The following is a 69,319-nucleotide window of genomic DNA, read 5'->3' on the forward strand; positions in this document are numbered from 1 at the left end:
ACTAAAGCAGACTCTTTTTATTTTCTTTAAAACACTGAGCTTTATTTTTGTTAATACATCTGCCAAGGTTTTGATTAATTTTAGAAGTTCTGATCTCTAATTTGCCTAGTTCTTCAAGCTAAAGAGAACAAGCTTAATCTATGAATATTTACCTTCTGCAACGTGGTAATGCTTTCTACGTCAGCTTTTATGGTATGCAATTTAATTATGGAACAGCTGCATAACAGCTTGACTTAAGATCAGTTTTACAGAAACAGGACAACTTTAGGAATACAGATACGTAGAGCGTATCAATGATGGTTTACTAACTGAAGGGGACATGCAAGAGCATGCTGTGAAATATCATTCACAAAGATATTTCTAAGTGTACTAAGGTGAAATCGTACTGTACTCGGTGAGCAACCTCAAGTAGGATCCATGGTTGTAGTGCGAGGCAGAGGGGCATATGTGTAAAAGCGATGAAATCATACCCCAAGAAGTTATAAATAATAGGGAAGTTTGGTTAATGGGTGTAAACGGTGAATATTGGCAAACATAACTGCAATACTCTTTCTTGGGAAACGGAGAATGAAAGTAGCTCTGCTGCTATTTCGTTGCGAGTTTCTTTGACCTGTGAATCAGCCTGTTGAGCCACAAGACAGCTCTGGAGTAAATTATTGGAATTAATTTTTTTCAGTTTTTCCCTGGTGCTGTTCAGAGCAGAAGGGATGAGATATATACATAGGTATGTATGTTCCAGTTTTGATAAAATGCATTTAAATCTTGAGTGTGTTAAAACTTTGGTCTCGTGGGGAGCAAAGCTTGGGTCAGTTAATGGGTTCTTGGGTTAGATGATGTCTGTCTGGCATTTGATAGCATTACTTGAAAACCAAATGCATGATTTATTTATCCGCTTTAGAGAAGCAGACCTATAGGAACATAGGAAGGCCGAGAATTACATGGACTGCGAAGTATTTTATTTGGGCTTTTGTCCAAAAAACCCCTGCCTTTTCAGTAAACTGGTAAGATGTAAGGGCTCAAAAAATCATCGAGAGAGTGAGTCACCCAGACGGAGTGGAATTCTACCAACGATGCGTTCTGTGGTAACTCTAGTAATATGAGAGGTAGTTGTACCCATTTAGCAGTGCTATTTTTATTTCTTTAAAAAGATGCTGTTGCCTCGTACTGGGAGGAATCCAAGTCCCATAATGGCCCAACATTCCGAAAGTCGACGTGGGGAAGATCAGCTAGTGCAAGTAATTAATCAACAGGCAATACCTGGTGAGGGTGTGTTGGTACGGCTGGTGGAAAGCGCTCTCTCTGTGTGCAGTGGACAGTCTCAGCAGTAGCCCGCTTCTTTGGAGGCAGAGAATGACACTGTCGCTCTTGGCATCTGTTTTGTCTGGGATGTTTTTAGAGGAAACGCGTTTGAAAGTGTACTGGCCTGCTTGCACGTGCTGGAGAGGTAGCTTATGGCTGTTGCTTCCTTGGTCAGGAGAAGGAGGCAGCAGTGCTGTGCGTGGGGTAGGTGTGTAAGCAGGGGGTGAGCTGGCAGCAGGGCTCCTGCCTGCGTACTCCAGCCCCAAGTGTAGCCCTGGCCACAGGTGTCCAGATGTAAGTGTGGGGGCACAGCACGGAGGGAAAGGCCTTGCCCCTGTTGCCCCGAGCTCCTGATGCACCACTGCCTCGGCAGCCTCTGCTGCTCGCTCAGAGCCCTTCCGCAAACCCCACGTGTCCCCCACGTCCTGTCCCAGACTGCTTCCCACAGGGAGAATCTTCCCGCCCCGCTCCTTCCAGAAGGTGGAAGGGGAGTGATTTCGGAGACTATAGTCGCTAATACAGACTTGCCCAGCGAGTCGTCATCGCAGGCGTCTTTGCGCCTCGCCCTGTTTGGCAGCCCCTCACTGCAGAGCCCCTCGCTCTGCTGCAGAGCCCCTCTTCTGCCCCCTCCCAGGCTCCCGCGCCTTCCAGCTCAAAAATCCTGTCTTCTCTTCCAGCCTCAGCTCCTGGCACCGATTTCCAACACTCATCTACCAGCTGTACTTAGAAAAATGTCATTCAGACAAGAGCCCCGCAGCTTAAAAAAAGAGGACAAGGCTGAGAAAGATGGACCCCTTGTAGACTTTGTCAGGCCCTTTATTCATCCTGTGATTAAGGTTGGGGTGACAGAGGTGTCGAACTCTGCAGAAGAACATTGCTGCTGTGGCAGAAGGTGCTTCCGAGGTAGGAGACATCTGGAGCCCGCACGAGCGCTGTTTGGAGGGGGGGCCAAGGGAAAAGGTGTTGGAGAAAGAAGGATGTGTTTCTGCATCTGGTGACCTCTGTGGGATTGTGCTTGTTGTCACAGGGTCATTTACTGTGTTGTTTCAAGGATGAGGTCTTCGTGCTTTTAGTCGGTTAGGAAAGCAGCGGTACTTTGGCTTACACTTCACCTCTTGTTTTTTCTTTCATACTATCTGCGCAGAGAAGGCACAGGCTGGATTTAAACTGGGGCTGCTGTTTTCTCCTGGAGATTGGTGAAACTTTCCTTGAACAGAAAGCAAAAGGAATTTGTTGGAGCTTTTGCAATAGCAGTGATGTGTCAAGGTTAGAAAAAGTCTAACTGCGAGCGGCAGAGGAATGCACTGAAGACGACTCAATATGAGCGATAGAAGTGATTCACTTTATTTGCACAGATAGGTCATATTTATACAGCTTACGATAATTATGCCTACTAGTCCTAATATGATTGGTACATTGCTAATGTTTATTCGTTACTAAAACACACCTACTTGTGGTTTGCAGCTATGTAGGTTCCGCAATTTTCTCATGGGAACTTTCTCAAAGTTGTCTATGAAACCTTGCCAAGGTCACAGTGGATGCAGTTACTTATCTCATTCTTCAGCATCCAGGTGTTGCTTGTCAGGACAGGCTCTTCTTATCTTCTTTTTTCCCAGCGCACAAGGACACAGTATTTTGTAAACTTATGCTTCGTTCCCACATAGCGGCTGGATTGCTCACATGCCTTTGCCCAGCCAAGAAATCCTCAACATCTAACTATGCATCAGGCTCCAGGGTCTGGTGGTACAGGAGAAAAAAGTTTGCCTGAAAATCAAAAATGTTGTCTCTAGAGTGCAGGAATGCGTTTTCCTTTTGACTGTCATGGGAAATGCAAAGCCAGGAACTGGCCCAGCAGTTAACTGATTTGGGGCTTGATTCTTCACCCTTATGCTGAGCACCTTATTTCAGAGGGCCTATTCGTGAAAGCAGCAGTAGTGCTCACAGAGGAGGATGCTGTTCTGTTCAGTAGAGTGGGCAGAACCATCCCTTCTGAGGCTGCCTGAGCTACTGCTTGCTTTGGAAAGCAGCACAGCAACCTTCCTTCCCCTCTGCTATTTTCTTTGTGGGATTTATTTATTAAAAGTGAACCGAAGGATGTGCTGTGAACAGCAGATTAACATGGCTATGCAAATGAAGGCCTCTGGTGTTTGATAACTTACTGAGTGAGTGTGATTGCCTGGTCACCAGCTGTTAGAGTGAATCCTGGCTGAGAACAGGCAAAGGGGAAAGTCATCACTAGATTAAATAAGAAAAAAGCAAATAAACCCATCGATAACTCGCCAACAAAATACTTACCTCCCTGTCATCCTCAGGAATCCATTTCTTGTAGTTCTGCAATTCACTGTTTTCTCTAGCTGAAGAAATGGTGTCATTATATTGAAAAAAAAAATGCTGAAAGGATATATCCATTAAATAAAATTTACATAGAATGTCTTTGTATATAATGTTTTTTTTACCCAGGAATATGAAAGGTACCTTCTTCTAAAACAGCATGGTTGTAGATTAGTTCATGTATTCCTAAATACAGCTAAGTAAGCTGTCAACTTAAAGATTTGTCTAAGTTAGTAGCATTTCTCTTAAATACAGCCTGTTAATGTTAGCATAAATGAACGGAAGGAAGGAGATAAAGAACGCTGTGCGCAACTGTGACACAAGCTATGTTCAAGTGAGACTACTAAAAGAATTAGTAGCCTCAAACAGAAAGGGGGGAACTGATAGCATATTTCCATACATTCTGTATGGTATGTCTAAATATTTTGATGGTTTGAATATTTTGTACCAGCCGTGGAAACTGGTTTGCTGCTAGGTGACTGTAAAAGTGAGATTTGGTAAATAATTGAAGTTTGATTTCACCGGAGCTCTGATTGTTAAAGTCGCTTTCCTTCGCCGTTTTTTTAAATGATGGCTGCATCAGCCGGACAGATGGCACTGTCGAGGGGCTGCAGCTGAGCACCCCTGGTGCTGCTCCAAGCCTGGATGTCTCACCTCTCCAAGGAAGCTGCACCCAGGAGCACTCTGCCACCTGCTCTTCCAGACCCGGTGTTTCTCATTCAAACTGAGATGACCCGTCGCGTTGAGCCGCGTGCAAGTAATTTCTATAGGATTGGCTTAACATGCAGTAGTGCTGTCTGCCTGCGCACGGTTGTCTTCCACCGCTGGTCAATGGGAGTCTCTGCTGACAACTAAAAATGGAATTGAATGGAAGGGAATTGCAAGTCAAAAGGGCCCTGTAATAATTTTAGAGTGCCTGAGGCACCATGCTGAAGCCCTGGCATTATAAATAAGGGTAATGTACTAGAGACTGAATTGCAATCAAAGCAGCTGTAAGAACGTGGAGTGTGCGCTGAGCTTCTTTAAGGTGTGTGGAGTTAGATTATGATCTGTAGGCAGTGCAGGCAAATCCATATTTGCTCACGGACGTATGTAGGGACCCTAAAGCCTGTGATTAGAAAGGCCGAAGGGATGTGGGGAATGTGAGATGAAGGCTCCAGAGCCAGGAGTGAGAGAGCTGTATTGGAGCAGCCCGACCCTCTGGTTGTCTCAAAGTGTTTCCAGGGGCTGAACGGTGGAAGGGGCTGACTCTGTCCTCCCGGCTCACCGCGTCTCATCTCCTGGACCGTCTGTGTGATGATGCAGTCTGCTGACCTCTTGCTGCATTTCACGGTAATTACATCTACCTAAAATACTCTGTTTAAAAAAAAACCAAACCAACCGCTGTTTATGAATAAGGTTGGTGGGAGGATGGGAAGAATCCGAATGTCCTGGGTGAGCTCACTGTTCCTGACATAAACTGGAGTAAATCCAGTACTGTCAGTGGGCCCGTGAGTGTTAACAGCAGCTCATGGCAAATTGCACAGGCTGCCCCAGAAGGGCTGGAGCTGAGTCGGAGGGTCAGGCAGGGGAAGCGTAAGGGTTGGCCTTGGTGCCTGCTGAAGCTGGGCAGATGCTGTGGGCCACCCTTGGGACAGCTGGTACAATGGCACGGCTTGAATAGCTCGATGGTGAGGCGTGATGGCAGGGAGGAGAGCGAGCGCTTCTTGAGTTGGGACTCACTGTCTGATTTCAAGTGCTGGTGGCTGAATTTACCAGCTCAGTGCCTTTATTCCCTTATAACCCTCTCAGCCACCATGGGCTGTGTGTGTCCTGCTTTGTGCCATGTGCAGGATGACAATCCCTTTTTCTGCAAAGGTGAATGGGCTTGGGAAGAACACCAGTTAAAGGGTGCCACGTACTGCTGCGTTTTGGGTGCAGACATACCCACAAATCTTGCTCCCACCAAATTGCATCCTGCAGGGAGAGTTTTGCTGGTAAATGGGTGTAAATGGGTGCAGGCAGACAAGGGGAGGAGGGTCCCTGCCTGGCCCGCAGCTCCCTCCCTCGCCATTCTTGGGGTGATTTGGGGTTATTTTGCTGTGTCAGTGAGGCAAAGCTGGGCTCTCTGGGGCTGAGGTCAGTGGGACCTGAGGAAGGCTGTGATGGTCTTGAGGCTTTGAAGGGCTCTGCAGCGAGCCCCGTCCCCACTGGAGGGGACGCTGGTGGGGTTCAAGATGAAGGCGTTGGAGCCCTTGCTGTCGTGTGTGCCTGTGTCCCCCCCGGCCCCCAAGGTCTGTCGTTGTCGCAGGGGCTGCGTGCTGCTTTCTGTGTGGGGCCGTGCCCGTGAGTCCTGCAGGGACCTGTCTGTCCTGGCTTCCCCACCAAAGGGCTGCTCCCCCTGGGGAAGGGGAGAGGGGAGTCGTCCGTGTGCCGCCCCACCGTTGCCTGCCCCGCTGGTGGTGACTCGGCCCTGGGGGTGGCTCGGTTCCCCTCGGGGCTTTCCCCGGCTCGGATCTGGGGCTCAGCAGGGCTTTTGCACCTCTCGGGTGCTGTTTTTTGGTGCCCCCTGCTCTCCCTCCCCCTCCCACACAGGCAGGGAGCGGTTCTGGAGAATGAGCTTTTAGTTGAAAAGACAAGAGAAAAGGTCCCATCCAAGCTGGTCTAACCCCTCCCTACCCCCCTCCCCGACCTCCCCTTCAACAAATACCCACGCCTCCTCTCCCACCCCCCACTCCCCCCATCTCCATCCCTCTCACCCCTGTCTAATCCCCACCCCCCACACACACACCCACGTTGGCTGCAAGAGCCCTGCGCTTGCTGGGTGGCGTTGGCAAGGAGCTCTGCGCCTGCCTCTTCCTCCGCTTGCCTGCCGTGGCAGGTGGGGATGGTGGCAGGTCCATCCCGGCATCCTCTCACAGCTCCTGGGGCTCCATCCTGATGATGTTGAATATTTCTAGGCTCAGCATGATGTTGCTGAGCTCGGGGATGCAGTAGTCAGGGGTGAGCAGCTCCTCAGGCAGCGAGAGCGAGCTGAAGTCGCGGTTGGGGGTGGCTGCTCCGGTGCCACCAGTGTCCCCGGGCATAGAGCTCCTGCTGGGAGCATCCTGGTTGACCCCCACTCCATCCGGGGAGCAACCAAAGAGCACTAGGGCCTCTTGGAGAGGCACTTTCTCAGACGCTGCAAGTTCACCTACAGGCTCCCCAAGGGCTTGATTGTGGGGGTCAGCGCAGGGGCTGGGGGGGACGTCACTGCCTGGGGGTGCCCCCACATGGGTGGCCATGCCACAGGTGTTGATCTTGGCCAACGGCCCCTCGATGTCCTTGTGGCCGGGGATGGGTGTTGGCATCGCTGGGGGGGCTGGGGCCATCCCTCTCCCCTCTCCGCTGGTGCCAGCAGGGTCCCCAGGCATGGGGCCGCTGCTGGGACCATCCTGGCTGACCCCCACTCCATCCAGGGAGCAATCGAAGAGCCTTAGGGCCTCTTCCAGGAGCATCTCCTCGGACACTGCAAGGTCGCCTGCGGTGTCCCCAGTGGCTTGATTGTGGGTGGCAGCGCAGGGGCTGGGGGAGACATCGCTGCCCAGGGGTGCCCCCACAGGGGTGGCCGTGCTGGGGATGTTGATCTGTGCCAACTGCCCCTCGATGTGCTGGTAGCCGGGGATGGACACTGGCAGCTCCAGAGGGGCTGGGGCCACCCCACTCCTCTGATTTTTGTAGGGTGCGAGGTATTGTGGTTGGCCCTGGGGGGTCCCTGGGGCTGTCCAGGCCAGGGGGGCCCCGCAGCCCCCGGGACCCCACAGGGCAGCACCCAGCAGAGAAGCGGCGCCTTGGCCGAGCGTGGCGGTGGCCGGTGGAGGCAGGTGGGTGGTTGTCCACTGGATGCCAAAGACCCGGGGATCGAAGAGGCAGCCACATGGAGCCCTCTGCAGACCTGTGTGGGTGAGGGGGAGCCGTGCTGGGCCGGGGGGACTCTCCAGGGGCACCCGCCGAGCCGGCCCCCGATGGCCGACATCCCCCAGCTCTGGGCCAGGGGCGTGGGGAGCTTGTGGCTGGGGCGATCCCCATGGGGTGAGCTGCTGTGCCGGTGGGACGGGGTTGCAAATCAGGGAGGAGGCTCGCGTCTAGGAGGTGAAATGGGAGAGGTGGCCCCAAATATTTGGGGAATTCTCTGCAGATGAGCTTTCCTGGGCACGCACCGCCCAGGCGAGGGCAAGGATGCTCACCGGGGCTTGCTGAACCCCCATGCGAAAAGTGCCGGGGGAACGGGTGTGATGGGGATGGCGAAGGTGCCAGAACAGACTGGGGTGCCATACCTGCTGGTGGTGCCTGGGGGGCCTGGGGTGCCTGGGCTGCAGGGAAGGGCTGCTCCCACGCGGGCAGGCGGCACAGGTTGGCTGAGCCTAAAAGAGAGAGACAGGAGCGATGGCCGGCGGTCACCTCCGCTCTTGGTCCCCAAAAGCATCCCTGGCCTGCAGGGGTTGTGGTCGGTCCCTACCTTGAGGGTAGAAGGTTTTGGGGAGCACGAAGGGCTGGAAAAGCTGGGGCGCCGGGGGGCCCCAGGGCCCACGCGGTGGGAGCTGCACTGGTGGCCGCGCCATGGTCCCTTCTGGCCGTTGGCTGCCAAGGACTCTTTGGCGTCTCCCCGGAAGGAATGCGGGGGCTCCCTGTGTTCCGCCCCACCCCCAAGAGCCTCCCCAGCTCGTCCTGGGGAGGGAAAGGGTTAAGGGAGGCTGGGGTGCCCCTGGGGCCTACAGGCGGCTCCCGGGGTCTGCGGGTGCAAATCCTCTTTGCTTTCAACAGTATTTTTCCGGTGGGGGAAGAAGAGCAAGTTGATGCAGCCGAGCCGAGCGGGGACCAAGCTGCAGCCGCAGCCTCCTTGCGCCAGATGGCAAATGCATTTGTGACTGTTGCCCGTGCTTCTGTTCGCTGCGTTGACCGGAGCGAGGCAGAAATAGGAAAAAGGACCTCGAGGGCGCAAAGGAAGGTCACGCGGTGTCGCTCGGTGGCACGCTTTCCCCCAGCCCTTGCTCCAGTAGTGCTGTCAGGTCTTTTAGTCTCCTGATGGGAAAAGCAGCAGCTCTGGATCCCCCTCGGAGGGGGCGGCGCTTTCCCTGGGTGCGTGACACCCAGGAGGAGACGGTACCCACCGCCGCGTGCTCCCAGAAAAGCACTGGATTCTGCCCAACGTCCGGTGTCGGGGTGCTGGGGCTGTTTGCGCTCTACGGGACCCCAGGGATGGGGCTAGTACATCCCCTCCTCGTGCTTGGAGGATTCGGCACTAGCAAGGACACCCTGGTACCAAGGACACAGGCCTCTCGCTCCCGCTGTGCGAACAGTGTGTGGCCTGGGGAGTCGGGACAACTGCCGTGAACCGGAGGCCAAAGATCTCTCCTGGCCTGTATCCTGTTAATCAAAGAGATTGCACTCTGTTTGTGAGGCACCTCTGGCTGCAAGATTGTGCAAGGCCATCTGCTGCGTAACTTGTGGCAGGGACCGATGCTGGGGGTGTGAAGGCAAGCGCGCTTCTAAAACCATAAAACTCCGTTTCATTTCAGAGCGCAGCTGAGCCGCCCCGCTCCTCAACACTCTGCCATCTGCACCGCTGTGGCTGGGACCGGGCGGTGCTGCACATCCCAAAGGCCACCAAGTCACACCCGCGTCCCTGCTGCTTTGCCGGGAGCTTCTGCGATGCGAGCGATGTTCTGGGGGCTGATCTCTTGGACTGCAGCTACGCCATCCCTGACGGGCAGCTGGTCAGGAGGGTTGTGTCCCAGGTGGAATTCCAGCTCTCTGACGAGAACCTGGCCAAGGATGCTTTCCTCCTGAAACATGTCCAGAAGAACAAGATGGGCTTCGTCAGCATCAAACTGCTGACGTCCTTGAAGAAGGTAGGCAGCCCGTCGCGTTGGCCAGCCGGGGTGGGAAGTGGCCTCCACGTGGAGGATGCCTGGGTGTCTGGGTGTGCTCTGGCTGTCTGCGGTGAGGTGGACGGGGAGGTCCAGGCTCTGCTCAGGCTGCCTGTGTCCCGGCAAAGCGCTGGTGGTGCAGAGCTGGGCCCTGCTCTCTGCCTTCAACGTGCTGCAGCAGTTTGCCACCCAGGGAGGGTGGCTGGGGAAGCGGTGAGCAGTCCTCAAACCCCAAGCCCAGGGCTGGCTTCACCTCTTCTGCCCGTGGTTCCCCCAGGCTGCTGTGAGAGAGGAGAGCTCGTCCTCCGGCGGTGAGGCTCCTTTACGTTTGGGTTTGGGGCTTTCTCTTTTCTTTTGTTTTTCATCACGACTAGATGAATGAGCAGCGCAGTTTATTAAAGCAACGGTACAGGTGCTTTTGGATTGCCCGTGATAAATAGACTGTCTGCAAAGCACGTGCAGGTGGCAATACAGTTGCCTACAAGCGCATGAAATGATGAAAGAAAAGAGCTCTAAAGAATTCTAAGTTTCCCGGGGAAGCACTCGGTACAGCCGAGTGTTTGAATCTCATGCAATAGGCATCCCTGTGGCGGGGGGGGAGAGAGGCTCAGCTCATCGACTGATCCCAGAAGTCAGCGATGTCCTCCCGACTTGTCTGTGATGGTGTCTTCCCTGACATTTCTCCTCTCTTAAGCCCTTTTATGTTTTCTGAGTTTTTCGGTGGAGCTTGAGTGACTCTAGTCATACATACCTTTCCTTTGATTGGTATAAAGTTCTCTCGGTTTGCTTTTAAAGGTATACGCTGGAGAAAATTCAGAGCATGTGCTCAGTGGGGGGGTGGTCGCACCTTGGAGGTGGGTACCTTTGGGGGTGGAGGTGTGTTTTGGTATTATAATGAGCAGAGTTCACCCAAAAGACCTGCTGTTGTGTGTGAGTACCCCAGAAGTGGGCACGTGTGATAGAAACCAGAAGTGTAGGGCGTTAGCTCGACAGAACCGCCGTTATTTTACCTCCTTGCTTCAGTGGATTCAATGCAGGGACCAAGCGCTCTCATTCCGATCGTTCCGGTTGCCTACCCCTGCGATCACAGAGCCTGGCCGCGGGGTCTCGGCTCCGCTCCACCCTCCGTGTTACTTTTCAGAGTCAGCGTACCAAGCTTCCCCGGTGTTGCTGACGTCCAAAGTTGCAGGTCACGTTGCTTAGGGAGCCACCATGGAACCGATCCTTTATGTGTGCACTGCGTTCCTCCCCGGAGGTTCACCTTCCCTTGAGGGGCGGCGGGGGGCGTGCGTCGTACCGACAAGTCACCTCCAGCAATCATTGCACGGGCTGTCGCTGTGCCCAGGAGGCCCGGGGGTCTCTCCCTGCCCTTGGCGGCCATGCCCTGGGCCCAGCTGCTGGGTGTCCCTGGCGCCTCCTCTGCCACTCGGCTCGCAAGGAGACGCCTGGTGCTGTTCCTCTTCTGTCGGGTCATGGCAGGAACCAAGCGTGCAGCGCAGAGACCGCCCTTATTCGCTGTCCCCTCTCTGCGCCAGAGCTACAGCCTATGTGGCCCCGCAGCCAGGAGGAGCAGGGACTTGATGTGGCTGGACACAACCCCTTTTCGTGGGGCGTAAGGGGGGTGATTTCGGCAGCCGCAGCCTGGTGGCAAGCCAAAGCGTAACCAGAGCCATAGGTTGGGATGGTGGGTGCCAACAGCCCGCCACGGAAGTAAGTCAGGCTTTGAGAAACAAGTGCGCGGAGGTGACCCCGGTGTGGTGGAAGGAAAGGTTGGTGGTATTCAGACGTGGACCATTTGGATCCGTGACCAAAGGCCAGCCAGGCAAAGGACAGACAGCTCTTCCAAACTGTCAAAATAGCCCATTGCTGCTATTGCCATCACAACCCCTTGTCCCACTGAAACCCAGCTGTGCAGCCTTTCTATTAAACACACCCGTTGGCCGTGTTTATAGGGGATACCAAAGGCGCTTCAGCCATGGGTGAAACTTCCACAGCTCACCTGTGACTTGAACCTTTCCGAGAGTTCTTTGCCTACCTCGGTTTGTGGGAAGATGTTCAGATCTTATCTGAAACCCTGGCAAGTCTCCTTTTCCTTTAGGATTTAGTATTTTGAGTACTGAGAGATTAAGAGAGGTACTCTCCTTGCCATTTTGTGCGTTGGTGCCAAAATGGATCTGTACCTTCAGACTCTGTAAATGAGGGCATCTAGGCCACAGACGTTCCTTTGGTTGTGGTGCTGCCAGAGGTGAAAGACAGGGGTTTGGTTCCCTCTGCAGGAACTCTGCAGAGATGTAGAGAGCATGCACGGTTTCCTCACCGTTCCTTACCAAGGCACCAAGGGACATTTGCTACCACACTGTCAGGGGAGGTTTGGACTTGACGTGAGGAGACATTTCTTTCCCAAGAGGGTGGTCACACCCTGAAACAGGCTTCCTGGAGAGGTGGTGGGTGCCCCATGCCTGTCAGTGTTGAAGAGGCTTTTGGACAATGCCCTTAATACCATGCTTGAACTTTTGGTCAGCCATGAAGCGGTCAGGCAGGAGGACTAGTAGGGACTTGTAGGTCCCTTCCAGCTGAACTATGTTACTCTCACTCAGAATGTGAAAAGAGAAAAAGAAACAGGTTTTTCCCACTGTGTTGGAATTTGACAGAAAGTAAATTAAAGATGCCTTGTCCAAAGTTGCACAGCAGTTTAGCAATTGCATTTCAAACCCGTGTTTTGGTAGTTGAAGAAATTACACTGCCAATAGAGCTGTTTAGGAAGAAAAAGGAGTAGTTTTGCGGAGGATGTGTGAAGGGCTCTAGAAAAATATCTTTAAAGAGTCTGTGGGTGTTTCCCATGGAAAGCACTGATTTTGTTTGAAAGCTAAGGCTCTTTCAGCTTGGGCATCTTTTAGTTTTAGAGCAAAACCTTAGTATTTCTCAGAGGAAACAGGAACTTGTACAAATTGAGTCGAATCCTCAGCTTCCTATTTAAAAATGTCTTTAAGGGAAATGTACTATCAGGCCACAACTGTGCAATGGCATTAGTCCCTAAATTAATCCCAGATGCATACCAGTTCACAAGGAAGCCATCTACTTGGTTGTCTGCTTTATGAAATCTCCCCTGGCCTGTAAGGCTCACATTGAATCCCATCCTACCATCACCTTTAACACACTTGTTTTACCCATGATTTATGCTTCATAAAATGACCTTCCATAAGTGTTAGCAACTCCAAGTCAGCACCAATTCTTTTGATAAAAATAACCTGCTACGATTGTCTGAGCAATCATAGTTAAATTATACCACCACTTCCATACAGTTCTGTAACAATATTCCTCTAGTGGTTCTGATACAACAGAGCTTCTTTATCTAAACAGTTAATGGCAACACCCATCGATAAGTAAGGAACACATAGATCAATATACTTTTCCAGGGGAAAATATTTTAAAGACTGTCCATTAGTAGAAATCAAAAGGCAAAACCCCTCAAAGTCTGGAGGAAGATGCAAAAGTGCTTCTTTGCAAGAGGGTTTTCGTCCACTCTTACTGAAGTCAACTGAAGGGAAGATCTGAATAAAGCCACGGTGCCTTCTCCCACCCGACTCTGACCATTCACCGAGATCCAGTGCTTAGCGCTGTTCCCAAACAGTTTCCACTGAGACTGGATGAACTGTCAGATGCTACCAAGATTTATAAGCTTAAGCTCCCAGTCTCTCCTGCCCTTTCCACATCCACTTCTTCCCTTTCTGATAAGGCATGAATCATCATCAGAAATCACTCTCCAGCCCATTAACAAACTAAACATTGCACAGGCTCGTAGAAGTACACGGGTGACTATTGTTACATCTGCCTCCATATTAGAGGGATCAGCACTGTAAAAATACCTGCAGTCAGCAAATATTCACGTTGCATTTATGAGCATCTTCATTCCAGTACACCCATTATGAAACAATATTATCGTGGTAGGAAGGCTAGGTAGGTATTCCAGCAAGGAAGACTGCTTTGCTGCTATATTAATACCTTATATTATAGTGCAATAATCCTGTGCTCTACAGAGTCTCAGACTGGTTCATTGGAGCGGGGCGGGGGGGAAGTGTATGGCTTTAAACAGCTTGCAGTATTGGGTCAAAAAAGGCACAGATGTTGCAGCAAATCCTTGAAACAACATAAACTCACTGTGCTCATCTGAGCCTATCCAAAAAAGTATTCACCGTGGCCAGACCAAGGGTTCTGTGCTGTGCCTGGCTAATTCAACAGCAGGGCACCCTGTTTGGGAGAACCACTAATCCTCAAACGTAGCATTAAAGAAGATGAGACCAAGGCTACAGAGACTTTTGTGAAACTGAGCATAAGAAAAGAATCATACCTTCCTGAGCCTCAAAAGAATTTCTGCGAAATCTTAGATATTTCTGCGATGACTTCAGGAGATAATCTTACAGCAAGTGACTCCTAACAGAGTTTTCAGATGCCTTTAGGAATAAGGAAGGACTTTAGTAATCTCTCACCCTCATATGCAGTCTCGAGAAAGCATATGCCTGAGAAACAGAGGAAAACCAGAGTGAGGAGATGGGGAAGTCGAGAACGTTATTCGCAGTAGCTGCTCTCATTTGACCGGATCAAGACTGGCAGAGTGTTAGCAGAGGTATGGAACAGATGTGAAAGCCTCAGACGTTTCTGCCCAGCGGGTAACACTGTGGGATGTAAACGGTAAGGCTGCGTGCATTTTTTTCGCAACACAGTAAAAAGTGAAGTTAAAAATACCAAATCCACCAGACCGAAAAGATTTCCATCCTACTCAGGTGATGAGAGGAAAAAATCCTCTCAGGAGATTGAAAGAGAGGTACTCCATAAACACGCGCATCTGTGGTTCCCAAGCCCATCGTTCAAAACTTCTGTCATCAGTTTATTTTCTCCCATGGGTCTTCTCCAATTCAGTAGCTGTCACTCCAGTGAAAACCGCAACGCAAAGCTGACATTTATTGAAGGTGGGCAGGGCCCTGTGAAGTCTACTGTGGCACTGCAGACAAATCTAAACATCATCTTTACTCACAAATTTCCATTCAGATCAGTGAAAGCAGAATTGCCTCTGAGGTGTGGGAATAATAAAGAGAAAATTCTCCTTTCGGTTGCACTTAAGAACAGGCTTGCAGAGGCACTGGTGGGAAGCCTGCTGGAAACCGAGGGGCCATGTGGAAGTCAAGGAAAGCAGAATATGCTTTCCACCACCTAGAGAAGGAGCATCTGGATGGGGGAGGAGGAGCAAGCAAGAGAGGAGGAGCTGAGACTTTGCCAGAAGAAATAGGAGGCCCCTGTGGTGCTGACCGCCCAGGAGTGCTCCGGGATGTCACGGGGAGGCTGGCACGCTGGTTCGAAGCACAGACCGCTTTCCCCTGCTCCTTTTCCACGCGGGCACCAGGACACGGTAAAGCAAAACCCGGGCAAGGTCAAGCAGGACTCGAGTGGCACGAGTGAAAGGGACAGGTGCCCGAGTGATCTTCTCTTCTGTCCTGCCAGTCAGAGGTAGGGGTGTGTAACCGAAAAAGCCAGTCGAAGAAACTCTCTGAGGCTCAATTTTGGAGTTTTAGAAAGCAGGCATTCTTTATTGCAGCGCTGGATGCATGGGAGATCGTTCTGCCTATCGTGCATATCGTTACCTACAGCAAGGCAAGCTTATATTGTTCTAATCGTATACTTATTTATGTTATCCTTGACATAGTGTCCGCCCTTTGGGCATGCGCAGTGTGGCTCATCTCTTTTTCCTAGTTAGCTGACCTCGGCAGGTTTTAATGGCTGGATGCACCAATGTCTGTCCCAACGGCAGGTGGGGGACAGGGCTCTGCCCTTCGTGAGACCCCCAGCCCCTGGAGTGGTGGCTGGAAGATGGGTAGGTCAAAGGACCCTGATGGGAGCCCTGCAGGGCCTCATCCATTGGACCGACGGGCACCTTCCCTTGTCACACAGAGCATCTCATGGGCTGGAAAAGGGATGCTCTGGAGAGTTTCTGGCAAATCTCTGGAGAAAAGCTTCTTCCCGCCCCTCTCCCAGGGGCTTTCTTGGTTCTGGTGCCCTTCCCAAGGACAGCCCCACAGGTGGGTGCAGCCAGCATGGCAGGAAAGAACAGGCAGCAGCCACAGCGGTCAGCACGGCGGGAAAGCCAAGGATAAAGCCTTATCACCCAAGTGTGATAAAGCCTTAATAACCAAGCGTGCTGCTCCTTGGACAGGAGTATTCCTGCCTAAGCTCACCACACATTGCATTTCCCTGTGGCTTTCGGCAGGATATGAATGGCTCTTCAGTGCCGGTGGTCGCTCCCCTCTTTCAGTGAAAATTGCAGATTTTCTTCCTGTTGGACCCGCCTCAGTTCCAGTCTCTTGGGGGTTGAAAGCTGGCACAGCATGGGTGCCAGAGACGTTCCCACAGCTTGGCTGGCGTCCACAAGGAGGAGTCTGTCTTTAGCCACGATGGTCATTTCCAGGGAAAACAGCTTGTGGTATTGACCAGGACCCTACGCGGACAACAGAAGAGCAAGGATGCGGCCGTTTGCCACAAGTCCAGTGGAGCAGGCTGCTCAAACACAGCCCACGGTGACTTTCTGTGCCGCTGGGCCTGTGGGGACAAAGGATTAAGCCTGAATTACCTGCATGAAATAGAGCTATCGCTAGCCTCGTGCAACGGCACCCAGGAGCTGGTCCTGAAAACCACCAATCCAGGACACGGAAAGCTTTTAACCGCTGTGGCTATTCTGGAATAGACTGTGCCGTGTGCATCCATTTCTATTAACAACCCTTCTCCTGCAGCCGCAAAGGAGTTTGAGAGCTTGCTTATGGCTAAAGGGGGTTGGTGACCTGGGACGGTGGCTGAGGCTTGGGGCTTGCATTGCCTGTGACCAGCTATGAGCACAGAGTGACAGAGGAAAGACTTTCCCTGGGGAAGAGGCACCAGGGAGTGGCTGAGGTGGAGGAAAGCTTCGCCCCGGTTTTGGCTGTAGGTGGAAAGCTCTGGATCAGCACGAAATTCTACGTCTCCTGTAGCATGGCACAGGTACCGAGTCTTCTGTTGGTACCAAGTAGAGGCAGAATGTAAGGCAAAGTGGCTCATCGAATGGGAATGATCTAGGGAAATTTACTTGGCTATTAAAAGCCCCATTGCTCCAGAAGTTGAATCTTTTTTCTCTAGTCCTTTTTTTTTTTGGAAGGGGGTGGCGGGAGGGGCATGGATAATTTATCTTCATACCTACAAAACCACGCATTGTAGCAGTCAAGATGGAATACGCCTTTCTCACGTACCTTTTCTTTTTTGAACACGGTGAGTTCAATCTGCTGATCAATAGCCCACTGCGTTCAATAGACGCCTTGGATTTCTATCCTTCGGCTCAAGAGCTAGACACAACCTTCTGTCGTTGGTGTTAGCACAATTAATGCAGATAATCTGCTATCTTCTCCCTAATAATCTAGGCTACATACTACCTAACAATCTATGCGAGAGTACAACCTGATCCAGTGTTACACGCAACATCAGCACTGTGAAGAGCTGTGACATTCAAATGAAAAAGGAGACATTTTGAACACCTTGTAATAGCTTGCAGGAATACAAAGGGGAAGCACTGTGTAAATAATACCCAAACCAATATGGATTTTTCCCCTAAATTTCTGAACCTCCTGTGACAAGTGATGGCCTATCAAAGTGCATGTCTGCCCCCCCCTGCGCTGCACCACGTGGGATCTGTTCACATTCCCTGGTCTGGGAGATGGGGCAGAGCGGACCCTCCGGCAGCTTGCAGCTTGTGGCACAGAAGCGGGAGGAGAGGCTCATGCGCCGGAGGGTCCTGCTGTCAACCTGGAGGATCTTGACAGGCTGGAGAAAGGGGCTGACAGGAACCTCCTGTAGTTCCCCAAGGGGAAGAGCAAAGTCCTGGAGACCTGGGGACGAAGAAGCCCTTGCGCCAGTAAATGCTGGGGGACACCCAGCTGGAAAGCAGCTGTGCAGACACCTGGGGTGATGGTGGACGCCAAGTGGAGCGATTTCGAGCCAGAAAAGTGCCCCTGGGGCAAAGGCGGCTCCCTGCCTCCTGGGCTGCAGGAGGCAAAGCGTTGGCAAGAGGTGGAGGGAGACGGTCCTTCCCCTCTGCTGGGTCCGTCCAGCCCGCCCGGGGCTCCCCAGTGCCAGGCAGAGACGGCCATACTGGAGAGAACTCTCACCCACTGGGTGGGTGCCCCTCCCACTTTCCGTTGGGCTCAGAATGTTGGTCGTTGGGCTTAGAATGTTGGTCGTTGGGCTCAGAATGTTGGTCAGTTGGAGCCCACAGCCACCAGAGACAGCAGCACGGAGCTGTGCTGGCACACAGGAGCGCTGGGAGGAGGCAGGATCCGGCCGAGCAGCACCTCGCCGGCACCGGCACCTCGCCTCCCATCCCCGCTGTCGCCGAGTGGCCCGCGTCCTCGGTCCACGGCGAGGGTCCTCCTCTCCCAGGCAGGATGGGCCAGGCCAACTGCTGCTGCGGCTCCAGGTGAGCTCTCCCTGTGCCTCGGGGGCACGGCCGGGACCCGCGGTGGCAGCGGCCTTTCTCATGCCCGCCGCTCTCTGCTCTGCAGGGAGGCTCTCGCCGACGCCGAGCTGGTGCTGAGCGCGGACGTGCGGCTGACCCGGGGCCGCAAGAGGAGCGAGAGACGCCTTCTCCTCCTCCAGGAGGAACTGGTGATCGCCAAGTTGCAGTAAGACCCTCAGAGCCCAGCTGCCTTTCCCCCAGCCGCCTTTCCCCCAGCCCTGGCCCTGGCCCCGGGGCAGGGACACCCCGGCACCAGCCCCAGGCCCCGGCACCTTGGTGGGTGCTGGAGGCGCCCATCGCTGTCCGTCCGTCTGTCCCAAGGGCAAGTGGGGGACGGGGCTCTGCCCGGGGGGATCCCCAGGAGGTCACCTCCAGCTCACCGCCTGCCTCTCCTGTCTGCTCTCTGCAGACGCGGCACCAGCGTGCGCCCACAGCTCCGCCTGGCCCTGGACCAGCTGTGGGTGCTGAGCGGCGGAAAGGAGGCGGCGGGGGACGAGGAAGAGGAGGAAGGCGGCGATGAGGACAGGACCTCCGTCATCCTCGTCTGGTCCACCGGCTCCTGTGTTGCCGCTTTTGGGTGAGTCGTGGTGCCACGTCCCATGGTCGGGCAGGAGAGGTTCACAACCGTGCCCACGCCATCCTGTGAATGGCCTCTGCCCTGCGTGCAGAGCCTGGGCAGGGAGCGGGAAGCACGCTGGCAGGGAGGGATGGGGGCATTGCCAGGTCCTGCATCCCTTGGTGCCCTTTGGGTCCCCAGAAGAGAAGGGCAAAAGCAGCTGCTCTGGCAGGACACGGGGAGCCAGGGCTTGGGCAGCGTCTCTGTCCTGCCCCACGGGGCTTTGTCCCACTCCGGCGTCCTTCCCCACGGGGCAGGGCTGCACAGGCGCCCGCCTCTGCCCACGGGCTGGGGGGCAGCGGGTCCTGACGCTGGTTCTCCTCTCTTTCTGCAGCTCCTGGGCGCTGAAGGAGCTGTGGGTGGGCACGCTGCTGGGGTAAGCCGCGGGGATGCTGCAGGCACAGCCGGACGGGGGAACACAGCTCCCCAGCTGGGGAGAGGTGCCCTCGCGGCTGCGGGCAGCTCTCGGGCAGAGCTGCCTCACAGGAGAGAAGGGGCAGCTTGGGGCTCAGCCTGCTCTCTCCCTGTCCCTTGCCGGTGCACAGGACACCAGGAGGAGCCAAGAGAGCCCGCGTGACCCGTCTCCCCTCCCTCAGACCCCTGGAGAAGGAGCTGAGCTGCCGCCACACCGTGAGTGTCTCCCCGGTCTGGGCTCTGTCCCCGAGCCCTGGTCCTGAGGCATTGCTGCTCACCTTCCTCCGCTCCTTCTCTCTTGCCCAGTGGAGGACATTCAGCACCAGGAGCCTGGAGAGGCTGATGGAGGGCCAGGCAGAGGTGAGAATGGCTGCCTTTCACCCGTCTCTGGCTGTGCCGGCGTCTGCGGCCAGCGGGGTGAGCTTGTAAGGCAGAGATGGAGGGAGGGAGCGTCCCACGGTGCCACTCGGGGAGCGTAGAGGGTTGGGGAGCCACCAGGCATGCCAGCACATCCTCGCTGGCGGCGCTGGGGGGAAGCCTGCCGTGTGGGGCAGAGAGCCCAGGAGGGCAGAGGGTCCCAGCTCTGCCGCGCTCAGGCTGCTGGTGCCGGGTGGCAGCTCGCCGGTGGCCCTTTCTGCTGCGGGGCTGCTCTCTAAGCGCAGCCTGCTTCTTGCAGGATCGTCCCAAGCAAGGGCAAAGGCCACCGACAGCCCCATCTATCAAAGCTGGGGGACTTTGCGGCTCACCAGGTGAGTTCTGGAAAGAAGCACATTGTCCTGCAAATGGTTGAGCTGTGCTCACTTGTCCTTTGAGTGTCTCCATGCAGGTGCGGCACCCCAAGGGAGGACGTCACCTGGACGAGCAAGGACACCTGCTGGGCAGCAGCCGCTGGATGTGGTTCTGCGGGGACCCAGAGCCTCTCCTGCTGCCCACAGTTTGGAGGAGGGCAGGGCGAGGGCTGGGACAGGTTGTCCCGGTGGCATGCCGGCTCTCAAGAGCTTCCGAGCTGGAGCCGCTGAGCTGGAGCTGTGGTTCCAGCTGCTGGCTCCCTGCCCATCCTGCCTCAGCCCTCAGCACCGTGCTGCAGGCAGGGCAGGCTCCGGGAGTGCTGGCCCAGCTGTCTCCATTGACACGCTCTTGCTCCATTTTCCTTTTCGGAAGGAGGGAACACCATCAGGAGGAGGAAGAGGATGGGGCTGCCCTGGCCCTTTGCTCATCGGAGGACCCTGGCCGCTGCCCAGGCGCCAGGGCAGGTGGGCTCCGGCTGCAGCAGGGCGCTCTTTGGCCAGCCCCTGGCAGCCCTCTGCGGGGAGGACGGCTCCCTGCCCCGGCCCATCCAGGTAAGCCAGCCTGGGCAGGGGGTCCCCAGCCCTCCCTCCCGCTGCTCCAGAGGGGAGGTGGGTGTCCCCAGGAGCTCCGGGGATGGGGGATTGGGCCCTTCACCCCCAGAAGACGCTTCTGGTGCCAGCCCCCTTTGCGGGGGGCAAGGAGCAGGATCTGGGGCAGTGCTTTGGTCACTGCTGTTGGAAGGCAGCTTCTCAGCCAAGCAACTGTCCTCCTGCCCCTCCTGCAGGAGATGCTGGCTGTCCTGCACAAGGAAGGACCGTCGACAGAAGGGATATTCCGAAGAGCTGCCGGCAGGACAGAGTTTCGTGAGCTGCGGGAGGCCCTGGACCACGGTGCGGATGTCGACCTGGGCAGCCAGCCTGCGCTGCTGCTGGCCGTCATCTTGAAGGTGAGCGCTTCTGACCTGCAGCTGGAAGAGCTCCTGGCTGGCCTGGAGTGTTTAGAGGCTCACCTGGAGCCCCTGGCATTGCAGGACTTCCTCCGAAGCATCCCCGCCAAGCTCCTCGTGACAGACCTCTACGAGGACTGGATGGCAGCGATGCAGAAGAGCGGCAAGGAGGAGAAGGTTGAAGAGCTGAAAGCGTAAGTGTGGGCAGCAGCCTGCCTGTTGAGGAGGGACTGGTAGAGGCCTGGGACTTGCCTGAAAAGGGACGGTCTCCTTAAAAAGCTGTGTCTTCTGACAGCTTGCTTTTGCTGCGGTGGGCTTAGATTTCGGGGGAAAGGGCACGGAGAGGGAGCCTTCCCTTGCCTGGGCTTGGGTGAAATGAGGAGCTGGGAAGCAACGCCGTGCTTCCTTCCTGAAGCGCAGGAGCACTGGCCGCTGGCTGAGAGCACCCGGAAAGCTGCGCAACCCACCTGTGTTGGGCAAGCTTTGGGGACAGCTGTGGGCAACATCTGCTCTATTAACGTTGAGTTCCTGTTCCCTCAGGGTGGCCGAGAAGTTGCCTGGAGCCAATCTCGTCCTCCTCAAGCGGCTGCTGGCCCTCCTCCAGCACATCGGCCACAACGCCTCCAGCAGCAGAATGACCGCCAGCAACCTGGCCATCTGCCTTGGGCCAAATCTGCTGAGCCCACCTAACGAGGACGTGCTCCCCCTTGAGGCCATGCTGGCGGTGACTGAGAAGGTGCGCTGTACTGAGCAGCCGGCTGCAGCCTTGCCGGCCCATCCGAGCTTGGCTGCTCAGAGGTCCCTGGCTGCCTCCTCTCTTGAGCGAATGCTGGTGGGGTGGCTGCCTGCAAGAGCAGCCCCACAACCACAGCCTCCTGCGCAGAGGCAAGGGTCGGGAGTGGGAAGGGCTGTGTGATACATTTTCAGGCACCTGGGTTGAGACTGAGGGTTTGATGTGTGCAGGTGAACGTGCTGGTGGCGTTTCTCATTGAAAACTGCGGTGACATCTTTGTGGAGGAGATGGCTGGCCGCTCCTGTCCATCAGCCGGGGAGTCGGCAGCCCCCATGGACAGAGCCACAGGTATGAGGAGGAACTGAGGGCTGTCCCAGGCTGGGGCTTGGGCTACCAGAAACCTCAATGTCGAGAAGACAGCTGGTGTAGGGCTTTGGGTGGGTTTTGCTTTAGGTGTGCTTTACTTCCAAGGAGTCACTTTGCTGCACGTGCTTTTCCTTTCTAGACCTGCATTTGGAAGAGCAAAGTGGCCCTGCAGGCAGAGCAGACAAGGACCACCAGGCAGAAGCCTTGCTGCACACACCACCCGCTTCTCTGCTGGATGTCCTCAAAGAAGCTGGGGGAGACGCGGTGGTGGAGTCCGAAATGTCAGAGGTATGGCAGCTCCATCAGGGGCTACCCTCCTACCCGAGACACGGTATCCCCGTGTTTGCTGAGCTGCCAGAAACGAACTGAGTGTCACACACCCGTGTGAACCCTGTGTTCCAAAGTGAGGCCCTTGGAAGAACGGGCTAATGCAAACCAGCCAGAGGGATCTTCTCTGTAGGGCTAAGGCAGCATTTTGCCAAACAGTCGCCTGCTACTCCAGGGTGTCCCTTGCCACCTGCTGACTCTGACATTTCTGTTGTAGGCACCCGTTGCTTTGGCTCCAGCCACGCCAGGGAGCACAGTAGACTCCCTGGGATGCACAGAAGGACTAAAGAGCGTTTCAGAGGAAAGAAGGTGAAATGAGTCAGCTTTGGGTAAATCAAGAACTGATTCTAGTTGATCCTGGCTTTACCTACCTAATCATACTGTGGGATGGAAAGGTTTGCAGGCTCCCCCCAGGAGAAGGAAAACGGAAAGAAAAGAAAGAGAAAACAGGCCTGGGCAGAGGAGAAGGAATGCCAACGAGAAAAGAAAAGAAGGAAGAGAGAAGGAGATGGGGACTTAAAAGAAGCAGGAAGGTCCAGCAGGTCAGGAAGCCCAGGTGTGTACCAGGCTCTGCTGCCCATCTTTCCCAACTCTCAGCGCTGCTCCAAGTCAGTCCGACCCGCTGGCAAGGGACGGTGCTGCGCGGGGCTTGGAAATAACTCCATGGCCGCTCCCCAGCGGCTCCCCATCGAGCCCTGCTGCGTGGCACAGGGGCCCTGTGCATCTGTGCACGCATGCAGGTCTCCAAGTGCATTACCCGTGGGGATAAGGTGCCAGAGCCATCCCCTGGTTGATGCCAGCCATAGCTCTCTCTTCTGGGCTATGAACAATTCCTCGTCAACGGTGTTCCCCAAAGAAAGGGGAACCAAGTCATGCCTATTCCTGCCTTCATGGGTTTATCAGTGCTCTCTGACTCTGTCGTTGTAGGTGCCGTTTCCCTGTTACGGGCTGAAGCCCTGTGACTCCCGGGCCCGCCCCCCGCCGCAGTTGATGTTTGCAATAAAAGGATCTTTTCTCTCTTCTGAGTGTGTCTGCCATACGATATTCTGGACTAGGTAGATGGGGTTTTGTGGTGAGTCCTCGGGGAGGAGTCTGGGATCTTGCCTTGTCCCAGCATCCTTTCCCGCAGGCATCAGGGTTGAGTTCAGGTGCTTTAGGAGTGAAACCAAAGCACAGACTCACACAGGAGGGTGGAGGTTGGAAGGGACCTGTAGAGTTCCTCTGGTCCAACCCGCCTGCTCAAGCAGGCTCACCTAGAGCAGCTTGCCCTGGACAACGTGCCCTTGGGTTTTGAACATCGCCAAGGACGGAGACTCCGCAAACTCCCTGGGCAACCTGTGCCAGTGTTTGACCACCCAGACAGGAAAAAGTTGTTTTCTCATGTGCAGCTGGAGCATATCATGTGTTTTCATTTGTGCCTGTTGCCTCTGGTGCTCTCAGTGGGCACTCTTGAGAAGAGCCTGGCTCCCTCGTCTTCATTCCCTCCCAGCAGATTTAGAGAGATAGATAGATAGCTAAGACACCCCCCCACACACCCCCAGGCTTTCTCTTCTCCCCACGGAAGTGTGCCAGCTTAAAAGCAGCAGGGAAAAGTCGGCTTCCTTGAGGCTCCTTGTTTTGCAGGTGACCTGGAGACGTGAGGTTCCCCTGCCAAGCTGGCCCAGGGAAGAGAGGCGGAGGGCTGGAGGGCACAGCTGGACTCCTGCTCCTGCAACAGCAGGGACTCGCTGGCCAGAAATGGCCCCGAGGACCCCGGCAAGGGGCTGTGCTCAGTGCTGCAGAGGAAGGCGAACCCCCCCGGGACCTGTGCCAATCTGCCCGGGGGAAAAACTCCTTCCTGAGCCCAGCCCTGGTGCCCCGAGCAGGGTCCGGGGAGCTCCTGCGGGGGAGCGCGTTTGGGGTCGGCAGCCAGGGACCTAGAGAGTGGTTTTATGAGTGTGAGTGAATTTGCTTTTGCAATGAGATGTGTACAGGCATTGCCAGGGCCTGGCTTTACTCTGGAAGTGACTGTTGTTAGCTGCTGCAGAATTGAAGAGACTGTGCTATGAACACCACGCCAATTAGGCTGTCTCCAGACCTGAAGCTGCATTAAATCTCGTGCCACACTAGTCTCCTTTTTCCTTTGGAGAAGTAGGCCGAGTCTTTGAAATTCTGCCACATGACTTTATTTTGGGATGAATTGAAATGCAGTTGTTTCTTTAGCTTTGCTTATTAGCATTCTGCTGGAATAGTGTCAGATCCAGGAGGATTAACCTTCCTCCTTGTTTTGTTCTCTGAGTTGATTTTGGAGAGGAAGGCGTGTTGTCTGTCTTGTGGTGTCGTGTGGTGTTCAGAAGATGCTTGAAACGTTGCTCTTGTCTGTGACCGAGCTCTTTCCCTCAGCGTAATCCCTTTGGACAGCACTGCCAGTAGTGTGCGTACGTTTCTGAGCAGCCTGCAGGTGTTTGATCTCCCGATGGTAGAGAGAGCACTGCATTTGTTTGAGTTTGGCAGCCTGTCATCGCGCCTTGCTTTCTTCCATTCTTTCCACCCTCTTCCCCTCATCGCCGCTTCAGCGTCCCTTCCTGAATCGTACTTTTGTGTCCCTGCTGATTCCTGAAGACTTCATGACCACAGCGTAAGTCTTGGGTGGGTGATATCTGTCCTTCTGCTGTGGCGCGCTGTGTAACTCCTTTCATTAACTTCTTCCATATTAAGCAAGGAGAGGGCCTTTCTGAAGAGGAAGGAAAGTTCTCATCTCTGACCGAGTTCTGGCTGGGGCCCCTGAATGTGGAGGATATGAGAGTGGCTGCCTGCCAGACCATATACCAGCGAATACTTGCATGCCGTAATTCCTTACACTCCACCCTATTTCCTTATTTCCAAGTGACACTTGTGCGACATTTGTTTACTTCTTAATGGGTTCAGCTTTTCTTTGAGACCTTCTCTCTCCCTGTGCATTGTATTGTGGGCCGATACCTGGCAATGAACAACTTTTGAGAAGCTGGCTTACAAAAGATGTCGTTAATAGGTGCGAACACAGTTTGATGCAGGCAGTACCCAACTCCCAGCATCACAGGGCCTAGCTCCAATGCTGTGAAGGCCCGTTCCTCTGCAGGTTTGCACTGTGGAGGGGATTGAGAGACACGTCCTGCCGGTTCCTTCTTTTAGTCCCTTGAGCAGAATGGCATTGCGATAGGCTGGAAGAGAGAGGTGCTGGTTTGAGGGCACCTTGTCAAAAACCCCAGTCCTAAAGGTTAGTGAGGACTGACTGAAAAGATCTGATCTCTCATCCTTTGTATCCTCAGATGCACAAAATACAAATGGGCAGAAAATTGAAAAGGAACAGTCCTTGTGGAAGACTGGATGTTTTTTAAGAACAATAAACTGGGAATTCATCTGCCTGCTAAGTATTTTCTCTGTGCAATGGGAATGATGTTTTGTTGTTGTTTAAACTCTTACAAGGAACGTAGCTCTGTTGCTTTTTGGCTGGGGTGGGACTAACTCTCTGTTTGTTTCACAGCGGTCTGGATCTCGACACCACTGAAAGTGCTGTCAAGGAGTTAGAGGTAGGAGATGAAGCAGGTCCACGGGAGCTTAGCTGAATGTTAGGCTGAGCAAATCTTTTGTTTGTTATGGGACGGAGGACGTTTTGTCAAATGCAGCATTTCAAGTGCGAGTAATGGGGAACTTCTCTAGAGAGTACGAGGGTGAAAAAAATGACGTAAATGAAAAGTGTCATCAACAGGCAGCATTAGCGCGAGTAATGCTTTTATCAGAAATACTTCAAAGAAGCTACTGCCTGTTGAAATTGGACAAATGAAAACTCCTATTTGTGGAGCTCGTTGCACTCCGTGCCTTGCTGGTTCCTGTTCAGATTCGTTCTGCCGTAGCACTTTCCCGTGGTTTCGCTCTCAGCCCCAGACCTGACCACTGCTTTGAACTTCTCAGGCTTGACTAGCTGTCAGACCCTCCTAGTTTTTCAGGAGCTGTGGCAGTACTGGTGAGCTAGCTTGATAGCAGCTAATCTAATGCTCAATTGCATGTGCTTTCCTCATAGCTGTGGGAGCCAGGGGACGTTCTTTTAATGACGCCATTACTTTGTGGCCAAGCTCGGTGACAGCTGATGAGTTCTGTTGTTGTCATCTTCTTCCTGAGACAGAAGAAAGCCCCTGCCATTCCCGAGGAAATGAGACCAATATACTGCCTGCTTAAAAATGCTCCTGTTAGTTAAGTTTAAACAAATCTTCAGAGTACAGTAGTAGCATTGTAAATAGTATTGAAGAAAGTGTGCTGATCTTAACTGATACAGAAAATTATTGGTTCTTTTTTTTTTTTCTTTTTCACTTTTGAAAATACTGAAAGGTATTCCTAGAAAAAGTTTCCCCTTTATAAAGCAGGAGTTTGTTGGAGCTGAATTACAGTTCCTTTGTAACTGAATTGGGTCAATATTCTGAAAAAGGGGAATATGTTTATTTTTGAAACAGGTCAATAGTGCATGTGTTGTGCTGGCAAGGAGGAGGCTTCTTAAATGTAGAACTTCTTAAATTTAAAAGCACACCTCCACTCTCCATAGTAATGCTTCCATGTTAATTCAGGGTTAAGATATTCATTCACTTCAGTTTCTGTGAATCTGTTAGGGCAGCATGCTCTGAGGTGATGGGAGGGAGCAGGGGGAAGAAGGGGAAGAGGAAAAGCAAAATATCTGGAACCTGCTCTTCCATGACTCCTGCAAACTGCAATGTTATTTTTTTCCCAAGCCTGAAAACTGTACTTGACAGTGGAATTGTGGCTATCTTGTTAATATTCTTCCTTCCTTTCTTATTTTGGCCTCTCCAGGAAGCAATTCGAGTAATCCTCGGAAATCTTGATGATTTACATCCATTTTCTACAGACCACTTCACTATCTTTCTGTGTACCCTTTCTTTCCTACTTGTAAAAGAAAAGATCCAATGACTTGTATCTGTTGGGCATTGCTTAATTTGACATTCCTGCCTAGTAGTGCGCAGATCTTTAGCTGGAGTACGAGTCCTTTGAGCTTTGCAGTTTTACACTAGCTGAAGATCCTCCTCAGTTGTTGCCTTCACCAGAGAACTGATGTACGTAAAAAGAATGTTTTGCAGTGTTTTCAGATGGCCACCCCTGCGTTCCAAATCTGATTTAGCCAGAGAAAACAAACGTGTATATGTAAAGTCCCAGGAAGCCCACGTAATGCGATTGCAAGGAAAGCTAGTGCGTTGTTTCAAAAGGTTAATAAAACGTAAAGCGCTCCTTACAGGCGCAGCAGTGTTGGCCCACTAGTAGAGAAGACCGCAGTAGTTTTCTTGTAAGGTACATTAGGATTAAACATTGTAGTTGCTGTAGTGTAAAGGGTTAAGAAGAAGTTACTCTCCTGAGGCTGTTGTTGCAGAGAAAAGTAAGTTAGTTGAAGGAGAAGCCTTTTCAGTCCTAAGGTGTGTCAGTTTGTGAATCGGATCAGGCCCTTTGGCATCATCACCTCCCGTGATTCCGAGTGCCCAGGAGTAATGAACACCCACGTGTTTCCGCCTCCAAGGCATTCCCTTCCAGTCTCGGCAGACTGCGTTATTGCCACCCCTGGTCCTAGCAGGCAAGAACGAGATCATCCTCTTTCCCTGTCAGAAGCTGGTATGTATGAGAGCAACTTATTCCTCTTACTGCCAGGAAGAGAAAGTAGCCCAGAGCATTGTCAGAGAGGAGGCACCCAAACAAACGAAGCCTCGTTGTTGGTTTGCTTCGCTAAAGCGCAGCCAGTTTTGCCTGCGTGCTTGAGGAGGGTTTGATTCCCGAGCTTGTATTTCTAGAACTGGGAAGTCCATCCACCTGCTCAGCCAGCACCGGGCCCTGCGGAGAACTGCAAGCTCAGAGGCCTGACGTGATGAGTTGTCCTGCAATCTGTGTGTCGGGCTCCTCGCTGTAGCATACCTCTTAGTTAATCACCAGCTGTGGGAGTCCTTGAAGCCAAACTCAAACGAACAATTTCATCCCTTAAAGGAACTGATTGCGTCAGCGTTTCATCTAGGCAAATCTTGGGCTCCATCTCTGGTCCTCAGGATGTTAGTTTCTGCTAGCAAATGGAGTAAAAGTATTCATGTTACCTGTTTCTTCCTGAGATCAGAGGCACGTAAGGAGACTGCTGCCTGGCGTCACCCATTCTTGCATGCATGAGCTCCTAGGTGTGCGAACTGCACCCCCAGGAAGGAACGTCTGTAACTGTGGCATTTGTCATGTCAATTATCTTTTGTCCTCCCATTTTGAACTGTGAAGTGAATGTAATGACGCTACTCCTGTGAATCCTAGTCCTTTTCAGTTTTTAAAAAAATTACTTTTTAGTTAGGAAAGCTGATGAGGTTTTATTCACAGGGTTGGGAGCGCCTGGCATGTTGTTTCTTGCGGGAAGATGTCAGGACTGAAGCCAGATACAGTTAAGGAAACACAATGCTATTAATGCAAGCAACTGATGGGAGAGTGTCACCTGGGTGAGTGTTTCTTGTAATGTGTTACTAGCGCTTTTTCACCAAGTTCATACGGACAGATTGTAGGTGCTCCCTTCTGCATATACGTTCAGTGTGGTATGACTTTTGAAGCTTTACAAGAGGACTCCTGCTCCTTTGAAATGTTAGTGCTATGTTCTTAAGTCTTATTGTTGTTCTCAGATGTCAGTAAATGGGAGAGAGTATCGAAGATGAGATTCAAACATGAGAATGTCCACCTCGTGCCTTATCCCTACATTTGCACGATGTATCTAGAACTCGGCTCTATTTCAGCACGGCGTATCTTGTGGTAATTCACTATGGTTATGTTTGGATAATGTCTGGAAACATCTATGATCTATGTCTTGCTTTTCCCTTTCCCTTCCTCCACTGTGTCTTTGAATGAGAGGGAGCAAAACTGCGTGCGGTATGGCTGTACCATGGATTTGAAATAGAGCATAGCAATGTGTTCTCTTTTGTCCTGTATTGCTTTTTTTGAAAATGTCTGGAATTTCTCTTTGCCTTTTCACCCACTGCTGACTCTTCAGCTAGTATTTTTATGAAGCAATGCCCAGTGGCTCCCAGCCTTCATTCTTGAATGTCGGTAACTAGGCTGGAGCCAGCACATATATATATGGAACATGTGTTTTTCTTCCTTATGCTTGACTACATTTGTTGACGTTGAATTTCACGCTCTTTGTTTCTGTTTTCCTAAAGAAAGAATGCATTTGTTTTTCTAAATAATGATAGTAATAATGGTAATAATGTCTTTTGTATAATTAGCAAATGTTGTCACCTCCCTAGTGTCTCATTTTCCAGGTTTTCTATGAATTCCCTGAAGAGCCTCAGGCCCCAGCTGAGACCTCTGTGGGACTCTGCATTGAACCTCCTCTGTTGTGAAAACTGAGGTTTTTTTCTTACTGTTTCCTGTTCTGATGATTGGTCCCTGGGAAAGGCTGCTGCTGGTCTGTCTTGTGAGCACTTAGTAGATATTCTGGTCTCCCTTATCAAATGGACAAGTAGTCCAAAGCAATTGTCCCCATCCCACTGGCTTGTGTTATTCACAGCCAGGAATTCTGAAAGAGCTGTGTTTGCAGTTCTTCGGTTTCAAGATATCATATGCAAGTCCAGCATTGTTTCTAAGTCATTTATCTTGTTCTCAGGACGTGTGGTGCAATGCAAAAATGTACTATAAAGTTGGTTAAAGAAAGTCCAGTCACCAAATATTCACCAGATTTTACAATACCTCTGTTACAGGTAAAGAAGTAAACAAGGGCAGTGATGAGCTTTTAAGTTGCGTGTGTGGTTCTCTTTTGTGTGTTGTTTTTTTTTTTAAAAAAAAGTGATATTCCAAGTAGTCTGGAGAAGCAGAAGATATATCTAGGCAATGCTGTAGTTGTCCTGTTTCTGGGTGTCAGTCAGGCAGTGTAAGGTGGGAGTGAATTCTCACCTAGAACCATCCAAGTTGAGGGAAACCTTCCTGTCAATTCCAGCGGACTTTGAATGAAGTCCTGCCTGAGGACGTGAGAGCCGTGCTGGCTTCAGTTAAATGTGTTTTCGCCAAGTCTGAGCTGAGCTGTCAAATGGTTTCTTCGCTGTGAGAGTCTGTATGAGGTCAATAGTGCTGAATAATGAAGTAGTTTCCTAAGTGCTGCATGTGTCGAAAACAACCAAGTTAAGCTTCTTTGGAAAGTAATTGTTTAGTGAGATCTCAGGGTGGGTTTGTTTTCAATACAGGTAAGTGTCTGAAGATGGAGTGAATTAGTGAAGGTGTCCTGTCCAAATTCCCCCCGAGGAAATCCCGCTCTCTCTGCTAGCATTACGTTCCTGCTAATGATGTTCCTAGGCCCTCCTCTAAAAATGGAGCCAATAGGATGTCCTGGGAAGCAGTAGTTCTTCTTTAAAACTGTTGAGCATAATTCTCTGGATGGCCTCTCAGTGCTTACCTTCTGTTTGAATAAGGCAGCTAATCTTTTATTCCTGAGTCATTTTTTGGTTTTGGTTGTATAAGCCTGGACAATGTTGCGAAACACAGATGTATATTAAGTCTGACTTTTGTTCTAAAATAGAAAAGTCAAAATCAAATTTTATCAATACCAAGTTTGCAATGTTTTGAAGGTCAAGAGAAGAAAAGAAGTGTCAGATAGTGCTGCAGTGGAAGAAATGGTGAAGAGGAGAAGAGTGGAAGTCGGAGCGGAGGCCTCATGCCCACAGTCGGGTGTGGGCAGGTCAGTTGACTACAAAATAGTCTTCTGGGGCACATATCGATGTTTTTGATGTCTCTTGCACCTTCCTTGTATTTCATTCCTGTGTAACCCTTTGGCCCATTTGTCGTCTTCCTTCTCTTCCCTAGGTGACAGAATCTAAGCAGCATTGCCCACGTTTGGGGAAAAGTTGTCCTGTGCTTTCAGGTTCCCATGCCGTTAACTAAAGCTCTTCCCCTCTCACTCCTTTGTGTTAACGTTACCTGCAGAATCACAGCGGGATGAGAACTGGGCGGCTCAACAAAGCGGTGCACTGGCTTGCACACCTGAGGCAGGGATGACAAGGGAGGAACTGGGAAGAGTTTCCTAGCTGCCTCCCAGCCTGCTCCTCTGAGTCGGCTGATGACTGCTGCCTCTCGGCTTGAGGCAGAGATCTCTGTCTGTGGCTTTCACAGAACCGTTGAGGTTTTCGGGACCTTTGATATCATTGAGTCCAAGCCCTCCTGCTCAAGCAGGGTCACCCAGAGCAGGTTGCCCAGGACGTGTCCCCTCAGGTTTTGAGTGGACTCCAAGGGTGGAGACACCACAACTTCTGTGGGCAACCGGTTGCAGTGCTCGACCACAGTTGCAGTCAGAAAGTTTTTCTTGTGTTCAGCTTTAATTTCATGTTTTGCAGTTTGTGCCCTTTGCCTCTTGTCCTGCCAGAAGGCGCTGCTGAGAAGAGCCCGGTTCCCTCTTCTTCATTCCCTCCCATCAGATGTACATGGATAAGAGCTCCCTGAGCCTTCTCCAGGCTGAAGGGTCCCAGCTCTCCCAGCCTCTCCGCATATGAAAAGTGCTCCAGTCCCTTCGTCACCTTTGTGGCCCTTTGCTGGGCTCGCCCCAGTGAGTCCCAGTCTTGTCCTGGGGAGCCCAGTCTGGACAGAGCACACAGACTGGCCCCAGCAGCCCTGAGCAGAGGGGAAATGATCCCCCCAGGCCTTGCTTTCTCATTCAGTGCTGTCTGTAGGTACATGCATAAATTTGCATGTCTGAGCAGCCTCTCAGGCTGTTGTTGCTGGAAGGGTCTTTCATTCCGTCTAGCTGGCGCTCTAGGCTTTCACCTGTCTCCTGCCTTGCTGCTCTTTCTTCTTGAGCTCTTGGGGTATTTCTCACGGAATGTTAAGTGGTTAAAACGTAACACAAGACATGGTTATTCAAATGCATTTGTCTCTTGTTTCTCTGTGCAGCCTGATGAATATCATGGCACTAAATGACTCATTGTTATTCCTTGTATTGCAGATAACTAATTCTTGTTCCTCAGATGCAGCTGTCCTAGGCGGGTAGTATGTTTCACCGGAACTGTTGACCCAGGTGGAAAAAACAGTCTTCTCGGTTCTAGCTAGCAGCCAGGATAAACTACTGTGTAGCAGGGTTTTTTTCTGAATCTACCCATTGATCCAATAAGATATTCTTTTTCCCTACCGTATTTGTGCCTCCTGTTATCCTCAGGATGCTAGAGCTTCAGCTCTACTGTTAGAAAGAAAAAGAGAGAAAACATGATGCTGCTAGTGGGCTTTGCTTCTCAGGAGGGTGAACGAGCCTGTGAAGGGTTTTCCTTCTGCACACTTTTGAGCCTGACACCTCTCATGCAGGAAGTTTCTCTGTTCTGGAGAGTTTTTGCTCAAAGCAGAGCTGGCTTCTCCCCAGGCACTAAGTTTTCCAAGCGGGAAGGCTCTAGGGGTGCATGGCTTTAAGTAGCTGCCTGGATCCGCATCATAGCTTGTGATTTCACAATGGTCCCTATTGTGTCTCTGGAGTTGGTGCACACTGGGTGCCACTTAGCTCCTCCCGTGAGGGCTACTCCATCAGTCCCTGGGGAATCGGGCCCCCTGACTGACCTGGAGGTTCAGTTGTCCCCGAAACCCAGTGACTGACGTGAGGATGAACCCAAACGGGGGTTACAAAATGACACTTCTGGAAGAGTTACAGGTAGCACGGCCGGGGCTCAAAAGTGCAGTTTTGTGGGTTGGGGTTGGTTTTTTTCCAGTTTGGAAATCACTTTTTTAGACAGGAACCTCAAGAACAAAGCAGGAGGTGGGTTTTTTTGGTCTGAAACACTCATCCCTCTCCTGCTGTATTAAAGACGTCCAGACTCTCGTGGTATACAGTAGAGGTGATGTTATGGGCTGTTTTATTTGCGTATGGGAAGGAAAACCTCCTACAAGTCCGTGGTTTTAGGGCTGTGCCTGAAGGAGGAGGAGGCGGCACGTAGAGGCGTGATGGCTCGTGGACTCGCGTGGACGCAGGGGTGGGTGATGGCTGGGAGGACGTAAGGGAGCTCTCCACCCCCAGCCCCAACTTTTCCCTTCTTGTCGTTGCTAAACAGAGACATGACGAGGAGGCAGTGATTGACCGGGGAAGAAGGAGCAACACTGTCAGTGTTCGCTATGAGGAGGAGGAGTTGGAAGGTGAGTCTCTGCTGAGATCCTGGTAGAGGAGCCACCAGCCCAGCGCGTTTTCCCATTGCACAAAGTCTCTCCTGTGTGCCTTGTCGGGTGTCACATCATGTGCAGCAAAACGTGCCGCGCTTCTCAATGAAGCAGCACAGTTATTGTCACGTTTTTTACTATTACGGCTTTTTAAACGGAGGGAAAAAGCCCCCCGGGAGGCCACGGTGTGAGTTGTAGCCACAGGGCTCGATAATTCACGGCTTTTTTTCTCGCAGAGGCTGCTCCTGGCTTGGAGAGGTCAGGAGAATCATTTCAGGGCTGCAGACGCGGGGCTGTGATTTTCTTTTTTTGTTCTGGAGTTCATTACGATGGGACTGATTTGATCGTCTCTTGTCGCCTCGTGCCATACAGAGATTTTGAAAATAATTAGCTTGTGTTGCTGCTTAATGAGCAAGTCTGAGTGTTGTCCAGCCGAAGCTGGAATTTGAGAAGAGGTCCAATACTTTGGGGGCACTTTTAGATGACCCAGAGCCAACACTTGTTGTTGCTGTGTTGTTGCAAAGCTCGAGTAAAATAGGCTTGGAAAAAAGGAGGTCCAGTGAAAATAACATTCAGGGAAGCTGGCGTTGCTCCTGGGATATATAACCGTGGCTTAGCAAGGCACCGGCCACCTCAACCATTGCCGCAATGCCGAGAGTGCTGCAAAAACCGCTGCTTTTTCGCAGGCCACCGGACCCTGTACGTGGGCGCGCGGATGCCACTGGTTAGGCAGAGCCACCGGCATCACCGACGCCACAGCCAGAAGCATCGGGAAGGGGAACGGGAGAAGGACTCTGCCCCGATGGAGCAGGGCTACCACTGTAAGTCCCACCGCGGCATTTGCTAAACTCCTGGGGGCAACGTGGGCGCTGGGGCCTTCTGCAAGCAGGTCCCCGTGGCTAGTTTGAGTGAGTTGCTGTTCTTCCGAGGGAAAGTGGCCGTATTGAGCAACACCCTCTTTTTCCCAAGTTTTCTTTTTTTTTGTTGTTTTTTTTTGTTTGTGTTTTTTTTAATGCAGTTAAATGCATAATGGGTTTAGGCTCGTCTTCCTTAGAGGGATCCTGGCTTTAAAAATGGCAATGTGGGGAAGGAAAGCAGCCCATCATCATGCAGAGGTGGACTAGATGCTTCTCCTTCTCCACGGCTCTGTGCAAGCCCAGACAGATGCAGAGGAGAGGGGCCAGCCCAGTGTTTATGGCTGCACTGGTGCTGATGGCCACTTTGCACGTGAGCGTGACGAGCTGTGTTCAGGCGCAGTAACGGGATGGGTCTTTGCCTTCTGCCCCCAGGCTCCCCGTCCCAGCGGGTGCAGTTCATTCTCAGGAGCAAGGAGGACGAGCAGCACCTCTCTCACCACTTGTTCTCCGAGCTGGATGAGATCTGTGTAAAAGAGGGCCGAGATGGCGAGTGGAAGGAAACGGCAAGGTAAATCCCTGCTGCTTGGCTGCGGTGGGAGAGGAGTCCCTGCACCGGCAGCGCCCGTGGGCTCTGCTTTCTCCTCTCCAGGATGCGAAGCTTTTGCAGCTGCAGGTGGCGGCACGAGGAGCCTTCTCCTCTTGCCACCCCGTGGCTCTGTCAAAGGGGTTGCAGAGCTGGGGCTGTTTTCTTGCAATGGGGCTGATCGCACCCGATGTCCGCAGGTGGCTGAAGTTTGAGGAGGACGTGGAAGATGGCGGCGAGCGCTGGAGCAAGCCCTACGTTGGCACGCTGTCCTTGCACAGCCTCTCCGAGCTGAGGAGCTGCATCAGCAACGGGTCGGTGCTGCTGGACATTTGTGCCAACAGCATCGAAGAGATTGCAGGTACCATGGGCGCTGCATCCCTCCGGGAACAGCCGAGCTCAGCTCGCCACGGTGCTCTTCACTCCCAAATCAAACCCTGCCCCAATGGCACGTCCTTTTCCAGAAGTGCCACTGTGTTTTTCTCATGAGCTGTTTTTGGATGTAGACTGGGCATGCAACAGTCGCACCGTTTTTTTATTCCAATGCGGGGTCCTTTTGAAAGCAGTTTGTGGGGTTGGAGAAGCCACTAGAGAATATTCTGCAGCCAAAAAGGAGCGTGTGTCAGGGCTTAGCAGGCTGCTCTTAGAAATACAGAGTCTGCGTAAGAGCTGAACCTCCTTAAAGGAACTATTTCTTACAAGCTGTTTCCTCGCATTCTTTTTTTTGCTTTTGCCTTAAGATCCAGCATGTAAGAGTTTTAAGGCAGAGTTTATCTGGCGATGACCAAGCAGTGTATTTCTGTGGGGAAGATACTTGAAGTTAATTGCAAAAGCCGCTTTGGAGAAGTTATCTTTGACTGGCGGCAGGTCTCCATTCAGCCCTTTCAAGGGCTGGAGAAGTCGGAGCCGTTCTTAGCACGTTTCTCCCTGGGCTCGGCAAATTGCACTCGATCAGCACGGGAAGCTCTGGGAACGTCTGTGCTATAGATCGCTTATAATTTGGGTGAACGTGTAGAGTCAGAAAGGCCAGGTCGGGCAAGAAAATTGTGTCATTTAGAATGGGAAATATTTATCTTAGCGGAATGATGAATAAGCACTTGGATGCCGTGTTTCTTAGCAGAAGAAAATTCTCGTTTTGGCTGCAAAGGCTGAACATTATTAAAAGGCCTTGCTATGCAAGGCTGAGCCGGCATTAGGGTGCAGCCTGTGTGGCACAGCCTTCCCTGGGGGCTTTGGGGGTCGGGACTTGTTGGGGTTTCTGCTCTGATGGCTTTGTTTCCCTTTGCCATCCTCAGATACGATCCTGGCCCAGCAAGAACAGTCCACGGAGTTTGACGAGCACGTGCGGGCGCAAGTTCGAGAAGTCCTTTTGAGGAAGCACCACCATCAGAACGAGAAGACAACCAACCTTCTGCCCACTGTCTGCTCGTTTGCTGATGTGAGCAAGAGGCAGTCAGACCTGCACCTCCTCTACAAGCCAGGTGAGGCTTTCTGCAGGGCTGTGGCCCCATTAGACTTGTCCGGGCAAAGGAGAAGCGTCCCAGTTGCTCCTCGTCCATCTTTCTGAGTGTCTTTCTTTTTCCTACCAGCCCAAACAATCACCTCTTGTCCTTCTCCCACCGCTGCAGAAGCTAAAGATGGGGTGAACCCTGAGAGCAGAGCAACGGATTTAAGCAAGGTGAGACACTCGTAGCTTTCTCACGCCTTTAGGGCCAGATTTGCTCTTGCAAACTTGGCTGGAGAGTGTGCTGCAGAGCGCTGTGGGCTTTGCTTTTGGGGTAATTGCCTGAAAATCGCTTGTCGTGCCCAGGCGGAGCTGCACTTCATGAAGAAAATTCCCACCGGGGCTGAAGCATCCAACGTGCTCGTAGGAGAGCTGGATTTCCTTCACCAGCCCATCGTGGCATTTGTCCGCCTGAGCCCGGCTGTCCGCCTCTCGGGCATGACGGAAGTTCCCATCCCAACAAGGTGCGAATGAGAAGCGCAAATTTTTTCCGTAAAAAAGACACCCAACCAAAGATCGAGTTGCAGGCATCAGTTTGGTGTCCCAAGGGAACAAGGCGAGTGGGAGGGGGAGCAAGCACGTTTCCCCCACCCACATCTCCTCGCCTTCGTTTCTCCATTCCCTGCTGTAGCTTTTAAACCCATCGGCCAATTGTAATGAAAGTTGGCCCCCAAATGAAATTTGCCGTCGGTTTTGAAGAATTTCAAATTCATCGTGGCGTCGCTGAGCCTACGTGTCCCGTCTTGAGCCACGCTCCGGGCTGGGAGCTGCCAGGGCTTTCCTTGGGTGCTCTTGGAGCAAGGACACCTTCTTCTCTCTCTCATTTTGTTTTTCTTGCCCAGGTTCCTGTTTGTTTTGCTTGGACCAGAAGGAAAAGCCCATCAGTACCATGAGATCGGCAGGTCCATGGCCACTATCATGACAGATGAGGTGCGACAAGATGAGATAGCTCCGGGTCATTTTTGCCTTTCTTCAGCTCTCCCTGTCTCTGAAGTAGTGAGGAAGAGGATTTGCTGTCCCAGCTGCCCGCAGCTCTCCAAATAGCCCAGCCCTCTTTCTCACCCCGAAGCGAACACGCAGATTTGCATCACCCCACATCCTGGAGGCTGAAATCCCACCCGGGGTGCATCCTGCATCTCATCCTTCTTGCCGGGGTCCCCAGCACGCTGTCCCCAGTGGTGGCATTGCCAGGGCCAGTCAAACTTCTCTTGCTCTTTAAGCAGAAGGGTATGGTGTGCCATGGGGGACGGGGGCCTCGTGGGGGAGATGATTACAAATGCCCTGACGCACAGATTTTTCCTTTTGGGGGAGTATTTCCTGCCCTTTCCAGCAGGAAATTTTGGGGAAAAAGCCTTGCGTTTAGCCAAGAGCTTATTGCACTGGTTAGGACCTCCGAGCTGGGTTGTCCTCTCACCAGGTTGTCTTCTCTTGGCAGGTTTTCCGTGACGTTGCCTATAAAGCCAAGAACGGGGCTGACCTCGTGGCTGGCATCGACGAGTTTCTGGATCAGGTCACGGTCTTGCCGCCAGGAGAGTGGGATCCATCGATCCGAATCGAGCCCCCGAAAAACGTCCCTTCGCAGGTGGGAGGCGCGAGGGGGATGGGCAGGACGGCTGGGGATGCTGTTCAGGGGCCCAAATTCACAAGGTCCCACTCTGACACAGTCACAGAGCCAGACCAGAAGCAAAACAAGCCAGCGGTTACAAGTCCATAGCTTTATCTTACTTCCATTTTAACAGGAAAAAAGGAAGATGCCAGGAGCTCTTGACGACAGTGCTTCTCACAGCACGCTGGAGAAACACAGTGGCCCTGAACTGCAGCGGACGGGAAGGTGGGAGCTTTAATAGTTTGGGTTTTTTTTCTGTTTGCTTCTCAAATCTGAGCATGCACCCTCCCTTCTAGCAGGTCTTTGGGGTTAGCTGGTTCAACGAAGGGGCTCCGCATTGCCAGCTTGGTCCCCTGGGCTGGGCAGGGGGGAGATCTGGGCAGCTGGGCTCAGCCCCAGCCATCACCATTGCACGCAGGTTTCCTTGATTTGGGAGGAAGGAGAGTGCTTCTTTTTAGCCACGAAAGTGACTCCGTGCTTCTGATTGCCCTTCTGCAGCAAAGCAAAGTCACCGTGTTCCTCCAAGAGAACAGACTCTCTTCTTTTTCCTTCCTGCAGGCTCTTTGGAGGTTTGACCCTGGACGTGAAGCGGAAAGCCCCGTGGTTCTGGAGCGACTTCCGGGATGGTCTGAGCCTGCAGTGCCTGGCGTCCTTCCTCTTCCTCTACTGTGCCTGCATGTCCCCTGTCATCACCTTTGGGGGACTGCTGGGGGAGGCGACCAATGGCCAGATAGTGAGCACGTCTCTCTGTTGGGGAGCATGGGGGAGGATAAAAGTCAGGCCAAAGTCCTCGCTGCAGTGAATCGGCTTTGGTTTTTGTTTCTCCCTAACGATTTATTTACTCACGGCTGCCTCTCTTCCCCGGACAGAGTGCCATGGAGTCGCTGCTGGGCGCGTCCATGGCCGGCGTGGTGTATTGCCTCTTTGCCGGCCAACCTCTCACCATCCTCGGCAGCACCGGACCCGTCCTCGTGTTTGAGAAGATCCTCTACAAATTCTGCAAGTAAGGCTGGCTGCCGCAGCTGGGTGCTGCGAGAGCCTTCAGAAGGGGGCAGTGATGGAGAAAAGATGCTTTGCTTTGCTTTTCTGTTTCTTAGGGGTAGTTGCTAGATTTTAGTGACAGTCCTTTTGTTGCTATGGCTTTGATGGGAGATAAACCACCCTTATTGCCATAAGGTTTATCATTAAGCCCCAGCTTGCTGGCAGCAGGTGACTGGGTGCAAACCCAGCTGGTTTCAGTGTCAGGGCATCAGGGTGATGTGGGAGAACACCACCTGGCCCAAGAGGGACCTGACCTCAAGCAGCCTCCAAGGTGTTAACACAAGATCCTTGTTCAACAGTGGTAACTAAATAATTGGCCTCTCCTCCTGTGGGTCTACACCCTGCACCACAGCCCCGAGGCTCTCTGTAGTAGTACCTGGAAACTGCATTTCCCATCCGCAGCCTTGACACGCTCCAGAATTGCTCCCTGTTTTCCCCGAAGGCAGGCATGTCTCAGGGCCTCTTGCTGGCCTTTGCAGCCTTTGTTTCATTTTGCTTTCCCAGGGAGTACACGCTCTCCTATCTGTCTCTGCGGGCGTGCATTGGGCTGTGGACCGCCTTCTTGTGCATAGTGCTGGTGGCCACCGATGCCAGCTGTTTGGTGTGCTACGTCACCCGCTTCACGGAAGAAGCCTTTGCCTCCCTCATCTGCATCATCTTCATCTACGAGGCTCTGGAGAAGCTGAGTCACCTGCGAGACACCTACCCTGTGCACATGCACAGCAAGCTGGACTTCCTCACCAGCTACTAGTGGGTTTTTTTCCCCCTGAGAAAGCTGCTGCCCCTTGGCAGGAGCTGCGGGCTGCACCTCCATCGCCTTTCCCTTACCCCTGTCTTGGCTTCTCTCCTCCCAGCTGTAAGTGTGAGGCACCGACCCATCCCAGCAACGAAACGCTGCGTTTCTGGGCGAGCAACGGGATCAACGTGTCTGGCATCGCCTGGGAAAACCTCACGGTGACCGTAAGTGCCCCGAGCCACTGCTTCCTCGCGCCGCGGCCACGGGGTCCAGGGGCATTTGCATGGTGCAAAAGTCAGAGCCCTTCAGGGAATGATGGGCTTCAAACTGTGCTAGTGCTGCTCGGAAAAGTCCTTGCTTAAATCTAGCGTGTGGTTTGTTAAAACCGCTTGGTCCTCGGGAGGAGAGTCCACCTTGTCCCAGTCTACCTGGTCCCCAACGTTGTGGGTAGGTAGCAAGTGTCCCCCTCAAGCCTGTTGCCGGACAGTATTTCTGACTGGGAGGAAGGTTAAGTAGTGGGTGGTTTGATTATTGTAGAAGTTGTAGGTAGGACTTAAGTTCATGCTTGAAAGGTAGTAATTGGCCTCCTTAATGGGTTCCTAGTAACTCTGGGCCTTGCTTTCTCGTTCAGTGCTGTCTGTAGGTACATGCATAAATTTGCATGTCTGAGCAGCCTCTCAGGCTGTTGTTGCTGGAAGCAGAGCCCGGGCCTAGGGCGGCAGGCTCTTATGGTGGCCTTCATCCCCTCTTGGCCAGGTTCTGCGAGCCCTCCCCTGGGAAGGGACGATTTGTCTCTTCTCCTCCTTTCCTACCATGGTTGTCTTTAGCCCTCCTTCCCTCTTCCCTCTCTCTCTCTCCCCAAGAGTTTCCAGTGTTTCCTTCCCCTCTGGTGTCTTCTTTAGCCACGATTGCTCGAATGGCAGGCAGAGGATGTGCCGAGGGTGCGTGGTATGGTGTCCCCTCACATCTCGTTTCTCCGCTCTATAGTTCGATGTGTCACTTGTTCAGCTGCTGCTGCTCATTACATATAAATCTCCATTGGCAGGAGCAGTTAGAGGGTCGTGGATCTTGGACCAAGATCCTCAAAACCCCCTAGCTACGCGAGGTTTCCCTGCCGCACGTGCACTGCCTTTGTGTCCTGACGCTCTGTTTCTCCAGGAATGTCGGCATTTGCGTGGGGAGTTTCAAGGACCTGCCTGTGGACGCGACGGCCCCTACACGCCTGATGTGTTCCTCTGGTGCTGCATCCTCTTCTTCGCCACCTTTGCCCTGTCAAGCTTCTTGAAGAAGTTTAAAACCAGCCGCTACTTTCCAACCAGAGTAAGTAGAAGATGGTGGCCAGCGTCCATCTCCACACTCGTTTCCCAAAATGGCTTTCCTGGAGCACTAAGCAGTATTAGCCCCGCCATGGTCAAGCTGGGAAACGTTGGCCTTGCAGGCCAAGCTCTCCAAGAGCTTGGATGTCCCGCACTCATTTCCGTGAGTGCAAAATCATCGTAGCATTTCCCACCTGCCTCGCGATCTGCCCCAGATTGAAGATTTTTGGGGTTTGATTTTTTTTAATTTTTTTTTTTTTCCCCCTCCTCAGGTAGTAGGAAGTCAGGTTTCCCAAAGTTTTGGGGGTTGGGGTTGTGGGTTTTTTTCCCTACCTTCTGCGCATTATGTGCTCGAGCGGAAAGTAGATTCGAATGAGGAGGTTCCTTTTGAGGACTAAAGGATGCCTCAGTGCCTTGTTGCCGTTGTAGCTGTGAGTGTAGCTGTAGTGGCAGACATCTCTTTTCTTATTTTTAATATTATTATTATTATTTTTAGGTTTTGACTTAAACCAACCCTTGTCCGCCTAATTAAGCTTTTTTTATTATCTGACACCAGATCTCACGGGGACAAACACAGCAACAGTATCTAAGCAAGGGATCAGGCTGCATGTGCTCAGAGGGGTGGTGGGATTTGGTTAACCAGCCTGAATGTTGTGGATGTCCGCAACTCTTGCATCTCACGTTACGGCCCTGTTTGCCATGCCCCTTTCACCTCTGGTTTCTCGCCCCAGGTACGGTCCACGGTGAGCGACTTTGCTGTTTTCCTCACCATCGCCATCATGGTGCTCCTTGACTTTGTGGTTGGGATCCCATCGCCAAAGCTCCAGGTCCCCCACACGTTCAAGGTAATGGGGTGTTTTGGCACGTGGGGGTGCCACAAGGTGATGCCGGGGCAGGGCAGGGCTGAGTCTGGAGGAGATGCTGGTGGTGTGACCATCTCCTCTTCCACCTCCAAGTGCCTTGCTTCCTCCTGGCAACGAGAAGATGGCCCCAAAACTAGATACCTACAGGAGAAGTACCTAGAGGTGCTTGCAAAGAGGAGACTGGCACTGCTGAAGCCCACGGGAGAGGGGGACATGAAGCCAGGGCTGGGAGGTGCTCTGACACAGGGAGGGAGGGGAAAAGGAAAGCCAGTGGAGTGCCTGGGCTGGGAGACGATGCTGATGTGTGGGCTTTGTTGCAGCCTACCAGAGACGACCGCGGGTGGTTCATCAACCCCATAGGACCCAACCCTTGGTGGACGGTGTTGGCTGCGCTCGTCCCAGCTCTGCTCTGCACCATCTTGATATTCATGGACCAGCAGATCAGTGCCGTTATTGTGAACAGGAAGGAGCACAAGCTGAAGGTAAGGGCCTGCGAGAGATGACCCCGGCCCCAGCCCCTTCTGGGCTGCAGGTCTGGGGAGAAGCTCTTATTGCCGATGCTTTCTGAAGGCATTGGTTTGGGACAAGGTCAGGCTGCGTGGCAGGATGCTCTCCTGGATTAACGATGATGCAGGGAGCAAGTGACAGGGCAGTTCAGATGAGCAACCTTTTGGAGGAGCAAATTAATCTTGGAGCAATATGGAAGCGCGTTTTTGTTTTGAAACGGCAGCGGCAGCAGGTGCGGGGAATGCATTGTTTTGATGCGCTGCCAGGGATAACTCAGAGTCACACATTCCTCGCAAGTGGTAGAATTTTCTTTGTGAGTGAAAAAAACGGTTTGGTGGTTTTGGGTTGTGGGTGGGTTTTTTTTGGAGAAGTATGTATCGCACAAGCTCCCCATATCCCTTGTGTCTGAACTCCTGCCAGATTTTCATGCCAGGTGCTTGTGCAAAGCCTGCGTACACCCTTACTTGCTTCCATTTCTTGTTTTAAATTCTGAAGAAGTTGACCTGTGCTCGAGCAGGGTTTGAGTCTGACTTGCGACGTTATCCTTGCTCTTGTGCTATGGGATGCTCTGTTTCTTGTTTTCCTGCCTGCAGAAAGGATGCGGGTACCACCTGGACCTTTTCGTGGTGGCCGTGATGCTGGGGGTGTGCTCGGTGATGGGGCTGCCCTGGTTTGTGGCTGCGACCGTCCTGTCCATCACCCACGTGAATAGCCTCAAAGTAGAGTCTGACTGCTCAGCTCCAGGAGAACAACCCAAGTTTCTGGGGATACGAGAGCAGAGAGTCACTGGCTTGCTGATCTTTGGGCTCATGGGCTGCTCCGTCTTCTTCACTTCCGTGTTAAAGGTGAGAGGAAAATGCAAACCACCCGACAACCGCGAGCTTGTTGGAGGTTACAGAAAAACAGTCCCCTCTCTGCAGGCCTGAGTAGTTAGTTGTGGAGCGGAGGAGGAGGGGGTGATCCCAACCCTTGGGGCTTGACCCACGGTGGGAACCAGCCTCGGTTAGGCTTTGCAGCCCTTCGGGCCCCCGTTTGGTGTGCTCGAGGCAAGCGAGCAACGCAACTGCTTGAATTTTCGGGTGTCTTTCAGGCCCGCCCATGTTTATGGGTTACAGCTGAGCATATTCAGACCAGCACGTCTGCTCTCTTTCAAACAGGCAGCCCTTTACGGGCTGCAATTTGCTCCCCAAATGCCCCGGAGCAGCTGTTCCCAGGAGCTAAACACACTGAGGTCATCCCCGTGGGCTTCCTTGCACGTTCCTCCCACAAAGTAATCTCGTCTCTAGGCTAAAAGGAGGCCTGTGGCCTTTGCCTGTTGCCCCAAGATTAGGCAGAAGTGTTTTTCTACCGCCACAGAATGCGGCATAGGGTAGCACGGGTGAAATCACCTATTTTCCTCCAACCTTTCTGGAAAATAGGAGTATTCTGAGGAGAGGTAACTCCAAAGTTCAGCCTAAAGCAGAGCCTTAGCTCACTCGTGCGCACAAAATCTTTAATGGTTAAAACCTGACCCATCTGTAAGCCTGAATGGAAGCTGGAAGGCTTCAAGCAATTTTAGGCAGTGCCTGTGGAAGAGGGTGGTAATACTGAAAATGCAATATGGAGAAAGAAACGATTGCATTCTTTTTTTTTTTTCTCTTTTCCCCCCCAGTTTATACCAATGCCTGTGCTTTATGGCGTCTTTCTCTACATGGGTGTGTCGTCGCTCAGAGGAATTCAGGTACGGACTCTTTTACAGCGTGCGGCATGTCGTTTCCCTGGTATTTTGTCTCCGTAGCAGCAGGGAAAAAAGCAGTGGCATGGGAAAAACTTCTTGCAGAGCAAGCAATGAAACTCTTTTGTGTAAGAAAAAGATTGGTGGAGGCACAGGAGGTATATAGGGCTGGGAGGACCAGGCAAGTTCAGCGCTCTCTGTTTCAGGGTTTAGGGCAGGTCAGTGTTTGGTTACGTGAAAGCGGGGGAATTCAGTGCAAAGGGAAGGCAGTTTCTGCCACTGGTGGAAATCCTCGCTGGGGGATTCAGTGGGCCGAGAAATGCTAATAATGGAATGGCACGGAATAGTTGCCGTTTGGTGGGCAGCTCTCAGGGGCAAGCCGGTTGATAGATGGAGCGAAGGGAAAATGGGTGCTGCTCCCAGGAGGAACGCGGTGGGATCCAGGATTTCTGACGGCAAGCGAGATGCTGCAAACCGCCTCCACGTCTCGAGAGGGCCAGAAACTTGCCGCAGTCCCAAGGCGGCAACCTTTCCCTTTTATTTTGCAGTTCTTTGATCGCTTGAAGCTGTTTTGGATGCCAGCGAAACACCAGCCGGATTTCATCTACCTGCGGCACGTGCCCTTGCAAAAGGTGCATTTGTTCACGGTGATCCAGCTGACCTGCCTCGTCCTGCTCTGGACCATCAAGGTGTCCCGTGCCGCCATCATCTTTCCCATGATGGTAAGAGCTGCCGCCGCTCAGCAGCGGGGTGTTTGCAGCGTTGGAGTGAGAGGTGGCATCGTCTCTGAGCTCACCGCATCTTCCCTCTTATTCGTGAAGGTTTTGGCTCTCGTCTTTGTCCGGAAAGCGATGGATTTCTGCTTCTCAAAGCGCGAGCTCAGCTTTCTGGATGACCTTATGCCAGAAAGGAAGAAGAAGTTGGACAATGCCAGAAATGAAGCCAGAGAAGAAGAAGAGGTAAGGCTTGCTGGGTCCTCGGGGCTGGACACCTCCGTCGGGCTGTGAGGTTGCCTGTTTCTCTTACAGCTTGTCTGGAAACGTTGGGGGAAGATCAGCACTCAATCGAAATAGATCCCAATAGCCTGGATCCCACGTTGTAACCTTTGTTTCCTCAAGTAGCAGTGAGCTGAACGCTTGAATACAGGTGTAATTTTTAAAACGAGTCGTTTTTCACAAAGGTCATTATCATTACGATGATTATTATTAGAAGGTGCTGCTGCTGCTGCTGGCAAGATTTGCTCATAATCGTGTTTTGAACACCCAATCCCCCTGCCCCAAAACCTTTGGAGTGAACGGTTTCTACCCTGCTGCACTAATACCTATAGCTGCCAAGGGGCAGAAGGGGAGGGCAGACTGCTAACTTTGTGCTGGGCATTCAGCTTATCTCCACTTTGACCAAAGACAGAGAACGTGATTTGTCCCTTTTTTACCTCAGGAGTCCAGGAGGGCGATGGAAGCTGCTGCTGCTGCAAGTTCAGTTCAGCTGAACGTGGGGAAGACCAGTGACATGGATATCCCAAAGCAAGGCAGTGACAGGTAAAGCCCCACCAAGCGCTAGGACCCCTGGCAAGATTAGCTTGAAGGGGTTTGGCAGAGTTTTCTCCACTTGCCTCTTTGTGGGGCATCCCACAGAAACCAGCAGGCAGCTTGGTGGGAAAATCAAATTCGGGGGCAGGGCTGCAGGAGGTGATCGCAGGGCTCTGACCCCAAGCAGAGTGGCTGCAGCACTCGCGTTTGACCCCCAAACCTTGCATCATCAGCGCCTTTACGGTAGCTGGAGTTCCTCATACTTACACATGAGGAGTTGCAGGCGTGATCTGTACCAGCAGTGGCTTAGGAACCCGGACCAGGGCTAAACCCCAGCAAGAGCCTTTGCACAGAGCTGTTGCTCTGCAGCTCCCCAGCTTGCCTCCCAAAACTCCTCATCCAGCAAAACCTCCCATGCTTATGCGCAGCTTTGATTCTCGGGGCTCCGCTGTTCCTCTTGCTGATGCTAATGCCCTTGGTGGCATCAGTTCCCATAATCACGGATTGCTGTGTAAAATATTTATTGCAGGACTGATCCTTCTGAGATTATTATCCTGGATGAAATGTCACAAACGACCGTATGGAAGGCTCTCACTTTGAAGACAGAAACCCTTTGAATCCAGGGAGGAAAAAGGTAAAGGATTGCACACGAACGTGTCCGTGCTCCTCTGCAGGCGACGGTGCACGCCTACGCTTTTCCCACGCTTTGGCCGGCAAGGCTGAGCAAACAGCCTGTCCCTGGGAACAGGCAGTGAGGACCGTGGCATGCAAACCAGCTCCTCTCTGCTGGGGTGGTCCCCCAAACAGGGCTGAATCAGCAGCAGCTGGCAGGTCTTCCACTGATGATGCTCTCCCTCTTTTTCTCTTCCCTTTGCCTTTCCCCACTCCCGCTTTTCACGTTTAGGAATCTTGACTTGGAAGGAGAGGAGCGAGAGCGTGACTCGGGGATGTGCCAACGCAGACAGAGGGAGAAAGCGCTTTGTTTCAGTTGGAGGATTCCCATTAAAGCCATGCAGATGTTTTCAGTTATCCTTGGTGTGCTTCAGGCATTCAGTATCTCTAGACCAGCAAGCTGAGGTGAACGTCACAGTCAATGGGAGTTTGGTGGTGTTAAGTCTGTGTGCGTACGTGTGCGTGTGGGGGTGTGGGTTTGTAGTGGTAGAGGGACTGCTACTGCTTTATCATTCAGTGCTCTTCTTTTAATACCTAATTCCTCCGCTTTTTTTTTTTTCCTCTTTTTTCCAAATGTAAACTGGGAATGTCCAAAATAATTTTCTGTTATATTTGATGCATTCTCCACTTTCTTCTTCATCACGACCGGGTTTTTGGTCTGGTTTGGGGTCCTGGCTTTAATTCACTCTTCTGTCTCTTACTGGTACGAGAGGGATGCCCTCTGTGGCAGGGCAGCATAGAGAGCGTCCGAGCAGTTGGCCTAAGGTGAAAGAGAAGCATTTGCTCCCTGCGCTTCAGTTTTACCTCTCTTGCTTGGTTTGGTTTTGGTTTTGGTTTTTTTGCTTTGGCTCTGCCATCAGCCTGGGAGCTGCAAAATGCAGAACTGCCACCTTCTTGTCCCCTGGCTGTACACTGCATCTAAGGGAGCACTTCAGGTATTTGATTTTGAGTACACCGTATGGTCACAGGAGCGGCCAGATGAGACCTGGGGGGGGCTCTGTGTCCCTGGGCTGCCCCCTCTGTTGTTCCTCCACTTTCCTTCTGTATTGGGTCTGGCTGAGTTGGAGTTCTTTTACCCCATAGCAGCCCTCGTAGTGCTGTGCTCTGTACTGGTAGCTAGAAAGCTGTTGATAACACAGCAGTGTTTTGGCCATGGCTGAGCAGTGCTGGCACAGCATCAAGGCTGTCTCTCTAACATTCCCCCCCTCCCCAGTAGGCTGGGGGTGGGCAAGATCTTGGGAGGCAACGTAGCCAGGAAGAAGGCATACAGGCAGCAAGAAGAGGCATCTCGGTAGCAAGTAAATCTTAGGTCCCTTCAGATGCTGGGGACCCTGCGTTCATGCAGCATTGGGCAGACCCCAGATGGATTTTCCCTTGGCACACTGTACAGATCCTGCCTGTGGAGAAGTTCCTCCTTTTGGTCATTCACGGTGTTATACAACTTTTCTTAGAAGAAAACAACTCTATGCGTAAAGGATGTTCACGCGCGGACTTCTTGCTGCACTTTAGATAACGGCAGGGCCGCGCAGGTGGCGTAATCGCTGGTACCAAGCAGGAGCTGCCTGGAGGCTCCTCTGTCACAGTCAACCAGCTCCGTTTATCCTGCGGCCAAGGGCCATGTGTAGGGACACAGCCTGAAGGCCACGCCGTACGTACGGTGCAGCACAGACCTGCACCCGCTCCGGTGAACTGTTAGGTGGATCCCCAACTCCTGGAGGTACAGTGATCTCCCAGTCAGGATCTCTGCAGCAGGCTGTTAAACTGCACGGTAACTTGGGAACCAGAGAAGATCCAGATCTGGAGGGGATGGTTAACCACAGGGCCTCACGTTGAACCTCCTCTAAGCTCGTCCTGTGCTTCCAGGGTTCTCGAGCCTCTCGGGGGGCATCTCCCAGACTGGCCGGTGACTCCCAGCTCCCTCGTTCCTGCCTTCCCCTCCCTGCCTGCCTGCCCCACTGTGGCCCCTGCAGCAGCACTCAGCTGAGCACCCTCCGTTGCTCCTGGGGAAAGAGCGTCCTCCTTGCTCTCCGTGGCATTCCCCCAGCACACGGTGCTGTAGCGAGGACAAGGCAGTCAGATACAGACACAGCCTGTTGAACAGAGCGTCCTGCACGCAGTGCTTCCGATAGAGCAGCTCAGGAGCAAGGAGGTGAGCTGGGTGTGCTGCCTCTCACAAAGAGCATTTGACATCGGCGACCTTCCCCGCTGGACCCTCTGCAGCCTCTCTTTTTCCCGATGTTGTAGGTGTTAGGTTGTGTGGTTAAAGGTTCATCTCCACAAACACAGAGGAGGACAAAGGAGCAATGGCAGGCAGGGGAACCCCAGGGACCTAGGCAGAGGCAAGGGAGCACCCTGCTGTGGCTTTTCCCAGGGCTGTCGCAGGAGAGGGATCGCCCAGCTTGTCTGGGTATGAGGCTCACCAGACAAGTATTGACTCTCCCTTGCTCACCTCACAGACTGACGGGGGGAATGCGCTTCTGTGGCCATGCCCTGCCTCTGAAGCCCGGCCGTAGACAAAAAACTGGCTCAAACTGTGAAGGTTACCAGGCAAGACGTGACTGGGTGCACGTGTGTGGCAAGGTCTGTGCATGTGAATGTCTGAAACTGGATTCTGAGCTGTCAAGCAGAAGCCTGCTTCTCGCTACACGCAGCCAGCGTGGGCTGGTTGTAAATTTGGGTAACACCTGGAATAAGCAAAAGTGGCATGTCCCGAATCCTACAGTTAATAACGAGCTAGGAGAGAGAAGCCTTAATTCGGAGGCTGATCAGGCATTGTACTGCTCCCATAGACAACTTAGATTGGGAACACTGGGGGCGTGGGGTTCCAGAAAGAAGAGGTGGTGGCAAAAAGAAGGGTTCCCAGAAAGAAGAAGGGATCTTGAAGAGAAGGAGGGGACCCAGGAAGGAAAAGGTGAAGATCCTGGCTGGAGGAAGTATCCTGGAAGTGGCGGAAGATCTTGGAGACCAGAGAGCTGCGTGGAGACAAGTGCCAGGGGATGCCCAGGGACCTTGACCAGCACCCTGCGAAACTGGTAACGGCGAGCAGCTGCACAGCAGGAACCAAGGTGATGTTCTGCCTGACCTTCCTGGACCTGCAGTAGCCTCCCTGCTGGGATAGGGGAGTTGGCTCAAGCAACTGCAGGATTCAATAGGAATGCATTTCACCAAGGTAAAGAGGACACAGCAGTGGCTTGGAAATGCTGGTTGGTTTAATGGTAAAACTGGAATTATTCTGTGAACTGTGCATTCCTTTTAATATGGACTTAATTTAAAACGGCTGCTTTGAAGTTGTTCTGGCTTCACCTTAATCGACACCTGCAATCTTCATCATCTTATCTTCTCCAACAGCGACACCACACCCTGCCCCTCCCCACCCCCTGCAAAAAAAAACCAAAACCAACCCAGGAAAAGAAAGACTTCAAGGGCAAGCTAGGCAGCAAAGTTGTGCGAGATTGGTCAAACTGCTCAAAGTTTGCAGGGAGATTGGAGCTTGCAATTCAGATGTACGTCGCTCAGCGTGGGGAGGGTAGTACGCACCTTTCACTGGAGTCAGAGGGAAAAACAGGGAGAAGGGAGCTGCAGCGTAAAGAGTAAAGGACACAACATTCTTAGGAAAACTCTCCTTTTTCTTTCCTTTTCCTTGCTCCTTCGCTTCCAGATCTCCGTGGTCGCAGTTTGTGCTGCCTCACCTCCAGCACAGCGTGCAGAATGAAAAGACTGTCACAGAATTCGTCTTCCTGGGGTTCTGCAGCACCCCAGCCCTGCAGCGCTGCCTCTTTGGCCTTTTCTCTGCCCTCTGCTCTGCCACTCGGATGGGAAACACACTTGTCTTTCTGCGTATCTGCCTGGACTACTGCCTCCACAGCCCCAGGTACTTCTTCCTCTGCCACCTCTCCATCGCGGACATCTGCTACGCCTCCAGCAATGTCCCCGTATGCTAAGGAGCCTCCTTGGACAAGGCAGAACCCTCTCCGTTGCTGGGTGTGGGGCACAGATCCATCTTTATTTAATCTTTGCACTTACAGCGTGCGTGCTGCTGGCAGTGATGTCTCATGTTCGCTACGTGGCAATCTGCCGTCCCCTCTGCTGTGCCCTCATCATGATCTGGAGGCTGCGCCTCACCCTTGCCACAGTTTTGTGGGCTTTGGCGTTCGTATTTGGTACACTGCAAGCCTCTCTGGCTTTACACCTGCCTTTCTGTGGCCCCTGCGAGGCTGTCCACTTCTCCTGTGAAATTCTTGCTGTCTTAAAGCTGGCCTGCACTGCCGCTCCTGCCAATAAAGTCCTGATCTTTGCTGTTTGTGTGTGCTTCTTCCTCTTCCCTTTAGCCTTAATCCTGATTTCCTCCCTGGACATCCCAGCCACCGATCTGCGCATCCGCTCTGTGCCAGGATGGCACGAAACCTTGTCCACATGTGGCTCTCACCCGACCGTGGTGGGTGTCTTTTATGGAAACGCCATCTTCATGTACGCGGGGCCCGGGAGCGGTAAGTCCTCTGGGAGGGAGACAGTTCTTTCCCTTTTCTACACTCTCGTCAGCCCCAGTTTGAAGCCCGTCATTTACAGTCGGAGGAACAAGCAGGTGAAGGAAGCCTTGCTGAAGCTTCAGAGAAGGAAGAGGGTCTTTCATTCCGTCTAGCTGGCGCTCTAGGCTTTCACCTGTCTCCTGTCTTTCTGCTCTTTCTTCTTGAGCTCTTGGGGAATTTCTCAGGGAATGTTAAGTGGTTAAAAGTGTCCTGGTTTCAGCTGGGATAGAGTTCACTGTCTTCCTAGTAGCTGGTACAGTGCTATGTTTTGAGTTCAGTTTGCAAAGAACCTTGATAACACTGATGTTTGCAGTTGTTGCTAAGTAGCGTTTAGACTAAAGTCAAGGATTTTTCAGCTTCTCCTGCCCAGCCAGGGCACAAGAAGTAGGCACAGGACACAGCCAGGGCAGCTGACCCAAACTGGCCAACAGGGTATTCCATACCATGCGACGTCCCATCTACTATAGGAACTGGGGAGTGGGGGGCGGGAAATCGCTGCTCGGGGACTAGCTGGGTGTCGATGGGCGGGTGGTGAGCAATTGCACTGCGCATCATTTGTACATTCCAATCCTTTTATTATTGCTGTTGTCATTTTAGTAGTGTTATCATTATCATTATTAGTTTCTCCTTTTCTGTTCTATTAAACCGTTCTTATCTCAACCCAGGAGTTTTACTTCTTTTTCCCGATTTTCTCCCCCATCCCACTGGAGGCGGGGGAGTGAGTGAGCGGCTGCGTGGTGCTTAGTTGCTGGCTGGGGTTAAACCACGACGGAGACAGAGTCACAGCAGCACAGAATGGATGCTGAAAGGGACCTCTAGAGATCATCCAGCCCACCTCGGCTGCTCAAGCAGGGTCAGCTGCAGCAGGTTGTGAGTCTGGTTCTCAAAGATGCCGTTGGCTGCGTTGCTCCCAGGTCGTGGAGCTCGCTTGGGAAATGGGCAATAAAGAGGGATGAAGTTTCCAGGCACTTTCTGGCCGGTGCAGTGATTTGGGGTTTTTTGGGGGGTTGGTTGGGGTTTTTTTCCTTCTGATTTCCGCTCCCCCCGCCACTTCCCGGTCTTGTGGCTGCCCAAGGTGCAGCCAGAGAAGGGGAGGAGGGTCCCTGCCTGGCCTGCAGCTCCCTCCCTCGCCATTCTTGGGGTGATTTGGGGTTATTTTGCTGTGTCAGTGAGGCAAAGCTGGGCTCTCCGGGGCTGAGGTCAGTGGGACCCGAGGAAGGCCGTGACGGTCTTGAGGCTTTGAAGGGCTTTGCACCGAGCCCCGTCCCCGCTGGAGGGGACGCTGGTGGTGTTCAAGACGAAGGCCTTGCAGCCCTTGCTGTCGTGTGTGCCCGCGTCCCCCCCGGCCCCCAAGGTCTGTCGTTGTCGCAGGGGCTCTGTGCTGCTTTCTGCGTGGGGCCGTGTCCGTGAGTCCTGCAGGGACCTGTCTGTCCTGGCTTCCCCACCAAAGGGCTGCTCCCCCTGGGGAAGGGGAGAGGGGAGTCGTCCGCGTCCCGCCCCACCGTTGCCTGCCCCGCTGGTGGTGACTCGGCCCTGGGGGGATGCTCCCGCGGGCTTGCTGAACCCCCATGCGAAAAGTGCCGGGGGAACGGGTGTGATGGGGATGGCGAAGGTGCCAGAGCAGACTGGGGTGCCATACCTGCTGGTGGGGCCTGGGGTGCCTGGGCTGCAGGGAAGGGCTTATCTTTTATAGGTTATCTTTTTTGATGGTAACTTGTAACCTTCCTTCTTGTCTTTTCCCAGAGAGACCTGGCCACCATGCATTGTCTGGATGTCCTTTACCATATTGTGGATTGTTAAATAATGATACATTTATTGGCAGTGGCACCCCTATCAAGGGTAGGACTTAGCTTTGTCCAGAGGCTGGCATTTGGGTAGAAATCCAACAATCACTTTTGCGGAATATTCGAGCTATATTCTGTGTTAAGATTAAATGGAGGTTCCGATCCCAAGATGGTATCTGGCACACTTGACTCATTGCTACCGTAATTGATACAAACAAATCATAAAAATCAGTCGTAACTTTATCAATTTCAGTTTAAGGGGAGACTCTTGTTCAACTGTCCATGAGGTTGGAGCCCTTTTAATCTTGGAATAATGAATCCACGGGCCTTTCCCTTGGACCTTGACAGCTGTATGAGTAGTCAGGAACACCTGGAATGGCCCCTTCCACTTCTCAGTTAGCTGCTCCAAATTCCACGACTTGATGTAGACCAAGTTTCCAGGTTGAAATGGATGGGCTGGTGTATCCAGTTCCAAGGGCCTGCTTGTCGTCACGTACTTGTGCAATTCCTGTACAGTCTTTCCCAAGGACATTAAGTAATTAAAGTCCATTTCCCCTTTAATGTGAATTGTTCCTGGTATATGTGGGGCCTGGTAAGGCCTTCCAGAAAGTAAGTTGCAAGGGCTCAAGCTGGTTTTACCACGAGGTTATATTCCAATTCTTAACAGCGCTCAAGGTAGCGCTTGTATCCAAGTCATTGATGCTTCCTGACATATTTTCCCGATCTGCAATGTAAGTGTATGGTTCATTCTTTCTACTTTTCCACTTCATTGTGGCCTATAAGGGGTATGGAGATCTCATGTTATGGCTAAGTTTTTACTCAACTGTTTTATAACTTCAGCAACAAAATGTATCCCTTTAGGAATGTCCTCAGGCAGAGGACCACATGAACCTTGGGATAATTTCTTTCAACAAGATTTTAGTTACTTCTCTAGCTTAATTTGTGTGACAGGGAAAAGCTTCTGGCCATCCAGTAAAAGTATCAACTAGAAGAAGAATGTATCCATATCCCCCTTTTCTAGGCAGTTCTGTAAAATCCATTTGCCAATAGTCTCCTGGGGAATTTCCTCCTTTTGTAACCCCCAATATTAATTTATTACTGGTATTTGGGTTATTTTTACAACAAATTTCACATTTTTCCATGATAGATCGGATAATTTCTGTCATCGCTCGGCTTATAACTATCTTTTGAAGATGTTTTACTAAATTTTCAGTTCCCCAATGTTCTTTATTTAGCAATGTTCTGGTTTAGCAATTTCTCTCATTAATGAGGGTGGGATTATTATTTGCCCTGTGGGCGTGACAGCCCACCCATCTGTTTGTTCTTGTGCCTGTAAGGCCTTTATTAAGCTAGCATCTTTACTATCATATGTAGGTGGTGTTTCTGGTAAAGTTATTTCTTTTTCTGGTAATAATGCCATGATGCCTGTTTCTGCAGCCTCTTTGGCAGCTTCGTGTGCCAATTGGTTACCTATTTCTGGTGGGTTTTTTCCTGTTTGGTGGGCTTTGCAATGCATTATTGCTACTGCCGTCGGCTTTTGAATGCTCTGTAATAGTTCTTGAATTTGTGCAGCACGCTTGATTTCAGTTCCTTGTGCTGATAGTAGTCCTCTCTCTTTCCAGATGGCTCCATGGGCATGTACAACTCCAAAAGCATACTTAGACTCTGTCCAGATATTAACCTTTCTCCCTTCACTCAGTTCAATGCTTGAGTTAAGGCTATTAGTTCTGCCTTTCGGGCTGATGTTTTGGGAGGTAAGGCTCGTGCCTCTACTATGCCATCTAAGGTCATCACAGCGTATCCTGACAGTCTCTTCCCATCGTGAACAAAACCACCGCCGTCAGTATATAACTCCCAGTCTGGATTTTCTAACAGAACATCTTTAAGATCCGGACGGCTAGCATATATTTCCTCTACAGTTTGTAAGCAATTGTGTTCTGGTGAACTCTCCGCTCAATCAGTGGAGAGGAACACTGCAGGATTTGTAACTGAAGTGGTCTTGAGATCGATGTCATCTTGTTCTAGTAGTACTACTTGGTATTTCAGTGTACGGCTGAGGGACAACCAATGCCCCCCTTTTTGTTCCGAAACTGTGACTACCGTATGTGGTACACACACAGTAATTTCCCGAGATCCCGCTGCAATTAAGATGTCATCTACATATTGTAATACAGTTCCCCGTCCATTGTCTTTTCTCCAAATCTCTAATTCATTCACCAGCTGATTTCCAAAAATAGTTGGGCTATTCTTGAAGCCTTGTGGTAGAACTGTCCAAGTATATTGTGTCTTTTGCCCTGGTTCAGGATTTTCCCACTCAAAAGCAAAAAGTTTTGTTCACTGGTGAGGGTAGTTAGTAACGTACACAGGTTTGCAACAACTGGATGTATATCTTGTACTCTCTGATTTATTGCTCTAAGATCCTGGACTAAACGGTAATCTTTTCCGTTAGCTTTCTTTACTGGTGAGATAGGTGTATTATATTTTGACTCACATTCTGTTAGCAACTTATATTTTCAGAATTTTTGAACTATTGGTACCAAGCCAGTTCTCGCTTCTAATTTTAAAGGGTATTGTTTAATTCTTACCGGTGACGATCCTAGATTTAGATCAGTTCTTACTGGTTCCGCTCTCTTAGACCTTCTTGGACCTTCTCCTGCCCAAACGATGGGGATCGCTGCATCTTCTATTTCTCAAGGTATCTTGTCCCTTTTGGGGTTTGTATCCTGTAACAACAAGGCTATGGCTTCGACATATTTAGATTCTGGGATTAAAATTTCAACTTCCCCATCCTTGAATCTGATTTCAGCTTCTACCTTTTCAAGTAAATCTCTACCCAGTAAAGTTTTCAGAGAATTTGGCAAATATAAAAACTGGTGAGTAACCCATTGTTTTCCAAGTTTAAATTTCAGGGATTTGAAAAATGGCCAGGTCTCACGAGTCCCTGTCGCACCAATGACATTTATGCTTTTGTTACTTAAATTTCCTTCTAGTGTATTTAAGACTGAATACGTAGCCCCAGTGTTGACTAAAAATTCTGTTTCCTCATCTCCCAGCTTTGCTTTAACCAGAGGTTCTGCTGGGAGAGGTTGCTCTGGTCCCCATCAGTCCTCTCCCCCTGCTTACTTCAAAGGCTTCTCTCAGCACAGCCACAAATACACTTGATTCCTCTTTCCTTTAACATCCCTCTTCCTTAACCCTTTCCTCTTCTTGACCACTGTAGCCAAACACACTACCTCATCCATTAACTTCCCTGGTCATTCAGGGACATGTTTAGAAAAATATTTTTATTGGTGCACATATCCCAGATTTCCACAAGAGTAACATTTTCTTCTAGTGTTCCTTCACATTCTCCTTCTCTTTTTCTAGGTCTTAGTTCAGACCCTGCACCTGATCATCTTTCTTCCTAATCCTTATCTCACTTGTAAACTCTTTGCAAAAGCGACTGCCAATAAATCAGCCTCTTGTTGCTTTGCTCCTCTTCTTTTTTCTCTCTTTCTTTTTCTTTTTTTTTTTGTTTTGTTTTGTTTTGTTTCTGCTATCAGGGGCCATTTGACCCACAAGGACACAAATTGCAAGTGCATCATTAAAATTTTGTTAGCAGAGCTTGTCTGAGTCCCCCAAAATCACTGGGACGCTCATCAGGTCTCTGCCTGCATTCTTGCACTTTTAGTTCAGTTTACCAATTTACCCCTAGTTCTCCACATGCCCTAATGGCTTCTATTAAATTTCAGAGCCCTGTCTGACAAACGGCTCAGTCTCCTACACCGTTATAGTCCCAGTTTCGATTTTTTTTTTTTTCCCTAGACTGTTGTGCTAGTTCTGCTCAGGGAAATTTAACATTCACCCTTCTCCTTTTCTTATAGGGACATCAGACCCCAGATAGCAGCCGCAGCCTCCTCCAAGGAAGCTATCCTTGAGATTTTTTTTTCTTTTTTGGAGGAAGCTCTCCCCTCCAGGATCCACCTGTGACTCCTCCCAGCAACCACGAGAGGCTTTTAACCTCCCTTTTAGGCACCTGAGATCCCGGGTAGCAGCCCCAGACTTCCCCAAGGCACCCACCCAAGATGATTTTTCTCCTTTGGAGGAAGCTCTTTCCTCCAGGGTCCACCTGAGGCTCCCCGGAGGCATCTCCCAGAGTCTTTTGGCCTTTTCTTATAGGGACCTCAGATCCCAGGTAGCAGCCCTGGATTCTCCAAGGCAGGTACACAAGATGATGTTTCTCTTTTGCAGGAAACTGTCTCCTCTGGGATCAGCCCAAGACTCCTCCCAGTTATCTCTCAGAGTCTTCCGACCTCTGCTTTCGGTACCGGAGATTGCAGCTACCTGCCTCAGACTCCTCCAAGTAAGTTACTCGAAATATTTTTTTCTCCTTTAGATAAATCTCTCAACTCTGCCAGCCACCTGAGACTCCTCCCAGGCATCTCCCAGAGTCTTTTGACCTCTGCTTTCAGGACCAGAGATCCCAGGTAGCAGCCCCAGACTCCTTCAAGTAAGTTACTCCAGGTATTTTTTTTCTCCTTTAGATACAGCTCAACTCCGGCAGCTGCCTGAGCTTCCTCCCAGTCATCTCCCAGAGGCTTTTGTCCTCTGCTTTACCTACCTAAGATCTCAGGTATCAGCCCCAGAATCCTCCAAGTAAGCTACCCTTGAGGTTTTTTTCTTTTTTTGGAGGAAGCTCTCCCCTCCGGGATCCACCTGTGACTCCCAGGCATCTCCCAGTCTTTTGACCTCTGCTTTCAGTACCGGAGATCACAGATCAGATTCAACAAGGGTGTAAAGAGGGTCCCGCCGGAGGACATTTTGGAATCAGTCCTCCCAAAAGCAGCAGATCTGCAGTCAGGGACTCCCCCTTGGGTCGGGACACCGCCCGAGGTAACTCCTCAAGGTAGAGAGCCCTCAACTTTTAGGTGAGTGATACGTGCATTTTGAGTCCTCATTTTAAATCTTAAGATTTCTTAAGTCGGCTGTGTAGTATTAATTCCCCTTACATCACTGAGCCTGTGGTTTACAAAATGTTACTGGAGTTCTAACTAACTTTTTACGAAAGAATAAAGCTGAGCTTTAACACCTGTTGGATTTGACTGTGTGTGCCTCCATAACATCCCTTCGAGTGTAGGTTAAAGCTCTGCCAATGAGCCCCGTTAGCTCGTGAGCCAAGACCCCCTTCCCCCTTTGAGAAAGGCGAATCCCATCTGACACCAGCAGGCCTGGGGCCGTGCCGGCCACCCCATTATTGAAAAACCCAAAACTCTGGCAGTGACACCAGCCGCGACCCACGTATTAACAGACCGGGTCCGTCTCTTTCTTCCAGTGTTGCTGCCCGCAGCTGGAAGGAGAGAGGGAAAAATAAGCCGTGTTCCAGATTCCCCTCCCAACCATCCCAAGGCCCCGAAGTCTCTTTCGATCGCCCTTGGACCACGCATTGCAGCTTCGTCGCCACCCAGGCGGAAGAGCAGTAGTGGGCAATAGCCCGTGGGCTGTCCCAGACTGGGAAGTTTCCCAGTGCTGCCCTGAACCCGGGCCCCAGGGAGGCAGCAGGCTTCCCTAAGAGGAGGCTCTGTCCGGCATCTTGGCCCCTCTGTTCCCCTCAGAAGGGAGTCACCCACACCCCTAAGCTGTCTTGGCTTCCTCGGGGAGGCGGTCGTGATACGGGGGTAGGCCTTTCTGACCGTGGCAACACCTCTGGCGCAGCTGGCCCGAGCTCCACATCCTCCCTGGACTGGCCTTCCACCTCCGGAGCCTCACAGCTCTTGTTGAGAGGCACCTGGGAAGGTGAGGAGGGGGTTTGCCTGCTGCCCCCAGCCTGGCCTCCTTTTTCTTTTTTCCTTTTTCCTCTTCCCTTTCCTTTCCCTTTCCTTTTCCCTTTCCTTTCCTTTTCCCTTTCCTCTTTTCTTTTTCCTTTCCCCTTTCTTTTTTTCTTTCCTTTTCCTTTTCCTTTTTCCTTTCCCTTTCCCTTTCCTTTTCCCTTTTTTCCTTTCCCCCTTCCTTTTCCCTTTCCTTTTCCCTTTCCTTTCCCTTTCCTTTTCCCTTTCCTTTTCCCTTTCCTTTTTCCTTTCCTTTTTCCTTTTTCCTTTCCCCTTTCTTTTTTTCTTTCCTTTTCCCTTTCCTTTTCCCTTTCCCATTCCCATTCCCTTTCACTTTCCCTTTCCTTTTCCCTTTCCCTTTCCCTTTCCTTTTCCCTTTTTTCCTTTCCCCCTTCCTTTTCCCTTTTTTCCCTTTCCTTTTCCCTTTTTTCCCTTTCCCTTTCCCGGTCCCCCGGCTCTCGGGTGCTTTCTGGCGCCCGTTTCTGCCTCGGGGAGGGCAGAGCACGGTTCCAGCAGCCAGAGGCTCTCAGAGTCCCGGGTGCGCCTTCCCCTTCCTGCTGCCTCCCGGAGCTCTGCCGGCGGGCTGAGCTGAGCTGAGCTGGGCTGAGCTGGGCTGAGCTGAGCTGAGCTGAGCTGAGCTGAGCTGGGCTGAGCTGAGCTGAGCTGAGCTGAGCTGAGCTGAGCTGGGCTGAGCTGGGCTGAGCTGAGCTGAGCTGAGCTGAGCTGGGCTGAGCTGGGCTGAGCTGAGCTGAGCTGGGCTGAGCTGAGCTGAGCTGAGCTGAGCTGAGCAGGTCGTCCCCTCGGTCCCACCTCTCAGGGCTGGTCCCGCTCCTGCCAGCCCTTCCCAGGGCCAGGCTCTGGCACGCCCTGAGGCTGCGTGGGAGCTCTCTCTGGGTCGCCACATCCCTGCTGGCGAGCGCAGAGGACGTGGCTTTCTGCTACCGTCGCCTGGCTCCTTCCCCCGGCCGACCTCCCCTCTGGAGCGGGCAGGGGCACGCCGCCCTTCCCCGCCAACTGCCGCCCCCGGCTCTCTTTGCCCGCTCTGGCCGCGGCGCTCCCCAGGCCGCTTCGGAAAGGGGTGGGGGTGGCGCTGTTACAAATAATCTGGTAAGTTAAAATTTTATATAAAGTGGGTTCGATCAAAAGGTGAAGACTGTAGAATACAGGGGTTTGAAGCTCGCAATGTAGTCGTCGAAACTTAGGAACGTACAAAATGTGCTGTATACAGTCATAAGAAATAAGTAGTGTCTAAGATTGGTTAACCATAGAAACTTCGACCGATTGGTTAGTTTGTAGTGTTTTGTCCTAAGAAACTAAGAGAGATCGTTGTGGACCTTAGTTCTGTTGCTTAGAAGCCCCACTTTGATCAAGGTTCCAGTTAGTGGCATTAAGTAAGATTAACCAATGAATGTTTTAGTATAAGAATATTGATAAGGTGGTGTGACTGAGGGCCAATCACTAGAAACGTTAAAGTCAAGAATTAACATTGAATGTCCTTTTTATGTCAATCTAACACATGATGGCGAAAATCGTACTGCGCAGAATCCCATAAGAGAGGTCAACTCTCGGACAAAGTGAAGACGACTACGGAAGACCACCAGAGGGCTCCTGAAGACCACCAGAGACTTCACCACGCCTGTGTAAAGGGACGTTTACATATGCTAATGATTTGTCGGACAGTTGATGATTATGTATGACATTTCCCAGGCATCTAGCGAATATGTATAACAGGTGTGTATTTAACCTGCATGGTCAAACCAGACGGGTGCACACACGAGGTGCAGTGATCCCCTGTGTGCCCAGCGCTGCAATAAAGGAGTGCCTGCTTCTTAACTTCTCATTGCCGTCAAGGAGTTTTATTCCGGATTTCGGCAACAGCGCGGCCCCCGGGCCGAGACCTGCCGCTCTGCTCCGCTCCGCTCCGCTCCGCTGCGGGCCGGGCCGGCTCCGGGGCAGCTCGCCTCGGCGACCGACTGCCAGCCGCAGTGACAGCCGGGCAGCGGCCCCAGGCTGCTCCAAGGAAGCTCCCGGAGACGAGGGCTCTCCTCTGGAGGAAGCTCTCTCCGCCGGGAGCCACCCGCCGCTCCGTCCGTCCGTCCGTCCGTCCGTCCGTCCGTCCTCGGGTCCCCTTGTCCCGGCAGGCTGCGCTGGTGCCCGGGAAGGGCAGCGGGAGAGCCCCAGGGCTGGGCCGGGGCCGGGGCCGGGGCCGGGGCCGGGGCCGGGGCCGGGGCCGGCTCTGTCCTGGCGGCGACCCCCCTGTGGCGGGGGCACGGGAGGACCCCCTTTGGTCCGCCCCGGGACTGACTGACAGCGCTGCCCTCACAGCGGGGGGGGACTGACTGACAGCGGCGTCACGCTGCACAAAGCCCTGGGGAGCTGCCCCGGCGGGGGGGGGGGCGAGGCGGCAGACAAAGGGGGGTCCCTCGCCTCCCCTGCGACACACGGCCATGGGGGCTTCCTCCCCTGCACCGCTCCGCTCTGCCACGGATTGCCTCTGTGTGTGGGGTGTGTGTGTGTGTGTCTGTGTGTCTGTGTGTGTGTGCGGGGGGGGGACCGGGGGGACACGGACGCTGTGCATCTAGCGAGGTAGCTCTCGCCCTCTCTCTAGTGCAACTGTAATTGCCAACAAGCCGTAACAGCAACCATCAATCGGAGGAGCACCGGGTGTCTGTGTAGTATTTTCATACAAACTTATCCTCCCCAAGAAAGTAAATCGCTAATAAAGCAAAGCCAGCAGCAGGACAAGCAGCACCGGGGCAGAGGAGATCCCCCTTTTGGGGAAGGAGCGGGTAAGTAGCACAAAAATGTCCTGCGGGAGGAGGAAAAACGGAGAAGCCTTTCCCAGTTCCGACTTCCCTCCTCACCCACGAGCTCTCCGGCCTGATCACGCTGACTTCAGCAGCTAGGAGCATCAAGGTCCACAGTCACCAGTGCCAGCAATACGGGACCGGTGCCACCAGCCCAGGTACCGCTGGAAGTGATGTCAAATACAGAAAACCCTGTGGTAGGTGAGAAAGTCCTGGTTTAAATTCAGTCAGTTAGCCAAGACCAGTCCGATCGGTTCTAGTCTTCCTGTTTAACGGTGCCTCACCTGGAGCACCAGTGCCGATCCCTTCTGCTCTTCCTCATGGATGGCGCGTCCCTCTTGGCAGGAAAACGGACCGCTGACCCGATACAGAGCGACTGAGCGGTCAAAGCGAGGAGGGGACACCTCCTCAAAAGACCACCGAAGGCCAGCCGAGACCCCCGCGCGTGCGGAGAGGGCGTCTGATGCGTCAGGGTTACACAATGCTAGGCACATGCACCAGATAGTTTGAATATGTATTAGGTAGGAGTAGTTTAATAAATTAGATGCAATTGTTACCGTATAAAAGGGACACAACTGATGAATCCGCCCTGCTTGATTTGTGCAAAGTCCACGGAGCACCCTGCGCAGAATAAAACAGTATCTCTTCCGCCTGTGTGAGATTGCTCTCTTGCACACCGTGTACCAAATCCGCTTTTAGGACAACAGAAGCAAGCGTGTGGCTTTTTCCAGGGTTTATGGGATGCCAAGGGGAAGAGAGGGAAGAGCTTGCTTGTTTCTGCTTGTTCTTCTTTAAGTACCTTTCCCTTTCCTTTTAGAAGGCGGCCACTGCTTTAAAGAACAAGGTGCTTTCTCAAAGTTAAAAGAATGCCTATCCCAGTTAAAATAAAAACCATTTTTGTTTAGATTTCATTAACCCATGTTCTTTATCGTCTAAAATGATTTTCCAAAATGGATGCGCATCTTGCCCGTAATTCTGTAATGGCATTTTCCGGACTGAGACATCAAAATGTCTTTGTGTGTAGGTTGTAGCCTCAGCCAGCCCAGCTCTTGCAGGGTAAAGGCCCTTTCTTATGCAGCTGCATCTAAGATCAGGGAAGTGGGACATCCTCCTGCTCCTGACAGAACCAGTGCTAAAGAAGATCAACTCATGGATATCTTCCCTTATTTATGGCTTGTTCTCCATCTGGTCAACTCTCTAGCCATTCCCTGGTCCTCACCGCTGTCCATCTCATTGTACAGCCCCCCAGCAGAAGGGACCGAAACCTGGTGCACTCCGCCTGTACCACGGTTTGTGGGACAGGACTGAGGAGAACGCCGTAAATGGAACCAGTTTCTCAACCCCATTTCTTCTTGGAGGGAAAGCATTCTTTCACTGCTGATGGGAGCCCGGGAATGAATACAGAGGCATATAGGGTGGATAATCCGTGCATCATGGTGGGAACAAGCCAAACAGACCCCGTGTTGCGTTATCATCTGACTCTTTTAGAACATCGCCTCATTCTGCCAGACACGTTACCCCATCAGACGGCCACACGTCGCTACTGCTAAAGTAACCACCAGTAACACGGTGTTATGTGTTAGACCAGCATTGTGCGTGTAGGTGCTGACGGTGCCTCAGCTCGGGAGAGGGCTGAAGAATGACGGTTTATTGCAAATGCGCTAGCGTGATGGCAAAAAGCTGCCTCAGCATGCCCTAGGCGCGTCTGAAATCTTAACTCCCAGCCTCATCCCACTACCTATCAAAGGCATAAATAATTACACAACTTGTAGCAGAGTGGCAAAAGCTAATCCAAAACATTTTCACCAATTTTGACCTTTTTAATGCTGTGAAGCATAGGGCAGCAGTCCATCCAAGACAAGAAACCTCTACTTCTTCTTCTTGGAGGGAAGGAGTGCTTTCTGCCAGGGTAAGACTGATTAAAGTAACACACAGTGCCAAGCCGATGCTTGTTTTATTAGAGTCTCATACAATGATTTTCAAATGTAAAATTCCCCATTTATGACACTCAAGGATCAACATCGTAAAGCTTGTCGCTCTTTTTTCCAAAACCTCTAGGTTGTGAAGAAAAAGACATTCTAACCCAACATCTTCAGTATGTTAATTTGAAAACGTAAACAAAGTAGAATTTCATTTTAAAGCATTTAATAGCGGAGACAAGCCATGTGTAAAGCTGAATTACAAAAGAAACAATACAACCCGACATTCATGCTACAAGTTTACCTTTCCACAACCAGTAGTACTTCCAGGTCAGTTCTTTCCAACAAAGAGATGCTGTAGTGGCGAGAAGATTATGCTGGGGAAACAACAACAACAAAACCCCACCACGCTGTACCTAAAATACTTCTCTGACAATTGTAACAACAAGGTAATTTCTGTCCACCAGAAAGACACATCCCCAGCACAAAATAATACAGAGGAAGACCAAAAATGTAGAGGAAACATAGAGAACAACCTGTGCCATAACGGTCTAGTCTCAATAGTTAAGGGGACTGGCATACATTATGATTAACAAGGAGTTTTATTCCTTCCAAAACCAACCCACCTATCAAACAGTTACTGCCAACGTTCAACACGGGCTGTGCAGTGAACAGACCACTCTTGTTTCGACAGCTTTAGAGCACTCCTTTAGTCAGCAATGCCCAGCAACTGCTGGCGGGGCTACTTTCATTTCAGTTTAAAATGGTGTCTTTGGGAGTCAGTTACAAAGGCCACAGTTGCTAAGCGGGCAAATAAAGGCCATACTTGCCTTAAGGGGACTGAAGGTCCCTCCCAGGAAGGCCCCTCGAGAAGGGGCAGTGTGTAAAAGTCCTTTAGAAACCGGGCTGGAGACGGCACTCCGCAGCTGATAAAAGCCACATCCTATGAGGGCTGTGACTGAGGTCAGTAACACCCCCCCATCTCCCCAACCCCAACCCCCCATGAGGAGTTTTTTCCCCAAAGACAGCCCAGAAGAGGAACGTTTCCTGGGAATGCTGCACCTTACCACAAGACAAAAGGACACCCCTGAATGCTCCTTTGCCTTGGCAGACTTTTTTGTTTAACCACAGAAAAGAGGGACCCATTCTTCAAGAGAACGTAGAATCACCTGAACTGCCAGAATCAGGCACAGGCTCGGACAGAGCCAGGACTGCATCTGCTCGTAGCTGCAGTATTTGTACCTTCTCCAGAACCTGGACAGACCTCTTCCTTCTGACTCCACGTTTCCTTTGTTTACCGTTTGGTCCAGTTGCTGCAGTAGCTGCACCGCACCCTCAGCCTGACCGGTTCCTGTTCTTTGTTCAAGGTTCGATCCCACAGGCGCCCCTGTCAGAAACAGCAGCAAGAACAAAAACACAAGCTCGCTCTCTCCACACTCCCTGCACACCCAACGGCAGACCCTGAAACCGAGAGGTCGGTCCAGACTCTGACTGACATCACGCCTGGGAGCTTTCAAAGCAATCACAGTGCAGACTGGTTGGAGGTAGGCTCCCATCTCACAGCCCGGCTCTGAAAGAGCTACGTAGCCTGGCTCTGTGGGTGGGAATTGCTTACAGCCAAAATCATTGCTGACCTACTGCTCTTTGGTGGTTCTAATTCCTAGTCTCACGTGCTGGAAAATACCAAACACCACTTTTAAAGGAAAACTATTACCAATGTCATCCTTGCGGCTTTTGACTTCATATGACCAATTCGAATGAAACAAGCCAGGAATTCCTTACTTACACAAACTCACCCGGTTACAGCCCACAGTAAGGGATGCTGGACTAAACTCACGCTCATCTTCTTTGGAGGAATTCTGAAAGGAAAAGGAACCCAAGAACTTTCACACCATGTAAAATTCTGTTCTACAGGAGATCTTTGTTTCTTTGCTTGCTTGCTTGAAGAACTAAAAGGCAGGGTCTGCTCTCTTGTTCTGTGACTGTATTTTCTTTCCTGCTACTATGAGGACCTTCTTCACCAATATCTTTCTGCCCCTCCCTCCTCAGGACGTTCCCAGGCCTAACATAAAGCTGGAATTCATTGACTAGACTTTAATATAGCAGATAGTGAAAGCGGGACACCAGCTACGGCACAGACAGACATTTTAAAAAACATCGACAGAGGTGCTGTGGGAAATAACAGCCGCTGGACAATACAGGCCCCTAGACATCAGCCCTGCTAAGACACACTCATAGGAAGCAGAGTAACAGGGCAGGGACAAAAGTGAAAAGTGCCAGAAGCAAGAGGTGAGCCAGCAATACCCATTCACAAGGCTATCAGCAATACAAAGGACCACAAACAACAAAACCACCCCGTAAGCTTCTTTAGGAGAAAGTGAAACAACTCTGTCACAGAGATAAGATAAGCAAAGAATAGATCCCTCCCTGATGGTGCTTCTCTTGCACTAAGCTCAGGTTCACGTGAAATTCCAGACTTTAGATGGCCAGAGATCTTTGCAGTTTAGTCTCAGAGCATTAACTAAGGTAGGAAAATTATCTGCAGTGACAGGCTGAGCGTCTCCCAGTTCTTTCTTCCTTGGACTTCTACTGGTGCTCTTGGTAAGCAGAAAGATGCACAGGCTCAACTCCAGTCACCCTGACCAGACAGCCTCCTGTCAAAATCACAGGCCTGGAAGGCATTTGGATGAGAGCTGAAAATGCAATCTGTTTAAAAGCCATGCAACTGCAGCACTCCCACGCTCCTCCTTCTGAATCGACTGCCGATGCTGTAAAGTCAGTCCTACGCGTACTAAGCAGACAGATTTCCTTCATGTTTTAACGAGAGCCTTCCCTTTTCGAGATGCACTCTAAAACACCAGCTGGATTTGGATCCAAAGTCATACACTGCTCATAAACTGAACAAGAGCCCTGGAGGAATGACCAGAAGAATCCTGAGAAAGCACAGGCGCTACTGAGATGGTTTTTCCTAAACCTGATCTTTCTTCTCATCCTGAATACCAAAAGAAAACAAATGGAAAGCAAACCAAACGGAAGGCGTGTCACAGAAGCACCTGGCCCTGATCTCCTAAGAAAGCACACGAGGGAGAGGTCATCTGCTCAGGATTCCATGCGGTGCTCCTGACATCTGGTCTGGTATTCATAAAGACACCAGTTTGTGTCTGGAGCTCCCTCTCAGCGTAACAGTGCCCTGACTAGTGCAAATTGCAGGTACGAGTCATGGTGGCACAAGCATCTCTTCTGGAGAAGGTTCTTCTCACCTGAACTGGTATTTGCCGACTTGATGATTCACTCATCATAGTTCCAGATTACCTGGAAAGAGCTCAGGACATGTCCTCCCACATCAGTTAACACAATAGGAGGTTACGGTGATGTCTGCCACCTACCACATCATTTCTCAGGGTCCAACATTCTAACCCGGAGCTCCAGCTTCCAAGGACCCTAATGTTTGGGAAATTCAGCCACTGTACAAGGAGCGGAGGCATTCTGGGGACAGCAGTTATGGCAAAGCGGGGAATAAAAAAAAGCATCTTTCAGAGGATGACCCTTATCCCACCAACAGAGTGTTTGGAGCACCTGAGGAAAGAAGCCAGAAAGGGCACGCGTAGAGAGACCTGTCGCTAATCCTGCAAAGGTAAGCTGAAGGGAAAAAAAGGGATACAGGTTTTGGAGACAAATCAGCCTACTTGTTTTAGAGAAGTTCTGTACTGAAGGCTCCTGAGGAGTTACCAGACAGTCTCCTTCCTATCTTGAAAATCCAACAAACCTGTCAAAAACCCCTCTTCTGAAAGAAAGTTTTGGGCTTACAACAAGGTGAGGGCTCTTTCAATACAGGAGTTTACCTGGGCAGGCTGAAGGTAACCATGCAGCTAGCAGCACCTGAAATTGCAGGCCACTGTACATGCAGGGGATCCCTGCTGAGCAATTATGCCCCAAAGATTGGCCCTTTGAAACTAGTCCTACAGCAGCAAGCAGGCAGCATGCCCTGGCCAGCAGGCACCAAGCCCACAGACGATATTTGCGTAAAGGCTCAGCCAGTTGTGGAGAGGTCCAAAAGGTTTCTGAAATGGGGGCAGCACGTCATCATGCAGAAACACGCAGAAACCTGGGCATCTGATGCAACTCTTCCCCTCCCAAGGAACAGTGGGAGAAGAAGCTGTTCCTTTTATACCACCAGGCAACTTCCTTTGTGGACAACCCCAAGAGGAATGAGTTTGCCTCCTTTGAGAAGACTCTCTCCAAAGAGCTGGAGAGGTAAGGTGGCCAGGAAGGCAATAGTGTGGCAGGGGTTTGAATTAAATGCAGAATGGCTATCAGGATCCAGAAAATGGATGAAATGCACTGGGAGGATGGGCAACAGCCAAGAGGAGGAGAACAGGGGGGTGAGGGAAGACCCTCTTACCTAAAGGGTGTGCCTAACAGCAGCTCTGTCAGAGCAGCCTTTTAGCTTGTGGGCTACAAGAGGAAGAATCTTGCCCTCCTGACAAGCTCTCTGGAGAACAGTGGGTTTAGAAAGCAACTGCCAATCCCTCTGGGACAATCCTGTCGTAAATCTGCCTTCTGAGGACATAGCGAGAAAAAAACATGACACTGTTTCAAGAAGAGGGAGATGCCTGCAAGGCCATCTGCACAGAGAAAGGACACTGCTGAGGAGTGGCAAGTACTCGCACCGAAGCCAGTGTCAAGGTGTCAGCACCCACTGTTGGCCCTTCATGGAGTTCTGCACAAAGGAGCATGTGAGGTAAAAGAGGACTGGAGTCTCTTGAGGACAAGGCAGGGCAACCTTCAGGTTCAGCTGCGAGAGGCTAAGTTCACCCCTAGAGCTTGTAGCTTCACAGTCAGAAAAGCCTGTGTTGGTTCCCGGTAAAACTCACCCCGTGGCTAAGTTTGATGAGCAGGAATCACAAATGTCTCCATGCAGGTGATGCAGGTGAAAAGGGAAAAAAAGTTACCTGAAGGCATTTTTATGCTTGCCACTTTAAGAACCTAGGACTAAACAGATGCTGTTGTCTCTGAATATTCTGTAGCTTATCGTTTCAAATCCATGCTTTGCTTTACTCGTATGGCAAACGCGCTCGGCTCCAGTTCTGAAAATAAGTCAAACGGGTAAGAACTGAGTTTACCAAAAGTCACAAAAAGGAAGCAATCTTGTAAATGGCTGCTCAAGTATTTCATTAGAAAGCAGAGTTTTAGTACCTCCCTCTAAGCCAACAAGACAGGTACCCTTAATCTGTATTTGTACTCATGTTTCAAAGTCTCATCTAAAAAATGACAATAGGCACTCACTCCAGTATTAGGCTTTCTGCTTTTCTAGGAAGCCCAACAAGCAGTTAAAGAGAAAAACAGCGTGACGTGACAGGGAAAGGGGCATGAGCAGCAAGGTGAGAAAGCTTGCAAATCCTACAAGATTACTGACACAGGGAGAAGGGCAGGTAGCAAAGAACCATAGAAAGGTCTTACAAGACTCGGTCGTGGAGCAATAAAATGGCAGAGAGGTACAAAGTGGCGCACGTGGGGAAAAACAGTCCTGGCTTCACACACAAAGGCTCTAGAGCTTCTCAGCTGAACGCTTGAAGCAAAATTTCAAACTACCGTCAGTAAAACCAGCCTCTTTTCCCACTGAAGCACGAAATCCACGCGCGGCAGTGAAACAGGAGCGCTTTTTACAGCTCCCATTACTCGATGCTCAGCCCGTGCAAGCGCAGTAGCCCCTCGGAAGTGACCGCTTTCACGGTCAGTGAAAGAAGGCAGGAAAAGAGCAGCCCCCCCCGTCCGAATTTAGGGTCTCCTAGGAACTCACTGCTACCGGCAGGCCCCAAACCGCAGGCTGTAGCTTCAACACGCTCACCTGCCGATTTTAAGTCCGTACACACGCCTGCCTGCATGAAGAAACCTGGTTTCAGGCGACCGACAGGTACCTGCTTTCGAGGACGTCCTCCTTTCTCCCGGCCTAGGGAAGGAAGCAGGAGAGCCAACGGGACGCGACTGCTCTGGAAACGCCGCTGCCGACCTCCCTGAAGCTTGACAGGCCTCTTGCCCCGGGGGCTGCCAAGAACGCCCGGGCAGGACTGCGTCGCAGCCCGCCACCGACGCCAGGCTGTGAGGGAGGGACGGACACCCCCGCCGGCTGCGGGTCCCCGCGGGGACAGCCGGCAGAAACCCCTTTCTCT

General features: G+C 51.7%; 1 protein-coding gene and 1 pseudogene across 1 annotated transcript; both read left to right on the forward strand.

Annotated features, from left to right (window-relative positions):
- Positions 1-8,497: 8,497 nt before the first annotated feature.
- Positions 8,498-45,535, forward strand: LOC142027860 (electroneutral sodium bicarbonate exchanger 1-like). The gene is made up of 27 exons (XM_075022059.1): positions 8,498-8,596; positions 9,168-9,500; positions 21,774-21,891; positions 22,454-22,545; positions 24,792-24,853; positions 25,739-25,784; positions 33,165-33,360; positions 34,068-34,214; positions 34,671-34,806; positions 35,022-35,182; positions 36,117-36,302; positions 36,411-36,499; positions 36,632-36,789; positions 37,168-37,255; positions 37,761-37,907; positions 38,065-38,156; positions 38,490-38,664; positions 38,801-38,934; positions 39,477-39,722; positions 39,827-39,932; positions 40,867-41,028; positions 41,756-41,869; positions 42,208-42,369; positions 42,988-43,239; positions 44,046-44,114; positions 44,657-44,830; positions 44,930-45,535. The coding sequence occupies exons 1-27, from the start codon at positions 8,498-8,500 to the stop codon at positions 45,113-45,115; spliced, it is 3,930 nt and encodes a 1,309-aa protein (XP_074878160.1). The 3' UTR covers positions 45,116-45,535.
- Positions 45,536-49,800: 4,265 nt separating this feature from the next.
- Positions 49,801-51,063, forward strand: LOC142027864 (olfactory receptor 2A2-like; annotated as a pseudogene).
- Positions 51,064-69,319: the final 18,256 nt, after the last annotated feature.

This window comes from Buteo buteo, unplaced genomic scaffold (genome assembly GCF_964188355.1).
Source record: "Buteo buteo unplaced genomic scaffold, bButBut1.hap1.1 HAP1_SCAFFOLD_74, whole genome shotgun sequence".
Taxonomy (NCBI): Eukaryota; Metazoa; Chordata; class Aves; order Accipitriformes; family Accipitridae; genus Buteo; species Buteo buteo.

What these genes read in the sequence shown, in the direction of transcription:
- LOC142027860 (XM_075022059.1), top strand. Translation starts at nt 8,498, where the DNA reads ATGGCAAATGCATTTGTGACTGTTGCCCGTGCTTCTGTTCGCTGCGTT. An exon ending in CGAAAAACGTCCCTTCGCAG is followed by an intron (nt 37,908 to 38,064) that starts GTGGGAGGCGCG and finishes CCATTTTAACAG; the next exon opens with GAAAAAAGGAAGATGCCAGG. An exon ending in GGGAAAACCTCACGGTGACC is followed by an intron (nt 39,933 to 40,866) that starts GTAAGTGCCCCG and finishes CTGTTTCTCCAG; the next exon opens with GAATGTCGGCATTTGCGTGG.